This window comes from Primulina tabacum, chromosome 10, assembly GCF_025594145.1.
Source record: "Primulina tabacum isolate GXHZ01 chromosome 10, ASM2559414v2, whole genome shotgun sequence".
Classification (NCBI taxonomy): domain Eukaryota; kingdom Viridiplantae; phylum Streptophyta; class Magnoliopsida; order Lamiales; family Gesneriaceae; genus Primulina; species Primulina tabacum.
Window position 1 is genome coordinate 8,762,760 of NC_134559.1, and position 72,089 is coordinate 8,834,848.

Sequence of the window (72,089 nt, forward strand, 5' to 3'; positions counted from 1 at the left end):
ACCATGCACGTGGAGTCCCGAGAGATTTTCTTTGCAAACCTAACCAAAAAGAATGGTGTTTTCTGCTGTTGGTGATGAAAACCGAGGGAATAATGAAGGGATGAAGAGGGTGTCGGTTGGTTGGGTGATGAAACCGATGGAGTGGGGATGTGAATGGGTGTGTATCGGTTAATTATCATTTAGTTTAGGCTTAATAGTGCTTAAATTCTTAATTGTAAATTTAATGATTTGATAATGGGCCACCATTTTATTTTAAAGGTTTTGTAGGCCCATTAGGCCCAAACTTGGTCCCGGAGAATAATTCGTGTTAGGAGGATTTCGCAAATATTAGCCAAACCATAAATAAAATTCTCTCGATTCGATAAAATTTACGTACCGTTAAAAATAAAAATCATGCGGTTAAAACACTCAATAAAATCCTATTTTTGGAAAAATACCCTTAAAATCACCTTGTATTAATTTATAAAATAAATCGTGTGATAAAAAAATAATTTTCCTGAAAATTCTCCGGTCTCCGTTTCTCGTTCGAGCGTGAAGTGCAACTTTATTTTCGTACACTTTGGCGTCAAAGTGACAAGTGGCACGCATCGAATGCCCGCAAATCCCTGATCAAATGGTATCATTTTATTATGTAATGGAAACAATTATAATATAAAACCTATATAATGAGAAATAGATGATGACTCCCTGTCTACAAACTTTTCTTGACATGGGAGTTTAGGTCTAAAAAAAGATATATAACTGTTTGACGAAAATATGAGAGAATCGGGGACGTTGTGGCCCGCTCGCTCTAACTTGGTGAATATATCTTTATTTATTAGTTAGCCTATATGATTAATGAATCATGAAATGAAATGAAATTGATAGTTAACTTATATTGAAATTTGATAATATGTATAATCAAAATCACAAATAGTAAAATATAGAGAAAAAACAATATGGTAAAATGTTTTTATTGAATGATCATTTTTAATTATTTAAAAATATGGTCGATGCTTTTTAGTATTTTTGAAAATAAAGGGTTTTGAGGTGATTTTATACGCCGGGACGTAAATTTTATCGGTGTAGGTTTTTCAACTAAAATACGAACTTTTTGGCAACCCGCCTAATAAATTCACATGTTTAATTAATCAAAACTTTGGTTAAAATTTTATTAATCCTAATTAAAACTAATGGGCTTGAATTTTGTGGTTTAATAGGCCTAAAGCCTACTTAGTAAATAAATTAGTATAAAAAGTGTAAATTGAGCACTAAAACCCTATTCTCCTAGCAAACCATCGGCCACCTAAAGTTGTATCTGAAAATTTCCCTCCCCACACCCACACACACACGGCAGCACACACTAGCAAATAGGAAGGGATTTTCGAAGGTTTAACAAGAGCAAGCCATAGTCGTCCCTCCGTTCTTTGTCGTCAACGATTATTCGAGCGTACTATACGCAAAGGCACACCCTAATCTCCCTTTTCTCATCCATCATATCATATTAATGTTTAAATTATTGGATGCATGAAAAACATGAAAGAAAAACAAGTGCCACTTTTCTAAATTTTCGTTTTGTATCATAGCATGATATGTTAAGCAAGGTTTTTGATTCTTAAATTATGATTGTATGTTGTTTAAGGACTGCCATGATCTAGGCCATGATTTACAAGGGTTTACACGTGAGTTAGGGTCCTGTAAGCGCACCACACACGCTGGAAATTGAAGAGCACCAAATAAAACGTAAGTTGCTGTCATGGGAAGAACATGGGTTCGGTTAGGGGTCCTCACGGCCGGGCTTGGTGCGGCTCTTGTCCAGGGGCTAGCCAGGGGCGTGGGGGAGACCAGGGAAGAGTCCTAGCCATGCTAGGACTCGAGTTGAGAGGCGGCGAGGAGTCCTTTGAATGAGGGACTCCTACCCGAGAATCCAGGAAATCGCGTGCAGGGTTCTGCACTTCGCACCAGCTTGGGCGCGCAGTTCAGGGGGTCTAGGCTGGGTCAGGTCTGGTCCTTAGGGTCCTTAGGGGGTGCACATCAGGTTGGTTTGTGACTAGAGTCATCGGCTAGGTCCCTGCATGCGTAAATCTTAGAGTCCATGCATACCCAAATTCTCGGCCAGCATAGGTGTGTGTAGAGGGTCCACGTTTTTGGCATTAGAATGGTTTCCTTGATGAAGTTAGGGTCCAGTATGTTAATTTAAGATGTTGGGAAAGTTTCAGACCAACATGGTTCGGGGGTAACTCGTGAAAATCGGAAGTTGGCTCGGGGTCGAAGTTTAGGTGTCAAATAGGGTTTTTAAAAAGAAGAAAAAAATTGGAAAACAGCTCACGGGGGTCGAGTCGTGGTCCATAAGGGCTAAAATAATATAAAAAGACTAAATTTAGAATTTAGGGATTTTATATTAAAGTTTGGGATTTTTCGGGATTAAAACACCGTTAAAACAATTAAGTAAAGATAATTGAAAAAGTCTAAGTTTTAAGCCAAATAAAATTATGAAAAAATTTATGTAGGCTTAAATAATTATTTGGGACATGTTAGAGTCAATGAATTAAGAAAAAGTCAAATTCGAGGAATTTTACGTCTAGGGGTAAAACAGTCTTTTTACACCTAGAAATTAGTATACGTCATGGCAGTGCCCGAAATGCTGTTTTTATGCAAATATGATTATTTTTATATGTTTATGAAATGTTCATGATTAAATTATGATTTTTAAATGTCTATTTGATATTTATGATTGAGGAAAGATATTTAAAATACATGTTGCATGCTTGGTTTCAAAATGAAAATGTAAATATTATTCACGATTTTTATAAAGTGATGTGAATGAAAAATGTTCAAGGAAGTGAAGTGATTGTAACTAATTCGTTAATGGTGGCGACGTCGTGAGGGTTATGGTCCCAGTGGGAGCCCGACGATCGTGTTTCCATTATTGCGAATATGAGGTTATGAGGTTTGAGGTAAGAATAGGAATGTCGTGAGGGGAGAAGACCCCAGAGGGAGCCCATTTATGGGAAAAGTCCCCAGAGGGAGCCCCGACGATCGTATTTCTATTCGATCATGTTAGGCCAAGGCTCAGTTGACCGGTGAGAGTGTCGGTGATGTCCCCGCCGCCCAGTACTGTGGTTTTATGTAGATGGATCCATCGTCATGTCATGTCGTGTCAGGAAAGTCACAATTAACGATCTGAATTCAACAAAGGAAAAAGGGAAATGTTCATGATCATGTTAAAGGTTTTATGTCATGTCATGTTGAGGAAAAAAGGAAAAAAAGTTATGGTTTATGTTGCATGTCATGAAAAAGTATTTTATGAAAATGTTTATGTTTAAAGTTTTATGCATCATGAAAATGTTTACGAAAATATTTATGTTTATGCATCTTCATGAAAACGATATTTTAAGTACAAGTATTTTTCACTGTTATATGTTAACTGTATTACGTAGTACTTGTTATAAAGATTATGGTGTGTTGAGTCTTTAGACTCACTAGGTGTGATGGATGCATGTTATCATGATAATGCTAATGGAGGTCTTGATGGTTGATCCGATTGGACTGAAGGTGCACATGACCCGAGGACCGACGCTAGTTTCCGCATATATGTTATGATTTATGTTAAAAGATTTTATGACTTTTATCATGATTATGAGTGGTTTTTGAGATGTTATAGTATGGGCTATATTTTTCAAATGTTATTTTTAGATTTAGAAAAATGTTAGTTGGTTGTTTATTTTAAAATGATGTCAAAAAAATTTTCTAGTACTTTTAAAGCAATAAAAAGGGCAAACGTTTCATTTTGGTTATTATACTCACTAGTCTTGTATTTATCGGAGAATATCCGCCTCGCGTTTTTTTTTTTTATTTTTAAGAATGCTTGTATTTATAATTTATCCATTACTTTTTATTGCCATATTAATAGATTTAGAACTTAACTAATAAAATGCATTATTATTTTTCTAGTACCACCATGTCAAATTTGGCAAAGTTCAAATTTGTTGCGCTCGACATTACGGGAAAAAATTATATGACATGGACTCTCGATGTACAAATGCATCTTGAGTCATTGGGTCTAAGTTAGACCATTAAAGAAAATGGCATCTCATCATCACAAGAGAAAGCAAAAGCTATCATATTTTTGCGTCGACATTTTGATGAAAGATTAAAATGTGAATATCTCATTAAAAAATATCTCATGGCTTTATGGAAATGATTAAAAGAAAAATTTGAACATATAAGGGAAGTTATACTTCTGACCGCCCGTGATGAATAAAATACGTTAAGATTCCAATATTTTAAGAAAGTTGGTGATTACAATTCAGCGATGTATCAAATAATCTCGCAATTAAAATTTTGTGGACATGAGGTTACAGAATCAGAAATGCTTGAAAAAACATTTTCCACTTTTCACGCATCAAATATAACTCTACAACAACAATATAGAGTGTGTGAATTTCGCGAGATATTCTGAACTTATCGCATGTCTTCTTGTGGCGGAAAAGAACAACGAGCTGCTAATGAGAAATCATCAGTTCCGACCCACTAGATCAACAACATTTCCAGAATTAAATGTTGTAAGTAAAAATGAATTTAAACTTGGAAACCAAAATCAAATTCAGAGACAAGGTTTTGGTCGAGGTCGAGGTCGAGGTCGTGGTCGTGGTCGCGGTCACGGTAGTGGTTTTGAAAACAATCGAGATAATTACTTCTATAACTCATCTCAAAAGGACGTCACGAATCATCCAATAAAAAGTCATCATGAGGACATGAGTGTTAATGAAAATAACTCAAAACGATTTAAAAGTTCTTGTTTTAGATGCGGCACTCCAGGACATTGGTCTCGTATTTGTCGAGCCCTCGAGCACCTTTGTAAGCTCTATAAAGAATCGATAAAAGTGGAAAGAAAAAGAGACCAACTTCACTGAACACAGTGGCCGTTTGAGTGATTCAACTCATTTTGATGCTGCAGATTTTCTGAATGATTTCTCTAAAAATGATCAATATATTGGTGGAATTGAAATGTAAAATATTTTATTTTTCATGTGCTCATATGCTAATATTTTATTGTATAATTATGATATGCATTTTATTGCATATATATTGTCAGTAAATTTTTTCATACATATGGAAAATGCTATGAACAAAGCTAGACAATAAACTAATCTCATAGAAGTTTGCATACCTGATAGTGGTACAACGCACACTATTTTCTGAGATAAAAGATATTTCTTGAAACTAAAATCAACAAAAACAATGATGAATACAATATCAGGTCCTGTAACTTGATAAAAATTAAAGGTGTGGTAAAGCATATTTTTTGTTACCTAATGGTACAAAAATTTTGATAGATGATGCTTTAAATTCACCACAATCGAAAAAAAGTTTGTTGAGTTTTAATGACATATATTTTCATGGGTATGATACTCAGACAATAAATGAAAGAAATGAGAAATATATGTGTCTTACAACATATAAATCAGGAAAGAAATATGTAGAGTGAGTATTTTTTTTTAGAAACCAAATGGTTTTTTTTTTTGTCTTCTTTTTTTTTTTTACGTGTTAGCTATCTTCCTGTAAGAGATAGTTCTAAAAGATTTTTGCACCTCCGAGGAGGAAGATAAACAAACATATAATTTACGATGTGTAAATTCGGATCGATTGATACAAGATTTCCTAGCTCTATTTTTTTTCTCAGTTCTAGTTGTCACATTTGTTATGTTAACTGTTATATTTTGTAGATTGAATGTGTTGTTTCCGACTGAGATGCGAGCATTTGTTATGTCAATCTCTTAATTTTTTTAGGCATTCTATGGACTGTATTTTTAAATATATTTAATTTTTAACGCTTCATGCGTTTATTATAACAATATAACGATCATTCTCAACTCATTGTCAAAAATTTTATATTTACATCTCTACCCATCAAGTATCGGATATACGTCTCAGCTATAGGAAATAGAATCGGTGAGGAGGAGAAAGATACTGCAAAGATTCTGAAGACTATTTTAAAATTCCTAACAAATCATATCTATAAAATACTCACTTAGTTTGGTTAATTTTTTTTTTAAAAAAAGAAGCCAATTAGTTAATACTATGAATAATAAAATAATATAATTATAATTATTAATCTATAAGGCAATCTTTTGCATGAGGGACAAGGTGTGATTGTGGGATGATTTATTGTTTTAATCATTTTTTGGTTAGTTTTTTAAGAAACCTATTCTATCAACAGCTTGGTTCATGGTTATATTGTATAAAAGTTAGAAAAATTAACTCATCTACCCTACGGCATTAACAATCCACGTATATACTCGTTTTAATAGGAAAGATTCCATAAACAACCTTTGTCCCAAACCCACCAAAAAAACCATAATGTCGGTCAATTAGAGTTTCATAATTCTAAAACATTCCAAGGATTATCGACAAAAATCATATCAAATATAACATATTATTATTGTATATTATATTTTTTATCTTTAAATTTTTTATCACACATTAACTAATTATTCTTTAATTCGAACCAAGCGTCTCATTTGAATAAAAGAGAGTCGTTAAGACAAAAATTATATCTAAGTTTTTCGTGATCTCAAACTAAACTGATCTAACTCAAGTTTAAAGTAATGCAAATTATAAATTGAACTAAACAAGACTACAAGTACGATGATCAACCTACGTTGTTATAAGCTAAATCGAATAGACAGATCGAGCTGCTCAAATATTTCGATCTGATAGAGTTTTTTCATCAACATGAATTGAACCAAGATGTTCGAACGGAACAGATCAACTCGAAGATCAGTCTGTCAACATTCGCTGAAGACAAACAGTCTATATCCGAGTTTATAATAAAGTTGTCTGAAAGTACAAAAGAGAGAAGATATGTTGGTTACCCCTTTCAGCTAGTGTCCAAGGCATTTGAATTGTTCGGTACCATATTTGACAAAACAACAAGGACACGTGGTAATATCTGCATAAGTGTCGGCTACCCAGTATATATGTGAGTGCCGTACATATTTATTAACTTTGGGGACCAATATCTATAAATAAGCAATGTAGTGTACCAAGACTGAAGAACTTTCTTATGCGTTATCAATCTTCTTCAAGCGTTCAAATAACACATCACCCCTCAAAAGATTAATCTTTAAGCTGTTTTTGCACACACTAAGTTCCTCATCCGATCGATTAATGATCAATATTGTGCGCTTTGTATTCTCACTTGACTTTTACACACGAGTGTTGTTGTATTGTGATAATAAGTTGTAACTGTCAAAAGAATGTTTCTTAATATATCAATTTGAAGTAAAAAGTGCTAGGAGTTTCAGCTCACTAGGGTTGTGGAACCGAGTTAAAGTGGATTTGTACAAGTTGTACCAATTAAATATGAGTTAAAATTAAGGAATATGAGTTCGTCAGATGCATGGCTATCCTGATGAACATAGATGATCAAAACGATATGCAGATTATTACTAAGAAACATTTTGAACTCGGTTTAATCAAAGCAGGAATATCATCATATAACATTACAGGTTTTTTGGTAAGAAATTATGATGAAATCAAAAGAAAGAAACTCATGTTAATAATTAATTATCAAGAAATTAATAAAATCCTCAAGTTTGATGGATATTTATACCTAATAAAGATCATTAAATTGTATATACAAAGCTAAAATGTTCTCTAATTGATTGTAAATCCAGATTCTATCAGATTCGAATGAAGGAAGAAAACAATAAATTTACTGATTTCTCCACACCACAAGGTCATTATATTTGAGAAGTATTACTATGAAATTGACTAATACACTTCAGATATTTTAAAGAAAGATGAACAATCTATTTAAAGATTATCTTGAATTTATGTTTGTCTATATTGATTATATTTTAATATCATATAAAGATATGGACGAATATTTTAAACATTTAGAAATTTTCTCTAAAGTTTGAAAACAATAAGTTATGATCCTATTTGAAAAGAAGGTAGTCATCACTACAAAGAAAATTGAATTTCTTGGAGTAGAAATAGATGAGTCAGTAGTAGTTTCTGCAGGAATACATTGTGGAAAAGGTACAAATTTTTCCATAAAGATTCGAATACAAGAGAATAAGATACAATTCCAAAGTTACTTAAGATTTGTTAATCTTGCTGAAATTTTCATCAAGTGTCTAGAAAACACAGAAAAATATTTAGTCCATTAATGAAGAAAGATGCAAGATTCATATGGACAAAAGAACACGCTAAGGGACTTAGTCAACTGAAAGAGATTTGGAAAAATCTTACAAAAATGGTTATTCCTCAAGATGAAGATGAGCTGGTATTATATATAGATGCTAGTTATCATTGGTGTGCAACGGTACTTACAAAGTTCTCACCAGAAGAAGAACAATCATGTAGATATTTCAGTTGATTATTATCAGATGAAGAAGTCACATGATGTCACATCAACTAAAATAAATCTATGAAGTAAAAATGACTTTTGAAAATTGGTCATTATTTTTACTCCCTAAGAAATTTACCTTGAAATTTGAAAATACACATGTTAAAGATTCTTGAAAAATAAAATTGAATCTAAACCCAAGAATGCTATATTATTAAGATGACAAACTTTATGACAAAATTATATTTTTTATATTGTTATTATTAAATCTGATGAAAATATTCTTGCAGATTTTATAACAAGATATGGAAAGCGCTGATGTCGATGTCATCATGAAAATACAGAGGCATTTAAGAGAACAACTTAAAATGCTTCAAAATGAGTTAAACAAGCTTACCCCAAATGCATAAGTTCTAAGTAAGCTACAACAAGTTGATAAGAGCATTCTTTCTCGTTGAATTACTGGTTGTTTACAGGCTTACATTAGCTATAATTTGTATTACAAAATTCTATCCTCCAGACTATTGAGAAACCACTGGCTTCTCAAAAGAGAAGTTTTTGATCACAAGGATCTATACCTACAGTAGGAGATTCAAGTATCCATAGCACGTGTGATAAGTCGAGATCATCTGTAGATGAGTCGACCCAAGCAAAAAATTGAGACTTCAGATCCTTATCTCAAGCCATCAAGTCAACTATTTACCTAGGGGATTGAAGATGAAGATATCAACCTTATACCTCAAATAGACAAGCAAAAATCTAAGGTTGGTGTTAACGAGTTTATAGTTTCTCCATTCCATGCATATCAATTGAACTATGAGAAATTAAAAATTAGAGCCAGAATTAACCCAGCTACAGGTCGGGCTGACAATGCAAGAAAATATCCAATGATGTGGATGAAACATAATGATCATCCTAAGGAGATCAAGTCATGGTATGAATTTGGGGCTCTTACCTCGATCCATACCACAACACCTTGTTTCTTAGAAATATACACTGCCAAAATGGATCCAATAAGTTGTTCATGAAACATGGACGAATAATGACTGTTTGTCCAGATGAGATATTGTGGAGCTATACTTCTTTAGTGTAGCACTAGAACTATCTAGGAAAGGCTTACACGAGGCTTTTTCATTTCATCAAGCTCATGAGGTTGGATATGAATGTCCAGAAATTCATTAAGGATCCTCCAACAAATTAAACACCTTTTGTTGCTTTACTTACTGAAGATGACATATCCATCAAAAGAACATGGAGATTATGGATCTGTCTCACATGGATGGACAAAGTCAAGTTTTCTTTTAAGTTTTATCAAAATTCAGTTAACAAATCTTTTCTATTAAATACAATGACATGAAAAACTACAGAATGTGCAGAAAAATATTTGAAAAAAATAATTATGTAGAATAATAAGTTGTCGGGGAGAAAAGAGACCCGCCAAAAATTCTGTAACATGAATCACATAGAAAAATGGCCATAAAGGATTTGCCATGCCCAAAGCAGAAAGAGACGGAATTTGGGAAAGGTTTTCGTTCAATATCAGGCCGAAAGCATATTGCAAAGACAATCCCAAGTGGTAAAAGACCGCACAATACACGTTTTTCTCAGAGCCAAAAAAATAAAAGATTTCATGACAAATTTAAATAGGGCGTGTGACTCAGCCACTACTAAGAGTGACAGATAAATAAAGGGGGTCAGTTCACGAATAGCTACCAACAATAACTCGCAACAACTGGCAAGAACTAATGTAAAGTTATCAATCAAGTTTGAATCTCATATTTTAAATCCACCAGGGCTTCTATATATATTATGACAGAAGAAATTTGAAGGCATCGATCATCTTCTTCAATTTTCTCTCAAATAAACATTGTAATATTTTCTTTCAGTTTATGTGTGTTATATTTTCAGCTACTATAATTAGCTAAACAAGTTATATCATCATCTACAGGAGGTTACTAGTGTTATAATATTTAGTGTATTTGAATAAATCACCAGTCTTTTACCTTCTCATTATTTATTTTCAAATTAAATCCATTACCATACACCTTGAGTTAGGAAACAAAATAAGTCTGTGCTAGGTGCTTCTTAATGAATCTACGACAAGAACCATCAGTTGCGACTGCGTGGCTAGGTTGTGAGGAGCAGTCTGTAAAACCTGGTGGATAACATCCAACAGCGTTTTGGTAAAAAATGTATAAGATTTAATTTAATTTACTAAAGTATAATGAGCTAGAAAAAAATTAAATAAAAATAGAAAACATGGTTAAAATTAGAATTTTGGACTAAAATGGGAAAACCTCTAAATATGATGAATATTTTAGGTCAGGTCACTCAAAAAAAAAAGGGACTAAATCAGGAAAATAGTGATACAAGGAAGACCAAATATGTTATTATCGGACCCGAATCACCTACAGTGGTGGTAAGCACAACAAATGATGTTGTGCTTACATGGCATTTTTTTTATTCTTCTCTTTTTTTTCACTTTTTTCCCTTTTTTTCTCTTTTGTTTTCCTTCCATTTTCCTCCATTTTTTTCCCTCTTCCACAAACATTATTCACACAGTTTTATATGAAATAATATAAAAAAAATTTTTCTTCTCGGCTATTTCATCTCGTCTTCTTTTGTCCATTTTCTTCTTTTTCTCTTTTTTTTTCTCTCACTCAATTTTATTATTATTTTTATTTTTACAGGAAATGCTATAATATACAAGGTTCGATTTTCTTTTTCCTTTAAATGTCTAATTATTTTTCTTATTGTTTGGCTATCGAATTTTTTATTTGATTTTGTTGTTTTTATTTTTATGATGCTATTGATCTGAAACTCTTATTAATTGTGTGTATTGCTTGCGGTTACCAATGCTACCTTTAAATATCATCGTTGTAGGAGATTTGTGTGTGATATATAATTTGTATATATATGTGTGTGTGTGTGTGTATATATATATATGTATGCATGTACAACCATGTAAGATTAGGTTTTAGCTCATGATATTCAATAATTCTTGGTAAGGATGATAATTTTTTCTTGGCTTTCTTGCTTGTGGCTTTGTTTTAACATTATTTTAATTTTTTTAAAAAAGAAAATATATGTTTCTGATCTGTATTAAATTAGTAGATTATATATATCAAATATTTAATCAATAATTATAAAAAAATATTGAAGAATGTATCGGGATTTTAAATTATGAATTTTTCTTTCATTTTTGCATAGGTTAGAGAATTGGCCGTGATGTATTTTTAATAGTTAGTAAAATATTAAAAAAATTATTGTTCTAATCTAGTCTAAAATTAGTTTTTTTAGTAAGAATCTTATATTTATCACTAATAAGGATACCATTTTAATATGAATTTTGTACGAATTTTACATCTAGTAGGGTGAATATGGAGCAATACAAAATACTTCATGCAGATCAACAAGATAATTAGGCTATTTCATCGTTCTCTTGTACATGACACAACTCGCCTGGTTTGGAATTTTTATTGACACTGGTTGCAATTGACGTACTTGACTTATTGCGTTTTGGCTTATTGCTCTTGGATATTAGTTGAGAAAAATATTGTTTTATTATTAATTTGTTGCATTTAATATGTAACAGAGAAATTTATTGCATTTTTTGTCACCGTCGTTGAAAACTGAGACTGAAACAAGACAAAAAATTTATTAATACTTTCAGATTCTTGATGGATTCTAGTTCAAATATGGAATTCAAACCTAATATTGGTATGTAATTTGATAGTTTAGACGAGTCTTGGAAGTTTTGGATTGAATATGGTGGGAAAATTGGATTTGGAGTTAGGAAGCATTATTTTAACAAGAACAACGGATTTATAACTTCGTATAAATATGTTTGTTGCAAGGAGGATGTTCGTAAAAAAGACAAAAGAGATTCATCGACATTCAATCCTCGGCTTGAGACTCGAACAAATTGTAAAGTAAGAATGGGCGTCACATTTGTGGATAGTAAATATAAAGTTAATGAGTTTATCGAAGAGCATAATCACCAACTCCATCTTCAAGAAAGAGTTCATATGTTGTCTTCCCAATGTAAAATTACAGAAGTTCAAGTCTATGAGATTGATTTGACAGAGGATGTTGGGCTTAAACAAAAATCCAATTTTCAGTTGATGAGTAAGCATGCAGGGGGAATAGATGGTCTTGGTTATACAATGTTGGATGCTAAAAATTATATTCGATCCAAAAGACAAAGAAGTATGGTATATGGGGAAGTTGGTTGTCTAATGCGATATTTTCAACAACAATTATCTAAAAATCCATCATTTTACCATGCTAATCAGATGGATGTGGAAGAACAGATAACTAATGTTTTTTAGGCTGATGCGAGAATGCTAATCGACTATGAGTATTTTGGTGATGTTGTGTCACTAGATAGCACGTATTGTATGAACCGTGCATACCGACCACTTGCTATCTTCTCAGGTTTCAGTCATCATAGAGGAGCGGTGATTTTTGGTGCAACACTTTTGTATGATGAGACTGCATCATCATTTAAATTGTTGTTCGTAACTTTTTTAGAGGCACACAAGTAAAAAAAGCCTCTCACTATCTTCACTAATCAGGATCAAGCTATGGCAAATGCTTTACAAAAGGTGATGCCTGAGGTATTTCATGGATTGTGCACATGGCATTTGATGCAAAATGGCGTCAAACACTTGGGAAACTCGATGAAAGATGGTTCTCATTTCTTAACTGATTTTAAGAGATGCATGTATGGCATTGATGATGATACGCGATTCGAGGAGGCTTGGAGTGTTCTACTAGTACACTACAATATTCAAGAAAACACATGGCTGCAATCCATTTAAAATATAAATGAGAAATGGGCAGTTTGTTACATGAACAAGGCTTTCATACTTGGTATGAAGAGCACACAACTCAGTGAAAGTGTCAATTCTGATATCAAGAGTTGTATGAAACCCGACTTAGATATAATGCAATTTTTAAAGCACTTCGAACGGGTCTTGGAGGAAAAGTGGTACAATGAGCTAAGATGTGAATTTGAGACATGCCTAAAATTACCGAGATTAAAGCTAGAGAGTTCTCCTATGTTGCGTCAACTTTCTGAAATTTATACCCTCACTATCTTTCATCTATTTCAAGTGGAGTTTTTTTGTTCGCAGCTGCTTACATAAAATATAAAAATTAAGCTCAACCATTATTTGAATATGTTGTCGGGCGAATTGATAAAGAAGGAGAATGAATGTCGATATTTAATCCTAGAACAAAGATGATTTCATGTAGTTGCCGAAAATTTGAGATGACTGGATTATTGTGTTGTCATGCTGTGAAAGTATATCATGTGCAGGACGTAAAAAAATTGCCAAAGCATTATATCTTGAATAGATGAAAGAGAAAAGCTAGGAGTGGAGTGGTACACGATTGTATGGAAATGAAGTCGAAGAAGATCCTAAACGAGAAAGTACAGAACGGTATAGAAAACTTTGTATGATGCTCGTAAGAGTGGCAACCGAAGCCTCCGTCCACCCATCAACTTTCTCTGGTGCATAATTCGGTATGTGATCTAACCAAGCAAGTCATGGAAATGTGTTTGACTGAAGTGAGCCAAGACAACAATGGTGGTGTCAGGACATCATCGATAGGACCTTCTATGATACAAGCAAAACGATTCAAGAAAAGAAATGGTGTGAAAAAGTCAAGAAGGTTGAAGAGTTGGGTAGAACTTCAAGCAAAACGAAGAAAAATAAATTTGAGAGTCGAGGTAAATTAACTACTTTTGATACTTTTTTGAAATAAAAATTATCTAGATTTCTTATTTTTATAATCATCGTAGGACATCGGAACGCACGATGAATTACCCGTATCTTGTTCAGCAACTCCGATACCTCATGCATGTCTTCAAACAACTGGAAGTCAATTCAATTTCACTGATTATTGATGGTATGAACTTTAATGATATCTTGTGTAAAGTCTCGCTCATTTTTAAAAATTCTACTGAACATTTTTTTATATAAAAGCTTCGCATTTTCGAAATAACATTTAAAAATGATCTTAAATATTTGACAATAAAAAACGCAGTTTTAAAATTTCCAAATTACTCCAAAATCAAACGTAAACGTAACCGAATAAAAATCTTAAATTCGTCAACGTATAAAAAGGTTCATCTCCTCTCAAATCTCCTAAATCATAATGCGGAAAACATGCGGTCCTCGGGTCGTGTCACCGCACCAGAGCTGCCTACCCAGAGTTCAGCACCTCCAGTCTTCTCAGCATCAAGCTCACCTGCATCACACACGCCTAGTGAGTCTAAAGACTCAGCACACATGTACCAGTAATAACAAGTACATATACGTAGCACACAACAGTGAAAAATAGCATAATCAACATACCTTTCATCTGCAGTAAAAATAGTTTAAGTAAACATGTCTTTCAAAACATGATAATAATCATAGCATGTATCATCGTATCAGCATATACGTGTTAAATCATGTCATCACATGTCATCATAAACGTATACATTTTCTTTTAATTGAACTCAGTTCATTAGTTGTGACTTTCGTATCAGCTCTATCGTATCAGCTCTATCGATGGATCCATCTATAAAAACCGTGGTACCCGGCGGTGGGGGACATCAGCGACAGCATTACCCGCCCACTGAACCCGGGCCTCAGCTCATCATATCTCATGTCATCGTATACATATACATCGTAAGTCACAACCAATTCTCATCCTTCAAAAAATATCATCATTTTCATCACTTAATAAAAACATGCATATGCGTAACTTTTTCTTTAAACCAAACATGCAACGCATTTATCATAATTGTGTAAAATCGTAAAAATGATGCATAAACATTTTAAATATCATATATTTGTGCTCAGGGCGCTGCCAAGACCAAAATCTCACCCCGGGTGCAAAATGACCATTTTGCCCCTGGGAACCCAAAAATTCTCGTTTTAACCCTGGACCTCTAAAATTGACCCGAAACTTACCAAACTCTTTAAAATATCCCAAAACATATTTAAAAATATTCCTAGACGTAATTTCGAGCCAAAAATACAACTGAACCGTTTCATTTTAAAACTTGGATCGGGGTTCCGGTTTTAATCCGAATCGAACCGAAAATTAACTAAAACTTTCCCAATTTTTTTTCCATATTTTACAAACACTTAACTACTCCTAAAACAATGTTATTAAGCCTTTAAACTCACGGTTGAAGCTTCCAGCACCGAACACCACTCTCGGTCCTCTCACAAATCACCACCTCACGCACATCCTTTCCAATTTTCACACCACCAACTAATCCTCGATGCAAAAGCCTTGAACCCACCTAACATGGACCTAGATTAGATCCTAAAGAACCAACCTTAACCATACAATCGGCCCCATGCAGCACACATGAGTCACAAACACAAAAGCTCCAACCGTAACACCACCCGATCCCCAATTCTGCAAAGCTTGTAGTCGGCTAGCCCAGCGGTTCCAGTCGTGGCATGGCCTTACTGGGCCACGCCCCAGACCCACCAGGGTGATCTGGTCCATGCCCTGGTTCAGCCATCACCTCGCCCGATTCACTCCCTAACCGAACCACATCCCCCCAAGGCCCCAACCCTGCACTACTAGGAAACGGCCGATCTCTCATCCCACAACCACAGCACTTGGTTTCATTCCCCAAACCACATCTTAGCCCCTACATCAGTCACTACCAGTCCTGAAAATGCAGCCCATTGCCCAAGAAATCATAGAAGCGTGAATTACATTAAAAAAATGCATAACATGTACCAAAAAAAAAACCATACGTTTTTTTTATTCTATGTTGTACCGATAATTCTTCACACAAAATCCACACATATCAGCAATATATATGACATGAGTGATGCAAAAATAATGGTGTAGGACATGCCTTGGTGAATGAAGAACAAGAACCATGCACGTGGAGTCCCGAGAGATTTTCTTTGCAAACCTAACCAAAAAGAATGGTGTTTTCTGCTGTTGGTGATGAAAACCGAGGGAATAATGAAGGGATGAAGAGGGTGTCGGTTGGTTGGGTGATGAAACCGATGGAGTGGGGATGTGAATGGGTGTGTATCGGTTAATTATCATTTAGTTTAGGCTTAATAGTGCTTAAATTCTTAATTGTAAATTTAATGATTTGATAATGGGCCACCATTTTATTTTAAAGGTTTTGTAGGCCCATTAGGCCCAAACTTGGTCCCGGAGAATAATTCGTGTTAGGAGGATTTCGCAAATATTAGCCAAACCATAAATAAAATTCTCTCGATTCGATAAAATTTACGTACCGTTAAAAATAAAAATCATGCGGTTAAAACACTCAATAAAATCCTATTTTTGGAAAAATACCCTTAAAATCACCTTGTATTAATTTATAAAATAAATCGTGTGATAAAAAAATAATTTTCCTGAAAATTCTCCGGTCTCCGTTTCTCGTTCGAGCGTGAAGTGCAACTTTATTTTCGTACACTTTGGCGTCAAAGTGACAAGTGGCACGCATCGAATGCCCGCAAATCCCTGATCAAATGGTATCATTTTATTATGTAATGGAAACAATTATAATATAAAACCTATATAATGAGAAATAGATGATGACTCCCTGTCTACAAACTTTTCTTGACATGGGAGTTTAGGTCTAAAAAAAGATATATAACTGTTTGACGAAAATATGAGAGAATCGGGGACGTTGTGGCCCGCTCGCTCTAACTTGGTGAATATATCTTTATTTATTAGTTAGCCTATATGATTAATGAATCATGAAATGAAATGAAATTGATAGTTAACTTATATTGAAATTTGATAATATGTATAATCAAAATCACAAATAGTAAAATATAGAGAAAAAACAATACAATTTTACGTAGGCAAATATCTAATTATAAGTAGTAGTTCTGATACATAAAGTGAATGATAGATAATATGTGAAAATTTTCATTCCCCAAAATTATTAAATAAAATTTTAGTTTTATATGCAATTAGTGTGGAGAAATACCGGGTTCGGTCTCGGATGCTTGGGTCCTTTTCTGGTTGAGTAGGACTCTTGTGAGACGGTCTCACGAATCTTTATCTGTGAGACGGATCAACACTACCGATATTCACAATAAAAACTAATACTTTTAGCATAAAAAGTAATACTTTCTCATGGATGACCCAAATAAAAGACCAGTCACACAAAATACAACCCGTGAGACCATCTCACACATGTTTTTGTCTTTCTTGGTTTGGTATCATATGTTTCGGCCTTCCCGCTTTAGTCTTAAAAGTTGATCAAGTTGGTCTTTTTGTTAATTTATTTGTTAAAAGTAATTGAAGACGGTTATGTGTCAATCACACCCCTAAAAGTCTCCAAAAACCCGAATTACAATCCCTAATTTCAGTCCAATCTCATGCACCGAAACAGGAATCGAAAACCCTAAATCCGAAGTTACGTTCTTCAGAGCTTCATCTTCATCGTCTTCTTTTGGTTCTTGTCCAATTCCATTGTACATTATTCTTGATGATGGTGATGATCCTTCATAGGCTGGAGCTGAGGAGTGGGAGAGCTTCTTTCAATGGTGAGGAGAAGGGTGCCGGAGATTCATGAAACACGAGATTTTGGCTGACGTTGGTGGGTGTAGAATTTGAGTTTGTAAAGAGTATGTTTATGTGGGAAGAGAGGTAAAATTGTAGTGTATAGTCCACCCATTGTTGTTGAAGAAATAGGCGTAACGATCAGCCATGGCGGATTGGAGATCGGGACTAAGAAATTGTTGGGGAAATACTTGGTTCAATACTACCAAATCGTTTGTGAGCTATTCGAAGCTTGATTCGATAAAAGCTCGTTTGAGCTCGTTTAATGAGGCTCGTTAAGATAAACAAACCAAACTCAAGCTTTACAGTATTCGGCTCGTTAGCTCGTGAACATATTCGTTGATAAGTTCATGAGTAATCTTTTAGATGAAAAAATAATAGTTTTGATATTTGATTTATTGATTTTGCATATTATTTATGAAATATATAGAAAAATCAATTAAATTTATTTATTTAATAAATATACAAATTTTAACAAGAATAATATATTTTTCTTTAAATATATAATTTATTTTTTAATTAATTTAATGAATTTAAATGTATAATTTATATTTATTAAGTTTGTTTAGGCTCGATAAAAGCTTGAATAAGCTCTTGAGTCATGCATATATACGTTAAATAAAGCTCGAGCTCGGCTCGATTATAAACGAACCAAGCTCAAACATTCAAGAGTTCGACTCGGCTCGACTCGGCTCGATTACATCCCTATTCAATACCATATGTTTGACTCTTTCCTCGGTTTGGTCTCAAATATTTTGCTGTTCCCGATTTAATCCTAAACATTTCAAAAAAATTTCTCGAGTTGATCCCTCCGTCAATTTAATGATTAAAATTAATGGGATAAAAACTCGGTTCAGTCTCAGATGTTTGGCCCTTCTCGGTTTGGTCCCACATGTTTCAAATTCATCATTTTTCGGATCGAGTAAGATTTTTTTGTTTAACTCCCAATGAAAGATGTATATCTTTCACTTGATGTAGAGGAAACAAGTGTTGGTGGTTGTTTGTCATATATGATTTAAAAGCTCTTATTTATTCGTCTCTTACTGGTAAGAACCGTGTGTAAATCTTATTGTCACATACCTTAATTGACAAAATCGGAACTCTAATTCTGAAAAATCGATGGAAAGGTAAAAAAAAAAAATTTAAAAAATCAATGAACAAAAACACATATTCAAAAAAAATCGGAACTCTAATTCTGAAAAAAATCGATGGAAAGGTAAAAAAAATTTAAAAAATCAATGAACAAAAACACATATTCAAAAAAAATCGATTTTTTTTTTTTAAAAAATACCTTAAATCTGAAGTTCTACATAAATTTCAGAATTCGAGAAGAAAAAATGTGGTTATCATATGAGATATGGAACTGGAATTACATGCTAGATATTAGTTGTGTGCAACAGTGTCGATTTCATTCTCAAGTTGAGCAAAATTTCAGTGTGATAACGTTGAGAAAGAGAAAATAAGTCCCTGCTCGAATTGGACTAAAATTAAGACATCTTATTTGGGTTTTGAGGATTTTATGAGCGTGACTGTTACATGTCATATGAACTGTGAGTTTCAAATTTAAAATTTGACGGAATTACCAACTCGATCAAAATTTATAAACCTTTAGTACTAAACTGAGAACGCCAAAGTATTTGAGACCAAACAGGGAAATTGGTCAAACATCTTGGGCTCAACTGGGTATTTCCCTTAAATTGTCATAAGGGAATCAAACAAAAGTTTGAATTATAAAGGATTTGAACTTCAGTGCACAAAATTGGACTGAAATTAATGATTTTAATTTGGATTTTTTTTGGGATTTTTAGGTGCGTCGCTAGGACATTGTCTCTGTCGTTGCTTTTAATCATTAATTTTACTTAAGGACCAATTTGATCAATTTTTTTTAAGTATTTAGTATTAAATCAAGAGCATCGAACAATTTGTGGTCGAATCGAAAAACTATCCAATTAAACATATGGAGCTAAACCGTGTATTTCCCGTAATTAGTGTCTTTCAATAATAAACATAAGAATATACATTCATCGAATCGAGCCTCGAGGAGACCAAATAAACACATGTAAGTATGTAAATTGTCTTTCTTCTTTAACTAGATCTCTTATTCATTCATTCTCCAAAACACATTTTCAATAATCATTTCCAAAATACGAGAAATAAAACGTAACCAAGCATATGCCCACGGGATAATACCATTTACATATATAATCATGGAGTTTATTTCTTAAAATATATTGTTGTGTAGGATCAGATCTGCTTGTGACTCACTTCTCAACTCGATCCATCTTGGATGTTTACATCTCTTAGTTCTTTAAAATTATATAACTTTTTTTTTTTGATATTGAAGATTGTTATAATCGAGTTTCGAATTCAAAAATTCATCATATATATAAGATTTTGGTAGAAGACGATTTATAGTTTTTTTTATAGATATGTATAGTTTGTGCTTTTTCATTTAATTGCACGGTACCGTAGAAGAAGGTTCATTTCTGTGAGCTTTTCCTACTCTCTTCGTTTAAACTTGTCTGAATTTTCTACAACTATATCCAAAAAAATAGCACCCACGCGCACATTGAGAATCCCGCGTAGACACGGCATATACTGGTCAATTACATACACTTGCGTGCGTGCGTGCGTGTATATATTATATTATATTGTGTTATAAATGGCCATTCGATCATATTACACGATAATAAAATTCGTTTTTTCAGAAATTTGGTGTTACTGAATTTGTCCAGTATTTTTTTTTGCTGATTATATGGCCGCGAACGCTACTTATTCATCGATCACAGAACGACAACAAGAATACGGCGGCGATAACCACGAGCCCGAGGCCGCCGGATGCGGCTGTTTCCGGCGGTTCTGCTTCGGATGGGACGACGAAGGCCCGTCGAGCCACAACTACCTGCTGCGTGAAACTGCGCCGGGATCAGCCCTTCAGAAGGAGTCATGGGTTGTGGAGAAATTCAAGAAACTGAGGGAGTTTTCAGAGATGGTGGCGGGCCCGAAATGGAAGAACCTCGTCAGAAAAATCGGCAAGTTCTGCAATCCCAAGAAGTCGAACAAGGAGACGACGGATCAGCAGTTTCGGTATTCTCCGCAGAGCTACGCGATGAATTTCGCCGGGGGAGAAGAGGACGAAGATGGGCAGCTGCTGCACAGCTTCTCCACCAGGTTCGCTCCTTATGCGGCGACTGATAATGATCAGCGCACCAGATTTGGCTTGTGATAGCAGATTTTACAAGGAGAAAAGAAATGAAATTATGATATATTTTTGTTTTTTCTTTCTGGTGCGTATGTATTGAATATTGTTTGATTTAATGGAAAATTGGTTTTTTTTATCAGTTTGGTGAAAGATTCTTACATCAATTCTGTCTAAAAAGCCTCATCTCATACAAATTAACAGATAAGAGCATATTTCGACCGTACTGATGGTTCGGTTCACGGTGACTCGTTTTGAACCGGCACGATAATGTTGACCGTTGACTTTTGAACTTATAGTAAGGAAGAGCGATGGTTCACGTTTATTTCAAGGCGGGGCCAGCCGCCATTTGATAGGCCGGAGTTCACATCTAGATGTTTACAGCTAATCTATACTACAAGTAGAGTTTAGATTTTTCAATTCAAATTTAATTATGATTAAAAATATATTATTATTTATTTTTATTTCTTATAATTGTCATGTCATCATCTTCTGATACAATCTCCAAAGTTAGTATTTTTTGATTCCAATCTCAATCGTAACAAACTTCTCCCGGTTGGTTTGCATGACAAGATTGTACATTTGAAGCGAAATGCTCTAAATATCAAAACAAAGGCCAAGTTTCAAACTGTAGCCAATACAAACAACAAAACACATCAAACAGGAACATTTCTACACGTATACGTCTTCTGATCACGAGTCTTACAACCTTAGATCTCACCTTTTCTATGCCAAATCATAGTAACCAAGTTTTCCTGAATTCATGTTTTGTTCCAATGAATCGACTATTTGCATTCGTCGTTCCCAGATCATGTACTCGTTGGTTCCAGGGTTGTGGTGTGGCTAATACTATCAAACGTATGTTACTTCAATATGAAATAATCCTTAACATGAAAAGCTCGGGTTCATTTATCACCTGCACCACTATATTTGATCCCAATGATTAACTCTCAGTTCTAGTATATATAATGGTTGGTTTTGGAAACGGGAGACGTATATACATACCTCTTGCGCTTGCTTTTCTGGGAACTTGAAGATGAAGAGTTGCTGTGCCAATTCCTCTTCCTTTGGTTGATGAACCAATTATTTATCTGCTTTGGTTGCAAGCCGGTTTCTTGAACCAGTCGTGCCTTGTCTTCCTCCTAACCAAACATATATATATCGTGCAAAGTTAAGAGAAATCAAACTCATGAGAATCCGTTGAAATACAGAATAGACATTGTATCGTCACACATGATTCGACTGTGAAGGTCTACAGAGTTTGATTCAATGCCCATATGACTCAACCACTATTACGTTATTACTCTCTTGGTTTAGAATGCAATCTATCTTTTATAGAAGTGAATATATGTTGAGATAAATATGATAGAAAATTTTTCTAACTGAATATAAATTCATATCAAAGATACTTTATTTGATTTCTAAAGATTAGCCACAAGTTCATATCAAGCTCACCGTTGGATAAGGCCACTTAGAATGTGACTGCCACCAAGCTTTCAAGACCGAAGTAGTACCGCCAGGCAGTTTTCCTGCTCGTCTTTTTCGTAATATTTCTTCTCTAATGTCCACAATCTTATCCTTGTAACCCTGAGTAGAGTAAAGCATTACTATTCTGTTATTCTTATACTTACAAAAATTCTTAAAGCTAAAGAATTATTCCAGTTCAAAGTTATTTCACCTGTTTAAGATCATGTTTCAATTCTAATCTGACCCTTTCCATCAAGGATCTCTCACTTTCGGTGGGTACTAATGGACCAAAGCCCATGCTGTCTGATCCATCTAGACTCTCATCAAATAAGTTAATTTCGTTATCAACCTGGTCTTCATCATCATCGGACATGGTTGCTCCTGTACCTTCACCTGGTGCCACTCCTATTGAGCAAAGTGCAAATAAATTTAATTAGATACACGATGTCCCGTGAAAGTCTAAAGAGACAAAACATTGATGGAGTTACATTTCAAAATGTGTGGTACTATACAATGAAAGAAATTACATGGAACGAGTTGCATGGAATTTCTTTCCTTTCCCACTCAGAAGAGCAATTAAATTTCGTGGGAACAAAAAAAATCAGGTTGTCAACATAGAAATGCACCTTGTTCTCTCACATGAAAATGTTCATATTCTATCCTTGGGAAAGATTCCAATTTTGTACTACAATATTCATATGTTAATGGATTGCGAAACAACATACAAAACCACACATAAGATTCCGATTGCTTTAAATTGAGTGATTAAATGGTCCAATCTTCAAGTCGAGCTGATATTTTGCTGGTGGTTTGGAAACAAAATAGTATGGTTGGATTTGTTGATTATTATAGCATTGGCCGGGTACACTCACTCGGCATGATGTGAATGAACATCATTGTAATCATGGACCCAGAAATTCTAATATTAGGGGCAACTCGATAGTTTAAGGAGAGGTAAAGCTTGCTTTTTTTCTAAAAAAAAGTACACAAAAATTTTAAAAAATTCAATTGAGCCAGATCGCCCTCTTCCTCCCTCCTCTCAGTCCGCCCTACTGCATAACGTGTAGCATTTATAGTTTTTAAAAAAGAGCTACAAGAGAAAATTTGAAGAAAATAAAGATGGCATGTTGCATTATACATAGTAGTGCTTTGAATTCATGGACTTATGGATACTTGTTAACTCAAGAAGTCTACCGAGCCCATGTAAAGCAGAATAGGAAAATCAAATGAAGAAATTTGTAATCATAAGCACAACACTGAAGAACCTTGACGGACTAATATCAATATCAACTCAAGGAAAGAAACTCCGAGGATACACTTGAATTCGGTAAATAAAATAAGCTTTTCACAAGGATAATAAAAACAATAGACTGTAAAAAATCATTTAATTATCACAAGTTTATCGTTGACAAGAAAGAAAAGGTGTTAACTTAACCTGTCAAGCTTTGCAATGATTGCTCAAGCTCCCAACAAGCCATGACTGCTTCCATTGCATGAACACGGACATGTTGTTGAAGTTGTTCTTTAAAGGAAGAGAGCAATAAAACATAGTGGGTCTACATTGGACAGAAAGAAGAAGATTTGTAAGGGGAAAAGCGAAAATATAGATGGAAAAACTTAGCAATCGAGTAAGTTTAGAGACCATTATTTGTCTCTGTAGTATAAACAAATTCATACAAGTCAATTCACTAGCCAAATAATTTACTCCTACATCCATTTAAGTTCAATTAAGACCATTTTCATAAAAGATAAAAATGACCTCTCAAGATCGTACATTTTGTGATTTACCATCACCTACCCATTTTGAAGCATAGAGCTTCCCGGCAAGAATGAGAAACCATAAACGTGAAATGATATCAAGAAAGATTCTTCAAAGTTTAAAGCACTAAAAGAAAAGGAACTTCAAACAATAGGATTCCTTTTTTGACAACACAACAGAAATTCGAACACATTATATAGAGATGTAAAAAAACTATTCCATCAAGAATGATAACCCACAAAAATGTTGCATTAAAGATGGCAAGAATATAACAGTAAATGTTCTCCGCTAGAAGTTTTCCGAAATTTATCCTCTCATACGAAATCTCTCACATAGTTGTTTGGTGTATTACATATTTTGTTCAGCACTAAAACCAAACAGTGGATCATCAATTGAATAAATTCACAAGGTTTTAAAAACATCCGATGCTGGCAACAGAATCACACAAAGTAAGGAAGAAATCGACTTCCACCTGAGAAAAAAGAAACTAGACAAGCTAATTGATTCGTCTTTTGTAATTTTGTTATTGTGCAGCTTCAAAACAAATATCCTTAAAATGGAACCACGTTCAAGAATCTACAAGTGTAAATGCAAACATCTGGTTCCTAACAGTTATCCAGCCATCATTTTCCTAAGAAATAAACCCATGAAACTTATAATCCAACCACAAACCCAGATTTCATCTGTCAAACATTATTTCATATTTTAACTAACCAAAGAATAGGCACTCCAATCTCTACGAGTAAGAACAGTAATATAAAAGATTCAGCCTGGGAGATCTATAAATTTCACAAAAATTCAATCTTGAAACAAACCAAGACAACAAAAGACTTCAAGATAAGGTTTCTAAGTGCCATAAACTAATCCAATCGGAAAGAGACTAAATTAAATCCAACAAAAACTGACGACTTTCGCCTATCCCATTTCAAGAACCCAAAACCAATTTTCACAAAGATCCCAACAACCACATAAAAACACATTTAATTCGTGTTTCTCGTGATATTCTTCCATAATATACACATACTATTACACTATGTACATAGAAATAACAATCGTTGAGGATTGTACCATAAAGTGGTCGAGTTCTTTATCATCGAGGGGCCGTTGACCATGTCCCAGAACAGAATACTTAGCCACCACTTGCTGCGATTGAGCAAGCTGAGCGTCGATCCTGGGCAGCTGGTCCACCGGCGTGGCTATACGCAGGCACGCCACGTGGGCCGACAGCAGCTGCTCGTACAGCGGGTGGCCGAGGATGTCCGCCTTGCACTTCTCCCTCTCCCAACTCGCGCTGCTCCCGTTGCTGTTACCATTGCTGTTACTGTTGTCTCCCTCCCCGCTTTCCAGGCGGAGTTGGTGATCGCTTTTGTCGAGCCGGCTGCGTTGACTCTGGTTTGTGAGCCACTGGTGAGGGTGATGGAGCCAGGTGTTTGCGGCGGGGGGAGGCTTCTCTTCCGGAGAGTTGTGGTCGGGGAGGATGGAGCGGAATACGGAGACGGAGTGGTGGTGATCGGAGTAGTCGAGGGGCATTTCTTGGGGGGAGAGGTGATGGTGGTGGTCCTGGAACGCCATCTGTAATGGAATTTTTAGGCTGCTTTCACACTCTCTGCTAACCTTACGTACATATATAGAAATAGAAGCCTATGACCCAGACTTCCCATGTAGTGGAGAGTACTTTACAAGCAAGGATACATTTTGGTTTCATTTTCCCCATTTTTTTTCATTTTTTTTTATAATTTTATAAATATTAAAATATTATATTTCAATTGATTATTGTAAAGATAATAATTATTAGTACGAAATTTTATAAATTTAAGACTACTTTGTAAAGTAGTCTTTTTTAATTAAGATAATGATAGTGTATTTATATTAAATTATGAATTTTAAATCCATTATTTCGAATACTTTATGGTGGTTTGACTAAATTTAATCGAGAAACTTTAAAATGTACATTTTTTATTTGGTAAAAATTATAAAAATATTTCAAGCATACCTAACATTTTGCATTCGTGTCATTTAAAATCGATTATTTGAATATTTTTTTCAAAGACATAAATTTATTAGAAATACAACAATAGAATATTGTTATACAATACTAATGACATAATTTTATAAGGGGTTAGTCAAAAATTTCAAAATGATCAATTTTTTTAATCATGTAAAATATTAAATATATATAAAAAATTACGAAGTCTCATTTACCAGAGAGTATGTCTCTTGTGAGACGATCTCTCGAATCTTTATCTGTGAGACATGTCAATCCTATCGATATTCACAATAAAAATTAATACTCTTAGTATAAAAAGTAATATTTTTTCATGGATAATCCAAATAAGAGGCTCGTTTCACAAAATACAATCCGTCAGACCGTCTCACACAAGTTTTTGTCTGACACAAAAACTTAATGGTAAGAAAATATTTAAAAACCGAAATTTATGTGAAATTATGTATCAAAATTTTCCTCAAGTAAAAAGGTGGTGATATAAAAAAATTTGGATTTTATATAAAAAATATTTTAAATTAAAATGTTGATTTCATTTCATAGTAAAATTCATACACTCCACTTTGTCCTTGACTTCTTGTTTCCCACCTCCGACATGAATGCCTTTTTTTCGGAAAAATAAATAATAATAAATAATAATAATAATATATGAATGCCTTTGGATGTAGGTTAAGCAATAAATACGATGATGGTAATTTTTTTAAAAAATAAATAATAACAAAATATATAGCCATTAATTTATGTGGCTAAGGTTTGTCATTTGTGTTACACGTATTACTAAAAGCTGCATTAAATTAAAATCGTACTCGCCATTCCCCATGCATTTTGAAACTAAATATATTTTCCATTATAATTTATAATATTTAATTATCTTGACAAAATTATTTTATTAATTCACTAGTAAATATTTAGTCATTTTTCTTCTCTCGCATGAATATTTCCTTCGAGACATATAGATACCTAACCACAATGGGATAATAATATTTAAAATTTGAGGATGTTATATATTAAAATCTTAGTTAAACACAAACTAATTATTTTTCTTAAAAAAATATTTTAGAAATGACTGTTTCGAAATATTTTCAATTAATGTAACATGGTTACTCCGGTTAAGTTCGTGAATTCATGCTAGTATAAAGATAGTAACCAACTACAAAATCTAAAAGATTCAAAATTGATTTTTATCTAGATATTAATCAATTTAACGTTCGACATTTTGTTTATCATCTCAATAAATGTAATAAAACTTATTTCAAATTTTAAAAAAAAATTATAAAAAATTCTCCCTAAATATTTTAAGAAGAATTGGAAATATATGAAGAATATTAAGCATAGAGCATTAATGATTTTCTTGATACCAAGTGTGGACAATTGTGGTCCTTCTATAAAGACAAAATGCCTTTGAAGTTAAATTAATGTATATCATCGGTGTCCTTCGTGGTCCATCGAAGCAGCTAACATTTTTTAAAAAAAAATAGTGTTCGAGTCCAATATTTGAAGAAAGGCAAACAAACAATGCATCGGGTAATAGTTAATGATTTTTCTGTACTACACAGGGAGTGTTTCTCAACATCTGGTGTGCTGAAATTTTGACGTATCGATTTTAACATATGATGTAAACTTCTACGATAATGTCAGAAACATACATAATCTGATAATGTTGAGATATGAGGAGAACTAATAATACGTTTTCATGGATGACCCAAATAAGATATGCGTCTCACAAAATACGTACGATCCGTGAGACCGTCTCACACAAATTTTTGTCATATAATAGAAGGTGAGAATTACGTTAAAATATTTAATTTGAGGCGTAAAAATAAAATACAGACAGTATAAAAACGAAAAAATTTGGACTACTCTTAAAGTTACACTCAGACGTACATTTTGCATGATAAATTACAAAATACCCTCGAATTCAATTACAACTCTTTTATTTTTTTTATTCTCTATTATCCTTGAAAAAAAAATGTCACATATGTGTCAATCTAAATATACATCTAACACGACTATCTAAAAATTACATTACACAAACAATAAAGGAAACTTAATCAACGACTCGAAATCCAAATGTAGCAAATTCTTCGATCCAAAGATAACTTTTGAACCGTAAATTTTCAGTCATGGGCCTCAAAGGGATTGACATTTATCTGGTCCAGGCCCATATTACAGTAAGACCATGGGCTTTAATTATATGGCCCATGTTATCTTTTGTCGGGAAACACGAAGCAAGAGCATTTTATTCTTAAAAAAGAGTGTCGAAGGGAGCTTCCCCCTTTATACGCACTTCCCATCTCCACAATTTCACGAACAGTCGCACCACTTCCGGCCGTCCGAGCTGATTCCGCCGCCGTAGATCTCTCGCCTCCTTCGATCGCTTGTGAGTTCTGTACCTCTTTTCAGTGTCACTTTCTTTGTTATATCTCTCTATGCGGATAAATAAGTGTAGTTATGTGTTTGTGATATTGTCTTTTACGTCGGTTATTGATTATTTTTACATCTTCGATTTAGGTATCGTACGTTTTGTTTTATTTGGTGGAATAGAATACGATGACGGTATTTTGAGGTCCCGGGATACTTTCTCTGATGTCGTTGCTAAAAGCTCAGAGCCAATGGCTGTGGCCTGTGGAAAATGGGTTGCTTGAACCAAGAACCCCGCTGAAAACCTTAGATTTCGTTACTCAGATATCATCCCTTTGATGGGATAATTTGAAATATAACCTTCATACAATAATTTTTTAGATTTTTGACCTTGTAACCATTTTAATTTGTAAACTAACCTTCAGTATGAATTTGGTCAAAATTACCCTTACATGCTCAAACATAATTATTCTTACCTAATTACTCATTTACTCTAATCTAAAATATTGATTTTCGCTCCTCTACGTATCTTTTTTTAGGCACTTTCCTTTATATTCTCTATCATTATCTCTTTTCTCGTATTCTAGATTATTTTCTTTCTTATGGTTTCTTCTACATATCTTTCATAACGAAAAAGAAAACAGTCTGATATCATTTGCTTATCCCAGGTAACGATTATATGTATAATTTCTGTTATTTGTTTACTTTTGATCATTCATGTTATTTCTGTTCATTTGTCTGCAAACTATGTGAAAAAGCGGAAAAAAAGTAGAAGAATGTGAATTGCTTTTATATTTATTTATTTTTTAAAAGAATAAGACAAGTAGTGATGTTACAGTGATGAAGGTTCTTGAATTTTAATATTCTATTGATTTAAGACAAATTATTGATTTTTTGACGCTCTCCTTTATTTTCATGGCTTATTTGAGAATCACTTTCTAACGAAACAGATTTTGGGCGTGGATACGCAATATTCTTTGATTATAACATAATTCAGCTAAATTTTTCTATCATATACTAGAGTTTTTATAAAATGATCGTGGAGTTCTACGTGCCTCATTTTTCTATGGAAATCTGTATTTTTGTCATATCTATTATAGACATGCTGTAAGAAAAAATTGTAGTGTCCAGTCGAATTTTGTGATGAATTTTCAAGAATTGTTCTCGGCAAAATTGCTTCACAAACTACATTAATAGCTTCAAGCCGTACACTAGTCCTTGTAATCGTAAAATTTTTTAAGATATTTTTTTCAGAATTATCAAATAATAAAATAAATTTTGTATTAGTTTTTTATTTTACAAAAAAAAAGTTTATACATGAAATGCATAGATAATTTTAATTTTGATTTTCAATTTTTTTTATTTTGAGTGATGCATTTTTTTACTTAATAATATACTTCTTTCTTTTTTTCTACAAGAAAATGACATAAGTCATTGTATTGTTCCGATATGATGAAAAATGGAAAAATAATGAGCGAGAAGAACCTGAATGGTGCTCGGGGTTGAATGGTGGATATGGAGCCATAAATTTTGATGACGCTGAAGTAACCATGTCAATGCTGAAAGATCAAGTATATATGAATTGTGGCTTGAACAAAAGTGAGGTTGAATTAAAATTCAGTTACTCAACACATATTTGTGATCATATTCTTGGTCCGATATATTTAAGAAGTGAAAAGTGTCTGTTGACCTATCTATTGCTTGGTGATACACATCATAAGTCTATACTTCACGTGGAAATTGAGAAGAAAGTTCAAGTTATTTGTGACAATAATGTTGATAATGAATATTCACATGGCTTATGATGATTCTGGTGGTTCTAAATTTCATATACACATCGATAACAATTGTCGTGATGATTTTGTTGATTTTGAATTCAGTATACGTCGAGATAATGATCGTGGTGGTAATATTTGTGATGATCTCGGTGATTATGCTAATGGTGAAAAACTTTATAGAGATGAACACTTTGATGGCGTCTTTATAGTAAGTAATGGTGGAAGTGAACATGAAAAACTGATGATGTGGAAAATATGAACGAGAATGTGAATTGTAGAGTAATACAACGTGTTGAATTGGAGTCTGACAATGGTGAACAAGTGGCCAATGATAGCCAAAAATTTATATTGCTTGGTTCTAGCAGTGAGCAGGTATATAGTTTTACTGATGAGTCTGATTTGTCAGTTGGTAAAGAGTTCGACAATAAAATAGATGTTCAAAGAGAATTGTATAATATTGCGGTGAAAGCTTCATTTGAGATGCGAGTTTTAAAATCCACCACGACTCTGTATTCAGTAAGATGTGTAGATGATAATTGCAGCTGGAGGGTGCGTGTAGCACAAAAAAAGGGATCATCACGGCTTTCGGTTCGAACTTATTGCAATAAGCATACTTGTGATCTGACTAATCGAAAAAAGGAGGCACCGACAAGCAAGTGCAGCTATAGTATCAGATATGTTGGTGGAAAATTTCAGAGGACAACAAAAACTGCCTGCCTTGAAATCAATACAAACAATGATGCAAAATAAAGGCGTCGAGATTAGCTACTTTAAAGTTTGGAAGGGGAAGTAACTTGCCATAAATCAACTGAGGGGAGATCCTGTCAAAAGTTTCAAATTACTTACTGCATATTTGTACATGATTGAACAAGTGAATCCAGGGTCAACAATACATTTGAAGGTCAACGAAGATGGTAGCTTCAAATATAAGTTTTTGGCCTACCTTGCCTGTATTGCAGGATTTGGATATATGAGGAAGGTGATATCAGTTGATGGTACGTATTTGACAGGAAAATATAAAGGTGTTTTACTGATAGCCACAGCACAAGATGGAAACCACCACTTGTATCTTATTGCTTGGGCAGTTGTTGATTCAGAATGTGAAGAATCTTGAACTTGGTTTTTTGAAAAGTTGCATGAATTGATATCTGATGATGTTGAGTTAGTATTTATTTCTGACAGACATAAAGGAATCATCAATGGTCTTGCCTCTGTATACAAGCAAGCACGACATGGGCATTGCATTTGGCATCTTGGACAAAACATCAAGTTAGGGCCAAAGTCCAAGATAGGTGGAATTGCGTTGTTTATGCGAGCTGCTAAAGCTTATAAACATGTTGAGTTTGATGAATTGTATGAAGAGATGAAAAACAGCTATCCAAGTATCACAAAATATCTCGAGGGCAGTATTGATAGAGAAAAATGGGCAAGAGCATACTTTCCTGGTTCTCGGTATAATATTATGACAACAAATGGATCAGAATCAATCAACGCAAAGTTGGTGTTTGCACGAGAGCTACCAATGATTGCTTTGTTGGATGCAATTCAAAGTCTTATCTCATCGTGGTTTAATAATCACTGCAAAGCTGTCGTTGCTTCAACACGACATCTTACTCCATGGGCTGAGACGACCTTGCGATCAAGATTTATTGAGTCACCGAAAATGGAAGTTATTCAGATGAATACTTTTGAATATCACGTCACTGGAGTTGGTCATGATGCAGTCGTAGAGTTAAATAGAAGAACATGTCGTTGTCGAGTTTTCGATATTGATAGACTTCCGTGTGCACATGCTATTGCTGGTCACCATGGTATAGACATATATGAATTGTGCTCACATTATTATACCACGAATGTAAGGGCTTTGGCATATACGGAAACTATTTATCCTATTCCCCCCTCTGAAGAATGGAACATACCTACTGGCATTGATTCTCTGATTGTACTACCTCCTAAGGTTAGAGTTAACAAAGGGAGAACAAAGAAAAAGAGGATTCCTTCCGTTGGTGAATTTAAAAGTAGAAAGAAGAAATCAATAGTTTAATATATGTATTTAATTTTTTAATTATTGTTAAGTTGGTATTTTGGAACTTACACGTTCATATTTTTCTTTGTTTCAATGATATATTCCTTTGACATTTGAGCTAATGGGAAAGAACATACATGCTGGAAGTTGTTATTTTTTTCAATTTCTTTGGTATTTTTGGCATCTAATTATTAAATAAGCCAACCAAATACTTCATTGCATCCTAATTTTTTTTTCTTTTTTTCTCAATTTAAATGAAAACATGAAAATGAAAATTATCTTATACGTTTTGTATGGTATATCGTAAACAAAATAACAAAACATCATTTGTGATTCTAGTCCGTTTCTTTTCAAAACATATCTGCTGACATTTGTAATTTTTTTCAAATTTTAAATAGGAGCATTCGTTTCTTATTACATTTATGTCAAAATGATTTTCTTATTGCATTTATGTCAAAATGGTAAAGAAGTAAAAATAACTTAATTAAAAAAATAAAGTCATATATCTTTTATTTGATTTATGTGATAAGGGTAAAGAAGTAACAACCACCTAATGAAAAAAATAAGGTCATATATCTAAGTGAGAATCAAATGGACTTGTTTCAGGTTCACCGGATGTAACATCTGGGTCGCCGTTTGGTTTGGAGTCTGGGGCTGGCACTGTTATGTATTTGGACAGTGGAATTGTAAGGAGGAGAAGTGCTCGTTTGGCGAAAAATCTGGGCATGCTAAAATGCACGGAAGACAGCGGGGTTGTGAACGGGCAAAGGAAGAAGAAAGTTGAGGGGAATTCTTCGAGCGATGAATTTGACTGGGAATCTGGAAAAAAGATTCTGGATCTTGAACTTGGAGTTGAGAATGCAGGCGGCGTCGTAGAACCATAAGTCAACCACCATTCAAATGAGATACAAATTTTTTTAAAGTTTCAAATACTTCAAGTTTTCAACAATATGTTGTGATTTTGAAATAAAAGACAAGAATTACGTGGTGATAATTTATTTCTATGTCCCCATTCAGCGTTTTTATGTTTTGATAGTTGATATGTGATTTTATATTAAAGATCAACTTTTTCACACATCTTTTCAACACACTAATACAACATCGTCATAACTTGAGCATTCTTTTCTATCTCAAGATTTGTATAAAAGAATTTTGGTTTTAAAAAGTAACCAGCTGAATGCAAAGGTTTATGAAGCTGATCCGTCCACCTTTTATCGATGATTTCAAAAATATTTTGGTACTTCTTTTTGAAAGCCAAAACAATAGCCTCCTTAGCTCGATCCATAGCCTTGTATATATACCTCATTGCAGGTCTTTTTTTACCATCAATTAATCGAAGCACTTTAACAATTGGGCCACCAACTTTAATGACATAAACAACATGATTCCAAAATATGTGCATCAATATAATCTCTGTTGTACGTTTACCTTATGTCTCCTTCGCAAATTGACTCGTGTTCCACTTTTCTGAAGTAAACATCTTTTTTGAATTCACCTTCTGTAATTGAAACATGTTCAATGTCAAAAAAGTAGTGCTGAAATGAGTTTTCCCAACCCTGACCATTTCTCTTTGACCTATAAATTCTCTCATCATGTTCAAGACTTGTGACCTATTATATATAGCCATTCACAATCATGCCCCTCTCATAAACCTTTTTAGTACATGAATTTTGAACAAATATTCAAGCATTAAAGCCAAACAATGGCAACACATGAACTCCAGAATATATGTGAAAATCTTAATATCAAATGCTTCTCTGCATGTTAAAGATTTATGTTATTATCTATAAGTGACAAATCTAATACTTATTAGAAAGTAACCACTTGAATTCACATTTCATACCCACTGAAATGTTTGCAGATGCATTATCTGTAACAACTTGAACAACATTATTTGGACCAATTTGTTTCACATACATTTCAAGTAAGTCAAACAACTTGATACATGTATGAGAAAAAGCCGGAGGCATCCACAGATTCCAGAAATATTGTCTCTCTTGGACCGTTCATCAAAAAATTAATCGAATTTCTATTTTTTCTATTAGTCCATCTATAAACCATTAATGAGCATCCATATTTTCTATAGTATGTCTAGCACCCCATAACTTAAATGGTATTTGCATATATTATAACTACTAAAATTTATTAATTATTATATTTTAAATATATATAAAAATGAATGAAATAAATAATATTATATTTATATATACACATTCATACATGCATACATACCTACATATCATCATCATAGTTGCTTAACCAACACACCACCTCCCTTCTTGCCCAACCGGTGATCGAGATTTGTTCTTCATAGATTGGAGATAAGGCTTGATCATTGCCAATAAAATGCACCCTTCACCTCAAGAATTTCAAGAGTTCTCAGCCTGAATTTTCGAGTTTAAGGAGTGGGTCTAGTATAGGGCGGAGTGGTGAGAGTTTATAGCTCAAAGAGTAGAGAAAAATGGCCAAAAATATCTTTATATACACAAAACCCTTCCAAATATTTTATAAAAATTCCACAACACTCTCAACTTACCCAGAAATATACCACAAAAGGAGGTGTCGAAAAATCATCAGCCGATTTTTCGTTAAAATTCAGAAATCGCTATTGACTGGGAAGGGAATAGTGCTGGAAAACTTGTTTTTCAGGTACTGTTTTCACTCCCATTTTTTGTCCTTTTCTTGATCGTATTATACCTTAGTCCAAGCATGAAAGTTGTTCATTGTGTGTCATAGTTCTCACCCATGTCTTTGGTTGCCCGAAATCGGCCTCGGAAATAGTGTTTTCCGGCAGCCGAAGTCGGAGTGTGAGTTTTACTAGTTTTCCCCTTTCTGGCACGTTTCGGCTGGGAATTTCAGAAAGATTATAACATAAGAGTTGTAGGAAATCGTATTTTAAGTTTGCTGAAAAAAACTTGGCCGCGCATGGTGGCCGGACGACCGGCCACGCGCCGGAGAAAAATGAAACTTTTATTTTTCAAAGCATGCTCTATATTATTCTAGGCTACTGTACAAGTTTCGTAAATTTTGAATGAGTATTGCATTTACTGTGAATTTTTAAAGGGAAATACTATGATTTTCGGATATGATATACTATCTATATGATCATATAAACCTTTGTATAAATGTTCATAGCCTTCAATACTTGATAAATATATCATTGGAAGTAATTATGAAGTTTTATAATTTTTCGACTCACAAGTTATTTATTATGATTTTTGTGAGTTATATATTAAATGTTATATATATCGATTAATGATAAAATAATTTCAAATATTACCTATTTTGAATTTTTTCAGTTAATATTATAATAAGAGTTGTTATAGGAAATATTGTAATTTTTGGAAGTCAAATATTAATTATTGTAAATTTTAAAGATAGTTTTGACTATTAGAAAATAATTTTGACAAAGAAATATTAAATAAATAAAATAAAATATTTTTTTGAACTTTTAGTCAATAAATAAAGTTTATAAAGTTATATTTTATTTTGGTAAAAATTTAAGGATAATCTACCTAAAAAATTGTTTACTATACTAATGATAATCACATTGGTCAATAGAATTGACTTGAACTTGAAACTCTCACTCTCATCTATATTAAGTCTCAAGGTGAGGAATTTACTTTTACCGTTCTTTCTATAACTGTGGCAGTTGGCCGGGAAATTATGATATGATATTTTATTAAATGATATTTACCATGTTTTATTGATTTCTTGTGCTTGTGTATAATTATTGTATATCTTAATTTCGTTGATGCATCACTTCGATGGCCACTCCTTCTATCATGATAAATCATCAATCATGTCTATATCCTTCTTATCGATCGAATCTATCATCTTGATTGCATCATAGTCAAATATATTCTACTCAATTTACTCATTACTGTTATTACATACTGATGGAATACTTCACTGAAAAGTTCTCATTGTAATATCATCACACTAAATGTGATTCTTATCAAACTTTCACCAAATAAGGTCTTGGTTAATCAACGAATGAATGAACGAATGATTGAATGATAAAATGATTGACCAAGACGGAGCCCTGGACAACGGACTTTGGTCTGGAGATTGAGTCCATTGAACAACGTGACTTTGGTCCGGGTATATTAGTTCACTTGGCTCGTTATTCTTGCTAATCATATTTTCTATCTTGTGCATTCATATTGTCGGATGCTCGCCCTATTGTCTACTATATCATTCTGTTAAATTTAACATCATATTGATTATCTATTGTAATTTCCAGAGGCAGGTAACACACATATATATAATATATACTCATACTTACCAAAAAGGGAAAAAAAAAGAGCAAGCCATTCCCGTAACGCACACCCCAACCCATCTCCTTTCCTTGAAACCCGCCGGCTTCCTTGCTCCAGCTAGCTGCAGTTGCGCCGCTCGAAATTATGAAGCCAAGCACTGTGAGATGAGGCTGAAGACTTAGCAGCCAGCATCCAACCGCTCCAGCCATGGCGTGCTTTCCCTGCGATGAATCGAAGATAAACCAGCTCTTTTTCCAGCTTCTTTCCGAGCTGTTTTGAGCGAGTTCTTGGTTCCTTAGAGTGTGTGGAGATCGTTTCTGGCTTCAATTCAGTTCATAGGAAGCTTTTGAAGGTAATCTCTAAGCCTAGTTTTTCAATTTTGTTCATGGAATTCTTATTGGGTTTATGTTAGGGGTTAACAACTTTTGCTGCTGATTTTCGAGTTTATGTGTATTGTGCGCTAGGAACCTCGACTTGTGGTTCAAATAGAACTTGTAGATTTGTTTTGTAGCTTTCTAGAGCTGCTATAATCATCGAATTTCAATAAGAAACGGATTTGATATGATTTTTCTACCAAAATGTGTCGAAACCCAATTTTGCAGTTGAGCTGTGTAGAATACCTACTGTATTTCGGGATTATGACCTTCGTGCATTCGGATTCTGGATTTTGGGTTAAAATAAAATTTGTAGAGCTATGTCTTTTCTCCAAAATGAGACTTGAATCGATAATTTCCATTAAGAATTGAGAGAGTTATGCTTGTTTTACTGAAACTACGCAGTATTAGAGTTCTGTCCGCGAAATGTGTGAGTAGCAGCGTGTTCTTGTTAATTCTGGCATTAATATATTCAGATTCTGGAATTGGTTTCTTCTAGAAAAACTTAGATATTTAAGTTGTCTTTCATTTCCATTTTGCGGATATTGATTTGGGTCAAAAATGAATTAGATATGAATTTTATGGTCATAGGTGCCGAATCTGAAACTGTAACAGAATTCATTTTTCTAGATTTCTGGTTGTGGATGTTTATCCATGTCAAGATGATTGAATTTCTTATTGACATCTTCTGATGAAATATTGGTTTTTGAGTTAGGATTCCAACCTATGTATGATAAGTATATTTTGGTTAAGTTTTGATCTTAAAACTGAGCATAGGTACAAGCTGAAATTTGGAAATATTGTTATTGAATTGGAAATTTACTCGACTTGTTATATTATCTTATTGTTATGCCGAGGAGATCAAAGTTGAGATTGTTGTCGTTATCAGTCGGTATAGGTATGTTACAGCTCGGTAACATACGACGGTAAAACATAAATTATGTTTAATTGCCATTCTGTGTTACATTAATCATGTTTATGACTTGTTGACTGTTGTAATTTGTTAATGCCTTCATTGTGATATATGTTTATTATTGTGACATATTATTGACATTTAGCATAGGGCATACTGTTGTGATATTCATGTTGAGTCCTATCGTTCTTGTTAGCCCATTGTTGATATCCGTTGTTATCTGACACTGTTGTTTATCTCGGGATCATAGTGTGGCTGATAGGCCTATACACATGAGACCGTAGATGTTATTGAACAATCCCGTGGTTAGTGCAGCCTTTTGAGGTGAGCGCTGGGATTGTGTCATCTAGTTAGTTCTGTTGTGTCATCCTGTTATATCGTATCAGCTGTATGGAGGTCGAGTCGGGGGTGTTATTCAGCACAACTTGGCATACCTCGCATACTTGGCAGGGCGGTTTAGCTGCATGACGATGTAGCTCCCCTGTGTTGTTGCTCGAGCATTATTCCAATTGTTATCGTACCGTTTGTTGGCTCATGTTATCCCGATTATTCATTGAGCCTTTCATGCATTGCATATTACATTTTATTATATGATTATGCATGATTTATGTTATTGTTGTTATTTTTGAATTGTTTCATACCAGAATCCTAATCTCAGTTGTTTTCTGGGAGGGCTGCTGTGGTTGCTATTGGGCACCATGGTAGATCTCCCGAGTGGTTTTGCAGCATCAGGCCGAGGTTCCACCAGTGGAGCTCGGGATTGAGGTTGGATTGCTTGGTTCTGTTCAGTGGAGTCTCCCAGTTAGTTTATATGTATGTCTTGAATTTGTTTTAGTCTTTTATTGTAGTTTATTTGCCGGGGAGATGCCCCGTGTATCTGTAGTGGTATTTGGTAGTTTTTGTGATCTCCTGAGTCGACTCTGTGATATTTATGATCTGATGAGTATTTGGTAAGTTTTAATTTCTGCTTAGTCCTGGCCAGTGCGGCTACAGGTGTTTAACTTCGGTTTTTTGTTTTAATGACTCTAGTTGGAGTATATTTTGATATAAACAGCTGCTTGAGTTTTTCGTGATGTCCTACTTACGGGGAGGTCATGCTGAAATTTTTCTAGGCCCTGAGGTCCGTTTTAAAGCATTTTAAACTTTTTTTCGCTGTAGCTTTAAATCAATCCATTATTGTTTGATCATTAATTGTCATTAGAGTAAATGGGCCTCACATTTAAAATCTAAACAAAAAAATAATTTTGAATCTTCGACATCATATGTCAATATTATTAAAGTAGATGATAATGATTCAGTATTATATACAAAAAAATTCACATAAAGATTTAATTCTTCTTATAGAAGAAAAAGATGTTCAATGAGAATCATGGACTATCATGGAAAGATATTTATCAAATACATCATATGTTAATGGATAATATAAGCAAAGATGATTTAATGAATATCTTCTATTATCTTTAAAAAAATGTAGAAATTGCTCACTTTTTCATTAATATTCAGCAGAAAAGAAGTTATAACTTTTAAAATTTATCATCAAGAAGATTATATTTATTGAAGAATGTGAAATATCTACATTAGTAGAAAAAGAATTTTATTCTTCAATTCATCAAATGAATTTCAAATTCAATTATCGGGATTATATTGAAATTTTTCATAAAACTTTAATGTATTAAATGAAAAAAAGAAACATTCATGGTTCTTAAAGATCTGTGAAAATGTTTTTTATCAACCAATTCCTAATTGATTTTTCATTTGGTGGAAATCATATGGTCCCTCATCAAAAATATTTCCCGAGGTTTTTAGGAATCCAATGAATGAATGACTATTATTTGCTCCAAGTGTCACTGCACAATTCAAGATCAAAATCAAAACATGCTAATATTGAAACGTCTGCCCTTTTTTATTACTTTAAAAGTACTAGAAATTTTTTTTCACCTCCCTAGCATCGGCCGAACCACTACAAATTACATAAAATATTTTGGACCTCATTTTAAAATAAAACAACCAACTTTATATTTGAGAAATACAGCTCATACTATAATCTCTCAAAAACCTCTCAAAACATGAATAAAAAGTCGTAAAATATTTTTAACATAACTTGAAATCATAAATCATAACTAGTGCGGAAAACTAGCGTCGGTCATCGGGTTATGTGCACCTTAAGTCTAGCAAAGACAACCATCAAGACCTCCATTATGATAATTATCATATACACCTGCATCAATCACACCTAGTGAGTCTAAAGACTCAACACGTCATATCCTTTTCTTTTGTTGAATTCATATCGTTAATTGTGACTTTCCTCAAACCTCAAAAAATCGATGGATCCATCTACATGAAACCGCAGTACTGGGCGGCGGGGGACACCAGAAACACTCTCACCGGTCAACTGGGCTCTGGCCTATCCTCTTTCGAATAGAAATACGATCGTCGGGGTTCCCTCTGGGGCCTTTTCCCATAAATGGGCACCCTCTGGGGCCTTTTCCTCTCACGATATTCCATTCTTACCGTTACCACATACCGTTACCTCATACCGTTACATCAATAGCCACAATTACTTCACTTCCTTCAACGTTTAACATTATCATCACTTTAAAAATCATGCATAACATATAATTTTGCCTTTTGAAACCAAGCATGCAACATGTCTTTTAAATGTCTTCCTTAAATTATAAAAATCTCATAGACATTTAAAAATCATAATTTAATCATGAACATTTCATAAACTATTTAAAAATAACAATAATATCATAAAAATAGCATTTAGAGCACTGCCATGACGTTTACTAATTGCTAGGTGTACAATGACCGTTTTACCCATGGACTTGACATTTTACGTTTTTGACTTTTTCTTAATTTCTTTGAATCTAACATGTACCAAATAATTATTTAAATTTACATGAATTTTCTCATATTTTATTTAGCTTAAATCGAGGACTTTTAAATTAGTCTTTAAATGTGACGTATGACTGTGTTTAAATCCCGAATTAAACCAAACCTTAATATAAAATTTCCAAATTAAAAACTTAGACTTTTAATAATTATTTATGCTTAAATATATTTTTTCCATAATTTTATAAAGCCTAAAACTAGGCGTTTCAATTAATTCGTTAACTATCGTCCCGGACGGCGATTAAATTCCGAATAAATCCAAAACTCGTTATTTAGATCCCAAATTTTTAACATAACCTTTTTATGATTTATTCTACACTTCTAAGTCATGAGCCACCCCCGTGAACCCCTGGATTCAATTTTAGTCTTTTAATTTTCGTTTTAGACACCTTATCGAACCACCCGAGCCATCTCCCAATTTACTCGAGCCACGCCCGATCCACCTTGAGCCAAAACCTAGCCAACCCATCTAGGGACCCTCCTGACCAAGCCCATCCCGTAAAACCAGGCCTGGCCTGACCAAAACACTTCTGAAACTTGCCCCAATTATGCCCTTGTGTGTGTGTGTGACCCCTAAGAATCTAAGGACTCCTAGCCAACCTAGAACACTTCCAACCAAGCCCCCACCGAGCCAACCTCACCCTAACCAACCCTGGACCACGCCCAGACCATACCCAGACCAACCCCAAGCTCCAACACCCAGCAGCGAAGCACCTGGATCAGAAAACACCAGCTGCGCACATGCTGCCTCCAAAGTGCTCCCCTCATGTTTTTGTGTTTGGCTCGAGCCAGCAGCGACCCAAGCCACTCCAGACCCTACCCCAACCCTGAAACATCTCCCTGGGACCCTGACCGACCACCTAGCCCAGCCCAACCCGAGCCACAGCCCCTGAAACTCCCGAGCAGAACCTGCGCATGCTTTGTGGGAGAGTCCCACTTCACGTGGACTCTTCCCCAGCCCAAGGCTCGAGCCCTAGCCCTCCTAGGACCCTTCCTAGGACCTAACCATGACCCCTAGGACCCAAACATCAGGCCTGGTCGAGACCCAAGCCCCCATGCAACACAAACAAACCTTGCATCTTACAAAACCCAAACAAAACCTACGACCCCTTTTCCTGTTTCTCTTCCTTCGGTTTCAGCCTGGTTTTCTTTATTATTTATCATGTTTTTGGCTATAAACAATTCCATATTAATACCCTATTCATGGCAGTCCCTTAAACAAAATAAAAACATATTTTTGGAACCAAATAACACAAGTTTAACACCTATATGCACATAGTTACGAAAGTAAAATTGTGTGTCATGTTTTCTTTCAAATCATGATCAAATAAATATTATGGTGTGATAGATGTTTGAAAGAAAGAAATATGGCGTGCCTTTGCGTTATAAACGCACGAAAAATCGTTGACAATGAAGAATGGAGTGAAACTCTTGGCTTGAATTCCCTTGAACCTTCGAAAATTCCTTCTACTATGTCGTGTGCAAGTTGTATCGTGTAAAAGGGGGTGGTGGGGAGAGTTTCTGAATTTTAAAAGTGTGTGGCCATGTATTTGAGGTGCAAGGTGTAGGGTTTGAAGTAGTTTAAACATATTATATGCTAATTAAATTACTAACTAAGCCTAGGCCTATTATGCCACTAAATTAGGCCCATCAGTCTTAATTAGGATTTAATAAAATATTAACAAAGTTTTTGTTTAAATAAATTTGTGAATTTATTAGCCGGGTTGCCAAAAAGCTCGTATTTTAGTTGAAAAACCAATACCGATAAAATTTACGTCCCGGCGTATAAAATCACCTCAAAAACCCTTTATTTTCAAAAATAAGAAAAAGAATCACCCTTATTTTAAATAATTAAAAACAATTACCCAATAAAAACATTTTCTATTTTTCAGCCCTCGGTCTCCGTTCCTCGATCGCAACTCGAATAAATTTTAAAAATACATTTTAATGCAACCATGCAGAAAAGTATATTTTAAATATGCACAACATAATTAATTTATGCAATTAAAATATTTAATAAAAATACATGAGAATTTAATTGTAACGACCCATTACAGGCCCTAGTGGACAACCCATACGGCCCACTGCCCCGATCGACCCAAGGCTATCCCGATCTTGGGCTCCCTCAAAGGGGCCTTTTCCCTCACTGGCTTTCCATAGGCGTCGTACGGATTACTCATAGGATCTCCCCCTCCCTACCAAGGGGTTTCTTTCGCCTCCCCAAGACTCGATCCCATGACCTATAGGAGCGCCTTTTATTGTAACGACCCATTACAGGCCCAGTGGACCGCCCATACGGCCCACTGCCCCGGTCGACCTAAGGCTATCTCGATCTTGGGCTCCCTCAAAGGGGCCTTTTCCCTCACGGGTCATGGGACTCTTGATATCAATGTACTTATCCTATAGGTCATGGGATCGAGTACTTATCCTAAGGCCTGTAATAATAATTGCATGCATGTGGTTCGCGTTGACCTTTAAATTTTTCGGGGCGTTACAAATATAGCTTGTCATCTAGCAAATATTTGTTTTGATGCTATTACTTTAACATCTTTTAAAAGAATATCTTTGGCATATTTGCAATCAACTCTTAATAAAAACTTCTTATTTAAGAGATCATTTTCAAATTTTGTAATACATTAAACAATCGAAAGAATTTCTTTCTTTATTGTAGAATAATTCTTTGAGTATTACAATTTCCAGAAGTATATCTGACAAGAATTTCTTTAGATGTATTATCTATTTTTTGTTTAAGTATTCCCCCATATCCAATATCAGAGGCATCTGTTTCTACTATTTTAAATGCTTTAGGATTAACAATAGATAAACGAGGGAGTTCTTTAACCCGTTCTTTTATTTTTTGTATTGCTAAAGTATGGCTATTAGTCCATGGTTGAGGATTTTTCTTCAACCTTTGAAATAATAATTTACAATCTTGAGCGAGATCTTTATAACAATCTCCTATGTAATTAAGACTTCCAAGAAATCTTTGTAATTGATTTATATCAGTGATTTTATCAGGAAATTTATAAGCAAAAACAATTGCTCTTTCTATAGGAATCATTATTCCATTTATCAATATAATGTCCTAAAAATTATCTTAGTTTGAAAAAGCTTTACCTTTTTCTGATTTACTACTAATCCAGCTTTTTTAGTTGCTTGAATAAATATTTTTAAATGTTTAAAATAGTTGATCAATATTATCGGAATATATAAGAACATCGTCTATATATACTATGATATAATCTATATATGAATTAGAAATTTCATTCATTATATTTTGAAATTTTATTGGAGCATTTTTGAATCCAAATGACATTACATTCCATTCATAATGTCCAAATGGTACAGTAAAAGCTGTTTTATATTTATCTTCTTCTTTTAGAAGAATTTGATAAAATCCTGATTTTAAATCAAAAGAAGAAAATACTTTTCATTTGAATAATCTATTTAATAGATATCTTTTATTTGGTAATGGATGTTTTATCCATTTTAATGCTTTATTAAGAAGTTTATAATTAATAACAAATCTAGGAGCTCCTCTTTCTATTTCAGCTGCATTTTCTACATAGAAAGCAGGACAACTCCAAGGGCTATTACTTGATCTAATTAAATCCTTTTTAACAAGACTATCTATTTCTTCTTTGCAATAATTTAAGAGTCTAGGCCCCATAGCAATAGGCCTTGCTTTTGTAGGAATTTTATCCTCATTAAAATCATCTGTATAAGGAAGACTAACTTGATGTTTTTTCCTATTCCAAAAGGCATTAGGAACATCTGCACATATCTCTTTAGATATAATTTCTGAAATAATTTTTATTTTTTCTTTAATATTTTTAAAAATAATTTCATCTTTTAATGAAGTAACAAAATTTTCTTTATTATTTACTATTTTTTGTAAAATATTAATGAATTTTGAAACTGATATTGTTGTAAATGGAAAGAATAATTCAATTCCTTTAATGTTAATATATAACCCTTTTTCATTAATTTTATTAATAGAAAACAACATTTGAAAAAACGATGTTCCTAATATAACAGGAGTAGAGACATTCTTTATAAGAATAAAAGTAGTATTAAGACAAACTCTAGAATTACATATTGCCACATCAGACAATTTGTAATTAACTATAAGAGGTTGCTTATTAGCAGCTGTTATAAATTGAGTAGTCTTTTTATAATATTTAGAAGGAACAATTCATTCACTGATACAATTTACATCAGATCTTGTATCTAACAGTGCTTCAATTGTAATTTTAAATTTTTTATTAATAATTAATGTTACTTTTGAGTACCATTTTTGAGAAATAATCAGATCAATTTTGTTGTTCCAAATCATTTGATTTATTTCATTATCATTATCATCTTTAGGTAATATAACTTTTTCTTCTTCATCAGAAGTAGAATCCTTTTCCCAAATATGATCATTATTAATACTAAGAGTATTTACTCTTTCTTTTAAATATTTGATCTCAGATTTTATCTGATCTATTTCTCCTTTTAATTCGGAGATAGTAGGTTCTCTCTCCTTTTGTTTGCTTTTTGTTAGACTTAACTTAATTGTGGCTATAAGAATAAAAACCAGCAGATTTTTAGTTAAAATTAGTAGGCAATATAAAAGCAGCAGTCTTCAGAATTTAGAAACCAGAAGCAGAACTCAGTATGAGATTATAATAACTTAACGTCTTCTGTGCTAACAGAACAAGTCTTAAATGTTACCGTTACTTTATCGAGTACTATTATTAATTGCACCATTAATGTTGTACGAAGTTATTTATTACGTTTTACCAATTTTAGTATGAAACAAGACTGACTGCTCTGAAGCTTTTCTGCAGGACCCTTTTTAGGTAATAAAGCTGATTTCATCAGCAGTCAAAGAAGCCGTTTTGATTATAGACGTTGGATTCAAGTTCTCTATATATATGGATCAAACCCATTTGAAGAACAACACTGATTAACTTTATTATCTATCCAACGTTACATTGAGCAACCGCGAACAAATCGTTATCTTTCAAGCTCAACTTACAGAAAAGCAGTACACGCTTAATATCCTATATCTGATCTTTGGAGATCATTTTGTACTGCTGTTTCTTAAGCTCTTCTAGAAAAACCTCTTTCGATATTCTTTTGAAGAAGAGTCTGTAAACTGGAAAAAGAGTATTTTCCAAAATCTTGTTATATTGAATCATATTGCGTTGAGTTACTAAGAGTTTTAGTAGGCAAAAGATAAGCCCTGCTGAAGTGGGTGTGTACAAGTGTTGTACTGCAAAATTCAAAGTCTTTTAGTGATACCTTCTGGAAACAGAAGAAGGAGAGACGTAGAAGATTTTATCTTCGAACTTCTAGAAACTATTGTTTTATTGCCTACTGCTATTACTATTTTTCACCCTACTCCATTGGATTGTTTCCGCACTTATTATTGTGATCTGCTGGACGTAATCTTGAACAAGAACAACTACAATCTCTAACAGGATTCTAGCACCCTTTGCAAAAATCTATCGGTAAAGGAAAGAGTTTATTCATCCCCCCCGTTTAAACTCTACATCGATCCCCAAAAAGTGGTATCATAGCAGATTTCTCTTGTTCTGAAATATTCACAACAGTTATGGCACATTTAAGCAAAGTTCATATGTTCTCAAAAGAAGACTTTGATGATTGGAAGATTCGTATGCAAGCTCATCTTGCTGCCCAAGATGATGACATGTTGTATGTCATCATAGATGGTCCATTAAAGATTTTAAAGCATAATACAACTATTACTGTCACTGATGGAGTGCCGCAAATGGTTGAAAAACCAAGAAGCGAATGGACTGGTGAAGATAAGAAGAAAGTCAATCTCGACAATGTCGCGAAGGATATTATTTATAAAACTCTTGATAAGAACACCTTCGGTAAAATCAAGATGTGTTCTACCGCGAAAGAAATATTGGAAAGGCTCATTCAAATATGTGAAGGAAATGAGCAGACAAAGGAAAACAAACTATCTGTAGCAATGCAGAAGTTTGAAAATCTGAAAATGAAGGCTGGTGAAGCTCTAAATATTTTGATGAACGTTTCAGCAGCCTGGTTAATGAACTAGCAGCTCTTGGTAAAGAGCATAGCAACAGAGAAATAGCACTCAAGGTGATGAGAGCTTTACCCAGGGAATGAGACGTCAAAACAATGGCTATGAGAGTCTCTAAAGATCTAAACAAGTTGGAGCTACATGACTTGTTCGCCGACTTAAAATCCTATGAGTTCGAGTTAGAAGTAAGAAGCGGAGAAGAGCCATCAACAAATCTTCCAACCAAGGCTCTTGCTGCTACTGCTGCTACTACTTCTACTGTTGCTGCTGCTGTAGTCATCCCACAAGCAGTACCTGCTACCTTCATTGAGAGTAATTCTGAAAAGACTGCTGAAAAGATCAGCAATGATGCTATGTCTCTCTTTGTGAAAAAGTTCTCCAGGTTCATGAAGAAGAATCACCGAGCTTACCAAATCCTAATCGGAACTTCAAGAAGGATTCACCACCTTGTGATATGGCGTGCTTCAACTGTGGAAAGATTGGTCACTTTATTGCTGACTGTCCAAAGCCCAAGAAAGATGACCAGAAGAAGAAAGAATACAAAAGGAATGACAAGAAGTTCAGAAGAGACCGCAAAGCGATGATTGCTGAAGAAAGCAAGTCTAAATGGGCGGATTCCAGTTCTGAGTCATCTTACTCAGAAAGTCATTCTAGTGAAAGTGATGCAGAAGAGATCAAATGTCTTATGGCAGATGTTGAACCAAACTCGACATCTGAAGAGGTACTTGAATTTGACTCTGACGAATTTACACGAACTGATTTGATTAAAGCACTGCATGACATGGTGGAAGAGTACTCGAGACTTTCTCAGTCATTCGAGGAAGTTAAGACTGAAAATCAAAACTTAAAAAATCAAGTCAGTAAGCTCACTTGTTTACGAGAGAATAGCTGCAATGATTTAAAAGTTGAGATAAGTAAATTGAGAACTGAGAATGAAAGAGTAAATGCAGATTACCAGCCAATGAGATCTGAAAATCAGAAGATTTCTGTTCTGGTAAATGCATGAAATAAGTCGTCTGTTTCTTTAGAGAAGATGCAAGAATTGCAGAAGCAAACCGGTGACAGAAGTGGTTTCGGATTCAGCAATAATAAAAGCACTTCTGAAACCAGTACCAAGCCAGAACTGGATAAAGGCAAAGGAAAATTCATTCACTTTGTCAAATCCAGTGTGGTATATGAACCTGAAGTACCGACTGTTCGAGTTGAAAGGAATGTAAATCAGATGAACAGAAGAAAGCATTATGGTTTGGGCTATGTTGAACCTAAGGGGAAAGTTCACCAGAGTGCTGGATCCAGTAGATGATTCAACTCAGGAGGACAATCCCTATGAAGGTTAAAAACTACCAGTACTATAATTCTAGACCTGTTCAGAAGAGATACATGCCAGACAACACAAACAGAAGGGAAAAACAACATCCCAATATGCATACTGTTAGAAATAACAGACCTTCTGTTGCACACACTGCTTTGGATACCTGAAGTACAAGGTCACCAAGAATTGTACAAATGTGGGTTCCTAAAGGACTGATAAGCCTTGGACCCAAATAGATTTGTGTACCAGATAATAAAACTTGTGTTTGCAGGAACAACAGAAGAAAATCAAAATCAGCAGCTCCACATGGTATCTGGATAGTGGATGCTCCAGACACATGACTGGACAGAAAAATCTGCTATCAGAAGTAATAAGTTGTACTGGACCAAAGATAACTTTTGGGGACAACTCAAAAGGTAAAATCATGGGTAAAGGTAAGATTATCCATGGTAACATAACTATCAATGATGTACTACTGGTTGAGAATCTTTGTTATAATTTGATTAGCATTAGTCAACTGTTTGATAATGGTAATTCTGTAGCTTTTCAGAAGCACACATGCACAGTTAAAGATTCTGCTGAGTCTACTGTATTAACTGGAAAGAGGGAAGACAACACCTACAAAGTCTCATGGAACTTAGATCATGCTACTGTTCCTACATGTTTAGTTGCCTCTCTTACTGATAAGCATTGGCTCTGGCACAAGAGATTGAATCACCTGAATTTCAAGTCAATCAATAATCTCAAGAAGCAGAACATAGTTGATGGACTGCCCGATATTAACTTTGTTAAGAATCATGTATGTTCTGCATGTCAACTTGGAAAGCAGGTGAGATCTAAGCTTCAAGAATAAAGGTAGTAATTCTACTTCAAGGTGTTTGGAATTATTGCATATGGACCTGTTTGGTCCAATCCCTATCATGAGCTTAGGGGGAATGAAGTATACACTTGTTGTTATTGATGACTTTTCTAGATTTACATGGGTAATATTTCTTACTGGAAAAGATCAAACAAGTAGCCTCCTGATCAAGCTTCTGAAAAAGATTCAAAATGAAAAATCTATTTCCATCATTAAAATCAGAAGTGATTGGGGTACTGAGTTTACTAACAAGATTCTTGAGTTGTACTTAGATGAACAGGGTATTCATCGTGAATATTCAGCTGCCAGAACGTCTCAACAGAACGGAGTGGCTGAGAGGAGAAACAGAACTCTTAAGGAAGCTGCTAGAACAATGTTAGCAGATGCAGACATCTCTTAGCGCTTCTGGGCAGAAGCAATCAACACAGCATGCTACACACAAAACAGAACCATGTTCAACAAAAGGCACAATCAGACTCCATATGAAATATGGAAAGGGAGTAAGTCTAACGTATCTTATTTTCATGTATTTGGGTGCAGATGTTTTGTTCACAACAACGGTAAAAATCATTTATCTGCATTTGATTCAAAATCAGATGCCGGAATATTTCTTGGTTATTCAACAGTAAGCAAAGCTTTTAGAATTTTCAACAATAGAACTCTAAATTTTGAAGAATCGATTCATGTTGTCTTTGATGAGGATAACAGTGCTCCTGGAACTTCTAACGTATCAAATCTAAGTAACATGTTAGACATGATTCATCTGGAACTGGATAGTCAAGATGATGCAGAACCTAGAGTTAAAGATGCTCAAAATCCAGAACCAGACATTCCTCAGGTAGAACCGATTGTTCAGACACGAGATTTACCAGAACCAGAAGTGAACGTTCCAGAACCAGCTACTGTTCCAGTTGAGCCTATTTCGATTATATCAAACCAGGAAGAAATCTCTTTAAACCCTTTTGTTTGGAGGAAATCACATTCCCCATCCCTGGTTATTGGTAATCCTGCAGATTCATTGAGAACTAGAAGGCAAATGATAAATGAATATATGCATGCTGCCTTTATCTGCCAGGATGAACCAAAGAAAATTGAAGAAGCTCTTCTGGATCCTAGTTGGATAGAAGCTATGCAAGAAGAGCTGAATCAATTTAAGAGAAATGAAGTGTGGTTTCTTGTACCCAGACCATCTCATCAAGCCGTTATTGGAACTCGGTGGGTATTCAGAAACAAACTAAATGATGAAGGAAATGTGGTCAGAAATAAAGCAAGACTGGTAGCTCAAGGTTTTAGACAAGAAGAAGGAATAGACTACGATGAGCCATCAGAATATTTTTGGTCTTTGCTGCTTTCAAAAATATCAAATTTTATCAGATGGACGTGAAAAGCGCATTCCTGAATGGTCTACTGCAAGAAGAGGTCTACGTTGAACAACCTCCAGGTTTTATTGATCATTTCTTACCTCATCATGTATTCAAATTACACAAAGCCCTGTACGGTTTAAAACAGGCACCTAGAACATGGTATGACACCCTCTCACAATTCCTTGTCAATCATGATTTTACAATCGGCACAGTAGATAAGACTCTATTTACTCTAGTTAAGAATAAGCATATTTTTTTAGTACAAATTTATGTTGATGACATAATTTTTGGGTCAACTAACCCCAAATTATGTGCAACGTTTGCTAAGTTAATGCAGGATCAGTTTGAAATGAGCATGATGGGAGAATTAACATTCTTCCTAGGACTGCAGATCAAGCAACTTGATACTGGAATTTTCATAAATCAAGCTAAGTATATCAAGGAGCTACTGAAAAAGTTTGGTATGGAAGCATGCTCTGCTGCTTCCACTCCAATGAGCTCATCTACTAAACTTGATAAAGATGATAGTGGAACTCCAGTAGAGGTAACTCAGTATCGTGGTCTTATTGGTTCCCTGTTATATATTACTGCCAGTAGACCTGATATTATGTTTGTTGTTTGCATTTGTGCAAGATTTAAATCTAACCCTAAGCAGTCACATTACATTGCTGCTAAACGTATTCTGAAGTACTTAAAAGGAACTCAAAATATCGGCTTATGGTATCCCAATGATTCATCTTTTAATCTTATTGAATATTCAGATGCTGATTATGCAGGTTGCAAGCTAGACAGGAAAAGCACAAGTGCTTTTTGTCAATTCCTTGGTGATAGGCTGATCTCCTGGTTTAGTAAAAAGCAGACTTCCATAGCTACATCTACTGCAGAAGCAGAATACCTCGCTGCTGGAAGCTGCTGCTCTCAAATACTATGGATGCAGCAACAACTTAAAGACTATGGAGTTCATGCTTCTGAATCACCTATCTTCTGTGATAATACCAGTGCCGTTGCAATTACGCAAAATCCAGTTGAAACGTCTGCTTATTCGTTTTCTTAAAACGTGCTATAAATTTTTTTTTAAAACTTCACATAGCATTTGACCCAATCATAAAATATTTTGGAACCATTTTTGAAGTAAAACAATCAACTATTTTATCAACCCAAAAACATTATTTGAAAAGTATAGCTCATACTATAACCTCTCAAAAACCACTCATAAATAAATCATTGTAAAAATATCTTTAACATAACTTAAAATCATAAATCATAACTAGTGCGAAAAACTAGCGTCGGTCCTCGGGTTATGTGCACCTCCAGTCCAGTCAGATCCACCATCAAGACCTCCATTAACATTATCATAATCACCTGCATCAATCACACCTAGTGAGTCTAAAGACTCAACACATCATATTCTTGATATCAAGTAATACGTAATACAGTTAACATATAACAGTGAAAAAAACTTGTACTTAAAATATCATTTTCATGGAGATGCATAAACTTAAAACATAACATTTTCGTAAACATTTTCATGATGCATAAAACTTTAAATAAATATCGTTTTCATAATCTTATGCATCAACATTTTCATACATATTTTCATAAACATATTCATATCAACATATTCATATTCTTATTCATATTCGTATTCATATTCATATTCGTATCAACATATTCATATTCATGTTCGTGTTTGTTGAATTCAGATCGTGATTGTGACTCGTATTCTTGATCGTATTGGGCGATGGATCCATCTAAAGAAAACACAGTATTGGGCGGCGGGGACACCAGCGACACTCTCATCCGTCAACTGGGCCTTGGCCAACGTATTAACATATTCATATCACGTATTCGTATTCGTATCCGTATCCAAGAAAACACGATCGTCGGACTCCCACTGGGACCATGACCCTCACGATATTTCCAACATGTAGTAGTCACAATCCCTTCACGTCCTTCAACATTTCGTATTTTCATCACTTAATAAAAACATGCATATAATATCATTTTATTTTGAAACCAAGCATGCAACATATCTTTTAAATGTCCAATTTAAACCTTAAAATTCATAAACATTTAAAAATCATAATTTAACATATTAAAATCATAAACATTCATAATCATTTAAAATAATCATATTAGCATATAAAATAGCATTTAGGACACTGCCATGACGTTTACAAATTTCTAAGTGTAAAAAGATCGTTTTACCCATGGACGTATAATTTCTCGTTTTGGACATTTTCTTAATTTCATTGACTCTAACATGTCCCAAATAATTATTTAAGGCCTACATGGATTTTCTCATATTTTTATTTAACTAAATTCGAGAACTTTTAAATTAATCTTTAACTGTGACGTATTAATGCGTTTTAATCACGAATTAAACCAAACCTTAATATAAAATTCACAAATTAAAAACTTAGACTTATAATAATTATTTAAGCTTAAACCTATTTTTCCATAATTTTATTACGCTTAAACTAGGCGTTTCAATTAACTCGTTAATTAGCGAATCATGTGGCGATTAAATCCCGAATAAATCCAAAACTCGTTATTTTGACCCCAAATTTTAAACATAGCATTTTTAATATTTATTCTACCCTTCCAAGTCATGAGCTACACCCGTGAACCCATGGCTCAATTTTTCCTTCTTTAATTTTTGTTTTTGACACACTAACGAACCTACCGAGCCATCTCCCAATTTACTCGAGCCACGCCCAAGCCACCTGAGCCAAAACCTAGCCAACCCATCTAGGAACCCTCTAGAGCAAGCCCAGCCCATAAAACCATACCTGGCCCGCTCAAAAACTTGCTGGAATTCGACCTAAAATTCTGCACGTGTGTGTGTTTGCTTCCTTGTATGTCCAGGACTCCTAACCCAACTAGGACTCTCCCAGCAGAGCCACCACTGAGCCCACCTGTCCCTAACCTTCCCTGTACCATGCCTAGCCCAAACCCAGACCAGCCCAGACCTTAGAACACAGCAGCAAAGCCACCAGAATTCTGAAGCGCAACCTGCGCGTTCATGCTTATCTATGCTTCCTCATGTTCCTACTCGAATAGCAACCAACCAGGCCGCACCAGCCCCTGGCCAGACCCTTGTGCACCCTCTTAGGACCCTAAAGAGTCGACCTAGCCCAGCTCAGAACCCCCAGGCCAAGCCCCTTCTTCCCTGCACCAGCTGCTGTACCTGTGCAGCTTTCATGGAGCTTCACGGGTTGGAGTCCTAGCTTGCTAGGACTCCTTCCCAGCCTCTTGTATCGAGTCCTAGTGTGGCTAGGACTCTTCCCCTGACCCACACGTGACCCGTAGCCCAGCCCTGGTCCAGCCAAAGCCAAGCCATGCATCCAACTTCCCCCTTAACCGAAAACCTATGACACAACAATCCAATTTATGTTCCAGCATGTTTCTAAATCGTGTACAGCTTGTTTCGTGCGTGCCCTTGGACTCTAAACTCGTGTAAAACAACCTTTAATCCATACCCTAGTCATGGCAGCCCCTTAACACATATTAAACATGATTTTTGAACAAAAACCCAAGAGTTTAACACATGCTCATGCATAGTTACGAAAATATAAGAAGTGTGGCTTGTTTTTCCATGCAATTCAAGATGATACAAATACTATGGTGTGATAGATGTTTGAAGGAAAGAAATATGGCGTGCCTTTGCATTTTAAATGCACGATTATTCGTTGACGATTTGCGAAGAACAGGCAAGAACCTTGGCTTGATTTTTCCTTTAGCTCCTTCGACTTTTCCTCAAAGTTTTTGTGTGTGCCGTGCCTATGGGTTGGGGAGAATTTTCTGATTTGAGGAGTTTGGTGTGTGCAAAACCTGAAGTGGCGTGAAAGTGTAGGGATTGGGGCCAGTTTAACATATTTAAATACTAAGTATTTCATTAAATTATGCTTAGGCCCATTAAGCCCCATAATAGGCCCACAGTGCTTGGTTAGAGTTTAATTAAAATCTTAAAATAGCTTTGTTAAAATAAGATTGTGAATTTAATAGCCGGGTTGCCAAAAAGTTCGTATTTTGTTGAAAATCCAACACCGATAAAAATTACATCTCGGCGTATAAAATCACATCAAAACCCCTTATTTTCAAAAATAATAAAAAACACCACCCTTAATTTAAATAATTAAAAACAATTATTTAATAAAATTATTTTACAATTTTCAGCCCTCGGTCTCCGTTCCTCGATCGCAACTCGAATAACCCAAAAAAATACATTTTAATGCAACCATGTAGAAAATATATTTTAAACACACAAATATGCATAACATAATTAATTCATGCAATTAAAACATTTAATTAAAATACAAAAGAATTTAATAATTGCATGCATGTGGTTTGCGTGGATTCTAGAATTTTCGGGGCGTTACAACAGTACTTCACTCTAGAACGAAGCACATTGACATCAGACATCATTTTATTAGAGATCATGTGCAGAAGAAGAACATTCGTTTGGAATACAGTTTCTACTGATTTACAAGCAGCAAACATCTTTACAAAACCTCTGCCTGAGAATAAGAAAAGTAAAGAAACAACATGTCACAACCATTGTTATTTTATTTAGAATGTAATCGAAACCAGGTTACACTGTCTAATTCATTTCCTACAGAGTCTTGCCACTCGGAAATCCAGTTACTCAACTCTTGACTCCTAATCCGTTTAAAAGATTCTGCACTGGAAATCTTTTCAAGCATATGCCATTCCTTCCAAAGCATCATCTGAAGCAGAACTCTATCAGTAGCAAGCTCAGAAACCTGATCAACTTCAAACTCCCATTTGTACTTCTGACTCTTGCTCTTTGAGCAGTAGTAAAAGCCAAACCATTCTGATACACATTCTGCAGCTCCTGCACTTTGAACCATACAGACATAACATTTATCCAGACATATTCCTCAATGGTCTTCTTCAAAGTTTCCAGATGTAGAAGTGTCTCTGGTATTACCAGGACATGAGTGCTGCTACAGGCATCCGAATTTCTTGAGTCCGACATATCGAATTATTGTTTCCTTAACAATTGTTGTTATCTTATTTATAGACATGTTGCATTTAATGGTGAAGAAGTTGAAGAGTCTCAAGTCAACCAAACCGTTCTACTGATTTAAACAGACTGAGTTTTTCTTATCCATTATCTATTTATTCAGTAAATAAAAGCAGTATATAAACAAGATTTGACAAAATAAGATTTTTCATTCATAAAACCAGAATCATTACATAACGTTTATCTGCTACATTTGTTGATATCAGCAGCTTGAAGTACTTCGTGCAAAGTACTTCAGCAGGAACCTATTTAAGGACTGCTGGGAACCCCTCTCCTTGAATGATTGTGGTTGTGGAAGAGGTGATTCCACAGCCTAGTCCTAATAATTTTGAACAATCTTACTGATTGTTCATATAATAAACTGATGATTTTTTTCTCAGCCCTCATATCTTGAAAAAGGATATCTTCAAACATCTTCTTACGAGATGCTGGAAGTTGCTTTTGGAAATCCTCTGCTGATTCAGACTCTGGAGAAGACTCCGAGAGATTACTTGCTTTACCCATCTGATTTTATTTGGTTTGATACACGTAAATGACTTAGTTTGTGAACTTGCAGGCACTTATATAGAATTTTGGAAAGCTAAAGAGACGGCTATCTGACTACTTGAATATCAAAAATCGTGTGTCACTTCCCTCAGATTATGTATCTTCGCATTTATTAGTTGAATTAATTTACGGGGAACAATATCGTTTTTCAGACTGTCACTTTCATACTTTGTCACAAGCAGAAATGATATTTGTCTTTTCGATAAAACAAGTTTCTACTGGTATTTTGTATTAAATTGCTGAAAATATTTCAGCATCTTATGACTTCCAGTAGATATTATCATAAAAGGACAAACCCTCTTCTGGTTTTTGTTTTAGTAACCAACTAGGACAGCCTGCTCTTTTTATCACCTTTCAAATTTTGAAATCATTAGTGTCTCTCTGACACGCTCTGCATAACTTTTCAAATACTCAACCGTAAACATATTGACACGTGTCCTTGTGTTTACACTGACGACTTTACATTCTCTTTTGAATATTAACCGCTTCTTTCAGTTCCTTTCATCTTTTACGTTTCCAGAATCTTACTCTCTAGCTACTGCTTTCAGTCGAAATCTTCATCACATAATCTACTTCGAAGTTCTCTCATTTACTGATGAAGAAATGGCTGGAGCTTACAATCTCAATGCTTATCAAGTCAACTTTGCATCAGTGCTTACCATCAAGGATGAAGGACTTGTTCAGATGTTCAAAGCTGTTGAGAAATCAAGACTCCGAAAGTTTCTGGAAGCACTTGCTATTATCTATAAGACCGCACTTTTGGAATTCTTCGCCAAAGCAACTGTTCAAGATGGGAATATCATTCATTCCCAGGGGGATGCATCTATTTCCATTGATGCTGCACTATTTGGTTCAACCTTCTTTCTTGCAATTTCAGGCACTTCTGATCTGTCACGACTTACGAAGGAAGAAATGTTCATTGCTCTCTCTACCTTCTCAGCTTCTGGAGAGGAACTCTCTCCCTCTTGTTTCAAGAAGCTTCTGAAAATGGAGTACCAAGTACTCACTGATATTGTGGCGAAGGCACTTCTTGTCAAAGCCGGTACTTTTGATCGTTTAACCAAGGAGAAGGTTCAGGTGATGGTAGCAATCACTTCTGATATTAAGGTAGATTGAAGTTGGTTTCTATTCAAAATCATGAGAGAAATGATTTCGCGGAAGAGTACTGGTTTTGCTGTTCAAATTAGTCAGATGTTGAAGGATGCTGGTTTTCTGTTCACCACTGAACATGATGCTTTTTTTGTGACTATGGTCGATGCTGATAACGTGCTTGCTCTACGGCCTAAGCCAACTGTGGCTGAATTTGTTTCAATGAAAAAGGAGATTGGGGATGCCCAAGCCGAAGGCCAAGCTACTCAGAAGAAAATCAAAAGAAAAAGAGTAATTATTTTGACTGATTCAGAGAAGACTGTATCTGAAGAATCGGCTGCACCTACTCAAGCTTCTCTTCCAGTAGCAACTCTGAGGAAGAAGAAGCCCAGAACTACCATCCGCATTAAGAAAACCGCAGCCAATGCTGAGTTTGATACTGTCCCGTTGAGAAAAGTATTTCTAGCAGTCACCCCATCCAAATCCAAGTCTGTTTCGGAACCAGTAGTAACTCTTTCTCAATCTACAGTTGCCCCTACTGTTTCACAACCAACTGCTGCCTCCTCTATCGTCACACCAGTAGCTGTTATTGTTCCATCAACATCAACTTCAGTGTCTACTCTCAGACCTGCTACTGGAGTTGTCTTTCGAGATTCATTAGCCGGATCCTCCAATACTCGGTCCGTGCTGCCTATTCCTACTGGAAAAGGAAAAGAGAAGTTGTTTGAAGAGTCCCAAGCTCAACACACCAAAATCACAGTGCAAACTGGCATTGAGCTCCACCTTGAGGAAATTGAAGAATCTGCCAAGGCAAATATGTTGTTCTTTGATGAATGGATGAAGATGAGAGTTTTTCACCCTCTCACTTACTTACGTACTGAAAACGTATTGGGCACATATGGTGAAGCACGAGAAGAAAGTTTTTGCTACTGCAAAAACCAAAAATGTCATTGAAGCAACAAATCGAAGAAACTACATCCTTGATCAATTGAAGCAGAAGGAGATGGACTCTGTGTTGAAGACCCTAAAGTCTAATTTTGATCCAATGAGTCCTACTGCTCCTCATGATCAGGATGTTATCAAACTTATGACTGATCAGTTGCATTTGTTGATTGAACAGATTCAAGCTCGAGAGCAGGCTTTTGCTAAGCCTCTTTCATACAGGTTAGGCATGGTTCCTGAACTTTTGCAGATAGATCCAGTTGAGGAAAGAACCACGGCTCCCGAAAAAGCAAAGGTCTCGAGTACTCCTGCATTACCAGAAATGCCTACTAGATCATCGTCTTTGATCTCTGTTCAAGAGCTGGCCTCGGTGGATGAGGTCATTCAGTCCATTGTTCCTACTGTTGGTCCACCAAAATCAAATCAGGATGTGGTACTCTCATAAACCTCACCCAAATCTCAACCCATGGAAGCATCAGATGATAACCCATTACCAAATCTTGAGAAATTTTCTGCTGAACATCAAGCATAAATGTCGGCTCTATTGAATAGGTCATCTGAACTCATCCCTTCGGAGCAACCACTGGAGACCACTGAAACTGTTCACCAAGACGAGAATACTGCTCCTGAACAAACTAATGTTCTTGAAGAAACTTCAAATGCTCCATCTGCTGTTGAGGAAACTATTGCAGCACCTCCTTTCTCTACTACTCCAGAAGAAAGCTCTGCTGAACCTGGTCCTTCTACTGCTCTACCGGACGCGATCCCTCCTACTGCTCCACCAAAGCTTACAACCTCTACTGCCAAAAATCTAAAGAGATATTTCGTACGGAGGAATCTGTAAGCAAAATGCATGCTGAGACCACTGTTTTTAGACAAGCAGTTTCCAGAAGCCAGGGTGCTATCATGCTGGGCCAAACTGACATTCTCTGACGACTCACTGATCATGATGATTATATTCGTTCAGTCTCCACCACAATGGAATTAATGGATGCCAAGATTGAGTCTCAATCTCAATCTCTTAATACTCTAAATGAACGAGTATCTCATCAGGCACCATATCTGGAGATGCTAAACAATTGAATTATGAATCTCTCTGGGCGTATGAACTACTTAATTGCTCGAGTTATGGCCGTTGATGCCAAAAAAGGGGAAGAAACAGAACCAGAAGGAAGACAAGCGGAAAAAAGAAGAACTGGAGACATGGCAGAATCCTCTGCCAGAAGAGATCTAAATGCTGATGCTCAGAATGATGAAATCATTTTCAGGGACATTGGCACTGATAACTAAAATTTTTGTTGGTTAATTATCTTAATATATTTTGTTGTTTTATATTGCCATTATCTATGCATCACCACAAAGGGGGAAATTGTTAGACTTAACTTAATTGTGGCGATAAGAATCAAAACAAGCAGATTGTTAGTTAAAATCAGTAGGAAATATAAAAGCAGCAGTCTTCAGAACATAGAAAACCAGAAGCAGAACTCAGTATGAGATTAGAATAACTTAACGTCTTCTGTGCTAACGCAACAAGTCTTAAATGTTACCGGTTACTTTATCGAGTACTAGTATTAATTGCACCATTAATGTTGTACGAAAGTTATTTATTACGTTTTACCAATTTTATTATGAAACAAGACTGACTGCTCTGAAGCTTTTCTGCATGACCCTTTTCAGGTAATAAAGCTGATTTCATCAGCAGTCAAAGAAGCCGTTTTGATTATAGACATTGGATTCAAGTTCTCTATATATATGGATCAAACTCATTTGAAGAACAACGCTGATTAACTTTATTATATATCAAACGTTACATTGAGTAACCGCGAACAAATCGTTATCTTTCAAGCTCAACTTACAGAAAAGCAGTACACGCTTAATATCCTATATCCGATCTCTGGAGATCATTTTGTACTGCTGTTTCTTAAGCTCTTCTAGAAAAACCTCTTTCGATATTCTTTTGAAGAAGAGTCTGTAAACTGGAAAATAGTCTTTTCCAGAACCTTGTTGTATTGAATCATATTGTGTTGAGTTACTAAGAGTTTCAGTAGGAAAAAGATAAGCCCTGCTGAAGTGGGTGTGTACAAGTGTTGTACTGTAAAATCCAAAGTCTTTTAGTAATAACTTCTGGAAACAGAAGAAGGGGAGACGTAAAAGATTTTATCTTCGAACTTCAAGAAACAACAACTATTTTATTGCCTACTGCTATTACTGTTTTTCACTCTACTCCATCGGATTGTTTCCGCACTTATTATTGTGATCTACTGGACGTAATCTTGAACAAGAACAGCTACAATCTCTAACAGGATTCTAACACCCTTTGCAAAAATCTATCAGTAAAGGAAAGAGTTTATTCACCCCTCTCTAAACTCTACATCGATCCCCAACACTTTTTCTATATTTTGTTATATGAATATAATTCATGTTCTTGTACCGTATTTTGTACAAGCTTAGTAGGCTTGTGATTTGTCATATTTAAATAATGTTTTATAGCTTTTCATTTTCTATACGATCTTTTATTTGATCTATAATATCTAAAATGAAAGTTTCTTCATTTGATATTACATTTATTTCTAATCCCATAAAATTTATGAGACATGTATCGCAATCACAATCTGGATCATATATTTTGTTTTCTGATATTTCAGAATCATCATCTGAACAACTACTATTAGAATATTCAGATAAATCATCAATAATATTGATATAAAAATCTTTTTGATTTAAATCTTCTTTATTAAGAAGAATATTTATTAACGATTCTTTTAATTTATTATTTATATTAAGATTATTAATTTTTTTCTTGACATAACACTTATTAGCCTTATGTCCAATTTTTCCACATTTCCAGCATACTGGAACTTTATCATTATTTTTTATAGTCTGTTTAGACTTTTTGTTAAAAAATATTTTTTAGGTTTATTTTTATCTTTAAAATAATGTTTTTTCCTTTTAAAGGGAAGCCTTCTTTTCTTATCTCTTTTAGGATATTGTATTGGTTGAAAACCTATTTGTTCACAAAAATCACCGATAATATTTTGGTTTTCTTCTTTTTGCATATCAAGTTGTCTTTTTAACTTGATATCATTGCAAAGAGTTATACCTTCGGCAGTTATTTCTGCAGATAAATCTCCATAAGTAAGAATACTCCAATCTGTAGAGTTTGTTGGAGATTTAGATTTTAATCAATTTTTAACTCTTTCAGCAAAAAGAACTGGAAGACCATAAATAAATTTTTCTTTCCAGAAATTTACATTGCAATCATTTCTGGTTAAAACTTTTGTCATAAACACATCTTTATACAACTAAATTCAGATAGTATTGGACATCTCAAATTTATTAATTGCTCTTGAGATCTATCTAATTGAAGCTCATTAGCTCCAATAAAATTAGATAGAATAGTATAAATAAGTGTATTAACTGCATCTGACTCTTCTCGTCCAATAAGATCAATTATAGAAGATTAATAATTTTATTTTTTGCATCTTTTGAGATATAAAAATCCCACCAACCTTAAAGTTGGCCAGTAAAACCAGTAATAATGGCTTGAGCAATTTGCCTATCATTATTACGTTTTATTTTTGCGGCAGAAGAATATATTAACATTTGTTTAATAACAGTTTTAATATGATATTCAGACTTTCCATCTATATTCCATTCAGTAATGGCTTCCCCATTAAACTGAGCATAATCTTTCTTTTCTTCAATTTGAAGATCTATAGGTGTTGCCTTTTTATAAAAATGTTTTACAATTGTTACTTTATGTATTTTATTAATCTGCATTTCTTCTTCAGATGAACTTAAAGAATTTTCAATTTGTTCGTCTTTGGTAATTACCGAAATAGAACTCTTTTCTTTTATGTTAATATTTTGTAATCGATCTATTAGACCTTCAATAAAATCCTCATCTTTTTTAGAGCTTAAAAGAAATTTTTCTTGTTTAAGGTTAGGGGGAGGTTTTATCATAAGAGTTTTTGAACATTCTCCACTAGAAATGTCTTTTTTAGATTTTGATAAAATTTCTTCTATTCTAGTAGTTTGATTTCTTAAAGAGTGTAGGGTAAGATTAGTAAAATTATTTTGTTGAATAATGTGGTCAAAATTATTATTTCCTAACTCAGATTTTATAGGAGAGGCATATATCTCTTTATTTCCTTTTTTAATATGTAAATCGTATAGGGGAGATGAATCTCAAAAGATTCTTCACCCGTTTCATGAACATACAATTTATATGTAGATTCAAGAGTATTTATAAAGATTCATCTTTAAAATTTGAAAATATTTTATTTCTTGCTGGAAAATAAAATTTTTCTATCCATTTGAAAAAATCTAAACTTGATTGATTTTCTTTAATCCACTCTTCACATCTTGAAGAATAAAAATTTTGTTGTTTTGAGTTTAAACAACTTAATAACCATTTTTTCTTGTCTTTATTTTTAATTTTTTCTAAACTTTTCTGAATAAGAGTATGATTACTAATAACCATAACATTATAATCCATAACAGAAAAAGTAGGGGAATTGGATTTTCTATTATTAACAGAATAACTTCTTTGAAATCGAGAACTACTGGATTCAGGAAGATCAACCTTATATTCTGGTTGAGATATATTATCATTAGTCTTTTGAAGACCAGATATACTAATCTTTTCAAAATCAGATATGGAAGAAGTAGAATTTCTACTTTCTTCTGGGATTTTAATCGTAAATGTCTTTGGGATGAGAATTTTATTTCAACATCACCATCTTCATATTGAACTATACTGTGATACCCTTGTCCCACATCTTAAAAATGAAAAGATTTAAAATGAATTTATAATGGCTTACAATGGATTTCTATAGCAACTTGAGTTAATCATTTTCGTAAAGCGAGGACGAATACGAAATAGTTGCTATAGGGGCCCATTGTGCAGTCACGCAGCCGTGAGCCCGGGCTCGGGGCGTGACAGAATGGTATCAGAGCCAGTCACCGACATGGAACACCGAGAAATAAGTGCTATGCAGGGCAAAGTACTACGTGCATGAGAGCCACCTCTTGAACCAGCGAGGCAAAGTGCTACATGACGGGAGCCACCTCTTGAACCTGTAGGAGCCACCTCTAGATTCTCGGTGCTGGTCGATTGAGGGGTCAGGCCGTGACGAGGACGTTGCGTTCTGAAGGAGGGATGATTGTGATACCCTTGTCCCACATCTTAAAAATGAAAGATTTAAAATGAGTTTATAATGGCTTACAATGGATTCTATAGAAACTTGGGTTAATCATTTTCGTAAAGCGAGGACGAATACGAAGTAGTTGCTATAGGGGTCCATTGTGCAGTCACGCAGCCACGGGCTCGGGCTTGGGGCGTGACATATACTCTCTAGTTTTCTAGATTCTTCTTTAATTGTAGGAGCAATGTACTCCATTTTCCAGATTTCTAGAAAAGTAACTTGATTCCAATTTATTGTTTCTGGAAACATGATATTACTTTTATTAATATCATTTATAAAGAGTGTAGTTTCACCTTTTTTTGAACTAATTTGATTAGTATTAATTCTAAAATTAGAAATAGTTGAATTCATGACTTTATAACAAATTCTATATAATAGAACAACATTTTCTGTTCCATCTATCATATCGAAGCCTTCAGTCTTTATATTTAATGTAAGGGCTTTCATGATATTTGGATCAGAAAGAGAGATCGAAAAATTAGGAAAACAGCTAAAATGTATTGGTCCTTCATATAATGAAGACTCTACTATTCCTAATAAGGAATCTTCAAATTTATTATACCTTTGATTTCGTACTAAAATTAATACCGAAGTATTTAAACCTACTTGAATCATACACAGATGCATAAATCCATAAGATTTCATATGAATATTTATAAGATTTTGAGATAACAGACTGAAAGAATCATAACCTCCTTTTAGAGGAATAGCTTCTTCTATAGTTTTAATTATATAATCAGATTTAAAATTAAATCCATTAGATCTATATATCTTCGTATTAGAAGATACTGGTAATTTCCAGTTTTGAATATTCTTTTCGAAATTTTCAGAAATAATTAATTCTTTGTTCTTAGTATTACTATTTGAAGATTTATTTTTTGTAAAAGATCTTATTATTTTATCCATTAAGAATTAAGTAGATACTGTCAAGGAATTTATACCAACCTTACTCTTTGGCTTTACAAGCTTTATGGAACCCGACTTAAGGATTTCTCCTGGGTAGAGCTACCTTCTTCTTTATGGGATAAAAGAATAGGATATATTACAAAAATAAAACTTTATTGAAGAATTTTTTCAGAATAATGGCTCTGATACCATTATTACCACTATTACAAAAGGGTCTATAAGGCTTATCCAACAAACAACCTTAATAAAGGTTTGAAATAAAATTTAATCTTCAAATCTTCAGCTTTAAGCAGCGAGTTGTGAACCCTGCTTCTCGTATGCCTTTAAGGTCAGTTTAGATCTTTCTACATGTGGATGTATAAACCACTATTTGTAAATAGGATTGATTTCTGGATCTTTTAATCGATTTTCAAGACTCTCAATTTGAGTTTGTATTAATTTAATTTTCTTTTTTAATATTAAAAGATAATTAGCAGATGTCATGATATAATTGAAAGGTGGATCATAAATATAATCATAAGACATATACTTACATGATTTTGCAGAAATATGAGAATGGAACTAGAGAGAGAATGCTTCGAAATAATAGACTTTGTATTCAGAAAGAGAAGTTAGTATTTTTTTGGTGTGTGGATCACAAGGGAATCCACTCCTTAAATAGAACAAAAAAAACAATACAACCACTTGCCATAGTACTAATAAAAACATGACACGTACAACTTAAAAGATAAGCATACAAACTCAATAATTCACAATAATATAGAATTTTACAAAGGACTTTTAGTCGTGAATTCTAAGTCATCATTCCATTATGCATTCAATAATGCAAAAATAGCATCATCTCCATCATACGGTCTTGAGCATCTTGCTCTGGATCATCTTGATCTATCATTGGAGTGTCTTCTTCAGTCTTTTCTTTCCCTTTTGAAAAGGTCGAGGTCGATGCTTGAGTTCATAAACTTGATTTTTCACCAAATACTTCAGAAAACATAGAAGTAATGGTATTTTTATCCAAATGTTGGAAAAGTTCTTTAAGTAATATAGTCTGATTTGGGATATCATGATTTAAATTTTTCATAGTCTCTGTGGATGGTCCAAGAGCAATTACTCCTTGTCTATCATAGAATTTTTCTTATACAAAAAAGTCCTCTTTTCCCCACCATTTTATTAAAAATTTTCTGATTAAGATAGTAGGGGCAAATTTGATTTCGAACTTTTCTTTAACCATTTCTTGGAGTCCATATTCCCATCTTATTATCCAGATAACATTATAATTTATGGCAAATTGGATCATGGCTGTCAAACCATCAAATTGTATATTTGCTTGTTGGAATTTAATCCATATTTTTTTAACATTTTTGGGAAGAATGGTGTTGAAATAAAATTCTCATCCCAAAGACATTTACGAATTAAACTCCAAGAAGAAAGTAGAAATTCTAATTCTTCCATATCTGATTTTGAAAAGATTAGTATATCTGGTCTTCAAAAAACTAATGATAATATATCTCAACCAGAATATAAGGTTGATCTTCCTGAATCCAGTACTTCTCAATTTCAAAGAAGTTATTCTGTTAATAATAGAAAATCCAATTCTCCTACTTTTTTTGATATGTGTTATAATGTTATGGTTATTAGTAATTATACTCTTATTCAGAAAAGTTTAGAAAAAATTAAAAATAAAGACAAGAAAAAATGATTTTTAAGTTGTTTAAACTCAAAACAACAAAATTTGTATTCTTCAAGATATGAAGAGTGGATTAAAGAAAATCAATCAAATTTAGATTTTTTCAAATGAATAGAAATATTTTATTTTCCAGCAAGAAATAAAATATCTCCAAATTTTAAAGATCAGTCTTTTATAAATACTCTTGAATCTACATATAAATTGTATGTTAATGAAACGGGGGAAGAATCTTTTGAGATTCATCTCCCATTTATGAATTTACATATTAAAAAAGGAAATAAAGAGATATGTCTCTCCTATAAAATCTGAGTTAGGAAATGCTAATTTTGACGAGATTATTCAACAAAATAATTTTACTAATCTTACCCTACACTCTTTAAGAAATCAAACTATTAGAATAGAAGAAATTTTATCAAAATCTAAAAAAGACATCTCTAGTGGAGAATGTTAAAAAATTCTTATGATAAAACCTCCCCCTAACCTTAAACAAGAAAAATTTCTTTTAAGCTCTAAAAAAGATGAGGATTTTATTGAAGGTCTAATAGATCGATTACAAAAAATTAACATAAAAGAAAAGAGTTCTATTTCGGTAATTACCAAAGACGAACAACTTGAAAATTTTTCAAATTCATTGAAGAAGAAATGCAGATTAATAAAATGAATAAAGTATCAATTTTAAAACTTTTTTATAAAAAGGCAACACCTATAGATCTTCAAATTGAAGAAAAGAAAGATTATGTTCAGTTTAATGGGGAAGTCATTACTAATGGAATATAGATGGAAAGTCTGAATATCAGATTAAAACTGTTATTAAACAAATGTTAATATATTCTTCTGCCGCAAAAATAAAAAGTGATAATGATAGGAAAATTGCTCAGGCCATTATTACTGGTTTTAATGGCCAACTTCAAGGTTGGTGGGATTTTTATATCTCAAAAGATGCAAAAAATAAAATTATTAACTCTTCTATAATTGATCTTAATGGATGAGAAGAGTCAGATGCAGTTAATACACTTATTTATACTATTCTATCTAATTTTATTGGAGCTAATGAGCTTCAACTAGATAGATCTCAAGAGCAATTAATGAATTTGAGATATCCAACACTATCTGAATTTAAATGGTATGAATATGTGTTTATGACAAAAGTTTTAACCAGAAATGATTGCAATGTAAATTTCTGGAAAGAAAAATTTATTTCTGGTCTTCCAGTTCTTTTTGCTGAAAGAGTTAAAAATAGATTAAAATCTAAATCTCCAACAAACTTTATAGATTGGAGTATTCTTACTTATGGAGATTTATCTGCAGAAATAACTGCCGAAGGTATAACTCTTTGCAATGATATCAAGTTAAAAAGACAACTTGATATGCAAAAACAAGAAAACCGAAATATTATCGGTTACTTTTGTGAACAAATAGGTTTTCAACCAATACAATATCCTAAAAGAGATAAGAAAAGAAGACTTCCCTTTAAAAGGAAAAAAACATTATTTTAAAGATAAAAATAAACTTAAAAAATATTTTAAGAAAAAGTAACAGACTATAAAAAATAATGATAAAGTTCCAGTATGCTGGAAATGTTGAAAAATTGGACATAAAGCTAATAAGTGTTATGTCAAGAAAAAGATTAATAATCTTAATATAAATAATGAATTAAAAAATCATTAATAAATATTCTTCTTAATAAAGAAGATTTAAATCAAAAAGATTTTTATATCAATATTATTGATGATTTATCTGAATATTCTAATAGTAGTTGTTCAGATGATGATTCTGAAATATCAGAAAACAAAATATATGATCCAGATTGTGATTAGCGATACATGTCTCATAAATTTTATGGGATCAGAAATAAATGTAATATCAAATGAAGAAACTTTCATTTTAGATCTTATAGATCAAATAAAAGATCGTATAGAAAATGAAAAGCTATAAAATATTATTTAAATATGACAAATCACAAGCCTACTAAGCTTGTACAAAATACGGTACAAGAACATGAATTATATTCATATAACAAAATATTAGAGAAAGCAAAACAAAAGGAGAGAGAACATACTATCTCCGAATTAAAAGTAGAAATAGATCAGATAAAATCTGAGATCAAATATTTAAAAGAAAGAGTAAATACTCTTATTATTAATAATGATCATATTTGAAAAAAAGATTCTACTTCTGATGAAGAAGAAGAAGAATATTTTACCAAAAGATGATAATGATAATGAAATAAATCAAATGATTTGGATAAATAAAATTGATCAGATTATTTCTCAAAAATAGTACTCAAAAGTAACATTAATTATTAATAAAAAATTTAAAATTACAATTGAAGCACTGTTAGATACATGAGCTGATGTAAATTGTATCAGTGAATGAATTGTTCCTTCTAAATATTATAAAAAGACTACTCAATTTATAACAGCTGCTAATAAGCAACCTCTTATAGTTAATTACAAATCGTCTGATGTGACAATATGTAATTCTGGAGTTTGTCTTAATACTACTTTTATTCTTATAAAGAATATCTCTACTCCTGTTATATTAGGAACACTGTTTTTTCAAATGTTGTTTCCTATTAATAAAATTAATGACAAAGGGTTATATACTAACATTAAAGAAAATGATTTATTCTTTCCATTTACAACAATACCAGTTTCAAAATCCATTAATATTTTACAAAAAATAGTAACTAATAAAGAAAATTTTGTTACTTCATTAAAAGATGAAATTATTTTTAAAAATATTAAAAAAAATAAATTCTGAAAAAATTCAGGAAAAAATAAAAATTATTTCAGTAACCATATCTAAAGAGATATGTGCAGATGTTTCTAATGTCTTTTGGAATAGGAAAAAACATCAAGTTAGTCTTCCTTATACAGATGATTTTAATGAGGATAAAATTCATACAAAAGTAAGGCCTATTGCTATGGGGCCTAGACTCTTAAATTATTGCAAAGAAGAAATAGATAGTCTTCTTAAAAAGAATTTAATTAGACCAAGTAATAGCCCTTGGAGTTGTCCTGCTTTCTATGTAGAAAATGTAGCTGAAATAGAAAGAGGAGCTCCTAGACTTGTTATTAATTATAAACCGCTTAATAAAACATTAAAATGGATAAAGCATCCATTACCAAATAAAAGAGATCTATTAAATAGATTATTCAAATGAAAAGTATTTTCTTCTTTTGATTTAAAATCATGATTTTATCAAATTCTTCTAAAAGAAGAAGATAAATATAAAATAGCTTTTACTGTACTATTTGAACATTATGAATGTAATGTAATGTCATCTGGATTAAAAATGCTCCAATGGAATTTCAAAATATAATGAATGAAATTTATAATTCATATATAGATTATATCATAGTATATATAGACGATGTTCTTATATATTCCGATAATATTGATCAACATTTTAAACATTTAAAAATATTTATTCAAGCAACTAAAAAAGCTGGATTAGCAGTAAATCAGAAAAGGTAAAGCTTTTTCAAACTAAGATAAAAGTTTTAGGACATTATATTGACAATGGAATAATGATTCCTATAAAAAGAGCAATTGTTTTTGCTGATAAATTTCCTGATAAAAATCACTGATATAAATCAATTACAAAGATTTCTTGGATGTCTTAATTACATAAGAGATTTTTATAAAGATATCGCTCAAGATTGTAAATTATTATTTCAAAGGTTGAAGAAAAATACTCAACCATGGACTAATAGCCATACTTTAGCAATACAAAAAATAAAAGAACGGGTTAAAGAACTCCCTCGTTTAACTATTGCTAATCCTGAAGCATTTAAAATAGTTGAAACAGACGCCTCTGATATTGGATTGGAGGAATACTTAAATAAAAAATAGATAATACATCTAAAGAAATTCTTGTCAGATATACTTCTGGAACTTGGAATAATACTCAAAAGAATTATTCTACAATAAAGAAAGAAATTCTTTCGATTGTTAAATGTATTACAAAATTTGAAAGTGATCTCTTAAATAAGAAGTTTTTATTAAGAGTTGATTGCAAATCTGCTAAAGATATTCTTTTAAAAGATGTTAAAGTAATAGCATCAAAACGAATATTTGCTAGATGACAAGCTATATTAGCATGTTTTGATTTTGATATTGAACATTTCTCTAGAAAATCTAATTCTTTACCATATTTTATAACCAGAGAATTTTTGCAGGGATCCACCTTGAAGACAATCCTAAAGAGGCCAGCAACGGGAAAAAATCCCAAAAATAAACCACCTTTTAAAAGAGGTGCAACAGTTTCTCAGCCTAATATGGCTACTATAGAAGAAGAAAAATTTGACCATATTAAAGAATTCTGAGACGATCCAACTACATATGAAATTCATTATTATAATAATGCAATATTTGCATTAAAAGGATCAAAAGAGGAATTAAAATATCCTTACTTAATTTCAGTATTTCTTAATTGCTGTCCTGTTGATAAAAACCTAAAAGGTCTATCACCAATCCCTATAGCTCAAAGCTATTTAATTAAAGATTTACAACCCATATTGGGAAGGAAAACTAGAGATTATTTTGAAACAATCCTAGTAGAAACTGGTTCAGTTGAAATACAACATATGGATCGCAACAAAGATTTCACATTTTCTAAAATGATTATAAAAAAAATTATCCCAGCAGCTAATTGGGGTTTACCTCTTGGTCAAGCTAGGCAATTAAATACTTTTCAGGCAATGCCAAATATGTTCAATTATCATGATTATATCATGGACTGGGATACAACTCTTCTATATGAGAATTCTCAACGTAAACATTCTTGATGGATAAAATTCCAATTAGATGATATTCATTAGTTTATACCTACTTGGTTTAAAACTTTCTTCTTTTCATGGGGGTTAATGCCCTCTATTCTTCCCAAAAATATTAAAAACATATGGATTAAATTCCAACAAGAAAATATACAATTTGATGGTTTGACAGCCATGATCCAATTTGTCATAAATTATAATGTTCCCTGGATCATAAGATGGGAATATGGACTCCAATAAATGGTTAAAGAAATGATCGAAATCAAATTTGCCCATACTATCTTAATCAAAATTTTTAATAAAATGGTGGGGAAAAGAAGACTTTTTTGCAGAAGGAAAATTCTATGATAGACAAGGAGTAATTGCTCTTGGACCAACCAATGAGACTATGAAAATTTTAAATCATGACATCCCAAATCAGACTACATTACTTAAAGAACTTTTCCAACATTTGGATAAAAATACCATTACTTCTATGTTTTCTGAAGTATTTAGGTGAAAAATCAAATTTATCTACTCAAGCATCGACCTCGACCTCTTCAAAAGGGAAAGAAAAGACTGAAGAAGACACTCCAATGACAGATCAAGATGATCCAGAGCAAGATGCTCAAGACCGTATGATGGAGATGATGCTATTTTTGGCATTATTGAATGCATAATGGAATGATGACTTAGAATTCACGACTAAAATCCTTTGTAAAATTCTATATTATTGTGAATTATTGAGTTTGTATGCTTATCTTTTAAGTTGTACGTGTCATGTTTTTATTAGTACTATGGCAAGTGGTTGTATTGCTTTTTTGTTCTATTTAAGGAGTGGATTCCCTTTGTGATTCCACACACCAAAAAATACTACCTTCTCTTTCTGAATACAAAGTCTATTATTTCGAAGCATTCTCTCTCTAGTTCCATTCTCATATTTCTGCAAAATCATGTAAGTATATGTCTTATGATTATATTTATGATCCACCTTTCGATTATATCATGACATCTGCTAATTATCTTTTAATATTACAAAAGAAAATTAAATTAATACAAACTCAAATTGAGAGTCTTGAAAATTGATTAAAAGATCCAGAAATCAATCCTATTTACAAATAGTGGTTTATACATCCACATTTAGAAAGATCTAAACTGACCATAAAAGCATACGAGAAGCAGGGTTCACAACCCGCTGCTTAAAGCTGAAGATTTGAAGATTAAATTTTATTTCAAACCTTTATTAAGGTTGTTTGTTGGATAAGTCTTATAGGCCATTTGTAATAGTGGTAATAGCGGTATCAGAGCCATTATTCTGAAAAAATTCTTCAATAAAGTTTTATTTTTGTAATATATCCTATTCTTTTATCCCATAAA

General features: G+C 33.7%; 2 protein-coding genes and 1 long non-coding RNA gene across 4 annotated transcripts; 2 read left to right on the plus strand and 1 right to left on the minus strand.

Moving 5' to 3' along the window:
* The first annotated feature begins 20,651 nt into the window (after positions 1-20,651).
* On the plus strand, positions 20,652-21,122 carry LOC142504891 (uncharacterized). The gene has a single exon (XM_075617736.1). The coding sequence runs from the start codon at positions 20,652-20,654 to the stop codon at positions 21,120-21,122; it is 471 nt and encodes a 156-aa protein (XP_075473851.1).
* Positions 21,123-21,634: 512 nt separating this feature from the next.
* On the minus strand, positions 21,635-25,959 carry LOC142504785 (homeobox protein knotted-1-like LET12). Of its 2 annotated transcripts, none has more exons than XM_075617593.1 (6): positions 25,390-25,959; positions 23,998-24,118; positions 22,774-22,967; positions 22,551-22,682; positions 22,101-22,237; positions 21,635-22,011 (listed from the first exon to the last, which is right to left on the minus strand). In XM_075617593.1, exons 1-6 carry the CDS (start codon positions 25,891-25,893, stop codon positions 22,008-22,010), a joined length of 1,092 nt encoding a protein of 363 aa, XP_075473708.1. In that variant the 5' UTR covers positions 25,894-25,959; the 3' UTR covers positions 21,635-22,007. The 2 variants fall into 2 exon arrangements, with proteins under 2 accessions (XP_075473708.1, XP_075473707.1); XM_075617592.1 differs by having other exon boundaries at positions 21,635-22,019; positions 25,390-25,957.
* Positions 25,960-28,113: 2,154 nt separating this feature from the next.
* Positions 28,114-32,917, plus strand: LOC142504746 (uncharacterized). Its single transcript, XR_012804339.1, has 3 exons — positions 28,114-28,703; positions 28,835-30,686; positions 32,187-32,917. It is a non-coding gene; the product is annotated as an uncharacterized LOC142504746 (long non-coding RNA).
* Positions 32,918-72,089: the final 39,172 nt, after the last annotated feature.

Bases quoted from the DNA above. Each gene is read 5' to 3' on its own strand.
- LOC142504891 (XM_075617736.1), top strand. From the start codon at position 20,652: ATGGCCGCGAACGCTACTTATTCATCGATCACAGAACGACAACAAGAA.
- LOC142504785 (XM_075617592.1), bottom strand. From the start codon at position 25,893: ATGGCGTTCCAGGACCACCACCATCACCTCTCCCCCCAAGAAATGCCC. The intron at 22,683-22,773 runs GTGAAATAACTT...TACTCTACTCAG, and splicing joins TGAAACATGATCTTAAACAG to GGTTACAAGGATAAGATTGT. The intron at 22,238-22,550 runs GTGAGCTTGATA...ATGTTTGGTTAG, and splicing joins CTAAGTGGCCTTATCCAACG to GAGGAAGACAAGGCACGACT.